At 40.3% G+C, this 70718-nt stretch overlaps 5 protein-coding genes and 1 long non-coding RNA gene across 15 annotated transcripts; 3 read left to right on the top strand and 3 right to left on the bottom strand.

The window, feature by feature from the left end:
• The first annotated feature begins 12777 nt into the window (after positions 1-12777).
• Positions 12778-17166, top strand: emd (emerin (Emery-Dreifuss muscular dystrophy)). Its single transcript, XM_036532495.1, has 7 exons — positions 12778-12976; positions 13825-13930; positions 14187-14285; positions 14443-14477; positions 14592-14617; positions 14711-14764; positions 16887-17166. The coding sequence occupies exons 2-7, from the start codon at positions 13849-13851 to the stop codon at positions 17113-17115; spliced, it is 525 nt and encodes a 174-aa protein (XP_036388388.1). The 5' UTR covers positions 12778-12976; positions 13825-13848; the 3' UTR covers positions 17116-17166.
• Positions 17167-17423: 257 nt separating this feature from the next.
• Positions 17424-27553, bottom strand: LOC118780150 (deleted in malignant brain tumors 1 protein-like). Of its 3 annotated transcripts, XM_036532483.1 has the most exons (17): positions 27419-27553; positions 26821-26850; positions 25749-26069; positions 25366-25392; positions 24901-25215; positions 24640-24660; positions 24108-24422; positions 23865-23885; positions 22557-22871; positions 22279-22287; positions 21660-21974; positions 21068-21382; positions 20884-20910; positions 20484-20798; positions 19708-20023; positions 19075-19118; positions 17424-18847 (listed from the first exon to the last, which is right to left on the bottom strand). In XM_036532483.1, the coding sequence occupies exons 1-16, from the start codon at positions 27465-27467 to the stop codon at positions 19115-19117; spliced, it is 2715 nt and encodes a 904-aa protein (XP_036388376.1). In that variant the 5' UTR covers positions 27468-27553; the 3' UTR covers positions 17424-18847; positions 19075-19114. The 3 variants fall into 3 exon arrangements, with proteins under 3 accessions (XP_036388376.1, XP_036388374.1, XP_036388375.1); XM_036532481.1 differs by having other exon boundaries at positions 17424-19118; XM_036532482.1 differs by lacking the exon at positions 27419-27553 and adding an exon at positions 27192-27267 and having other exon boundaries at positions 17424-19118.
• Positions 27554-31257: 3704 nt separating this feature from the next.
• Positions 31258-36822, bottom strand: LOC118780153 (scavenger receptor cysteine-rich type 1 protein M130-like). 6 transcript variants are annotated; one of them, XM_036532488.1, is made up of 6 exons: positions 36295-36822; positions 34198-34261; positions 33979-34005; positions 33521-33832; positions 32640-32817; positions 31258-32168 (listed from the first exon to the last, which is right to left on the bottom strand). In XM_036532488.1, the coding sequence occupies exons 2-6, from the start codon at positions 34226-34228 to the stop codon at positions 32165-32167; spliced, it is 552 nt and encodes a 183-aa protein (XP_036388381.1). In that variant the 5' UTR covers positions 34229-34261; positions 36295-36822; the 3' UTR covers positions 31258-32164. The 6 variants fall into 6 exon arrangements, with proteins under 6 accessions (XP_036388381.1, XP_036388382.1, XP_036388384.1 ...); XM_036532491.1 differs by having other exon boundaries at positions 31259-32168; positions 32680-32817; XM_036532493.1 differs by having other exon boundaries at positions 31260-32168; positions 32680-32720.
• A 1908-nt stretch (positions 36823-38730) lies between these two features.
• Positions 38731-46441, bottom strand: si:ch211-150o23.3. Its single transcript, XM_036532487.1, has 9 exons — positions 46315-46441; positions 45661-45712; positions 45266-45304; positions 41893-42219; positions 41306-41593; positions 40691-41005; positions 40404-40553; positions 39487-39552; positions 38731-39310 (listed from the first exon to the last, which is right to left on the bottom strand). The coding sequence occupies exons 2-8, from the start codon at positions 45689-45691 to the stop codon at positions 39515-39517; spliced, it is 1188 nt and encodes a 395-aa protein (XP_036388380.1). The 5' UTR covers positions 45692-45712; positions 46315-46441; the 3' UTR covers positions 38731-39310; positions 39487-39514.
• A 1933-nt stretch (positions 46442-48374) lies between these two features.
• On the top strand, positions 48375-49531 carry LOC118780155. Its single transcript, XR_005005067.1, has 3 exons — positions 48375-48408; positions 49134-49214; positions 49464-49531. It is a non-coding gene; the product is annotated as an uncharacterized LOC118780155 (long non-coding RNA).
• A 7874-nt stretch (positions 49532-57405) lies between these two features.
• On the top strand, positions 57406-70391 carry LOC118780151 (butyrophilin subfamily 1 member A1-like). Of its 3 annotated transcripts, XM_036532486.1 has the most exons (13): positions 57406-57553; positions 57987-58046; positions 58309-58626; positions 58793-59080; positions 59365-59484; positions 60207-60233; positions 60516-60542; positions 60867-60884; positions 61167-61193; positions 61437-61463; positions 62477-62506; positions 67779-67813; positions 70356-70391. In XM_036532486.1, exons 1-13 carry the CDS (start codon positions 57493-57495, stop codon positions 70389-70391), a joined length of 1074 nt encoding a protein of 357 aa, XP_036388379.1. In that variant the 5' UTR covers positions 57406-57492. The 3 variants fall into 3 exon arrangements, with proteins under 3 accessions (XP_036388379.1, XP_036388377.1, XP_036388378.1); XM_036532484.1 differs by lacking the exons at positions 67779-67813; positions 70356-70391 and adding an exon at positions 65159-66294; XM_036532485.1 differs by lacking the exons at positions 57987-58046; positions 67779-67813; positions 70356-70391 and adding an exon at positions 65159-66294.
• The last annotated feature ends 327 nt before the right edge of the window (positions 70392-70718 follow it).

Genomic DNA, 70718 nt, shown 5'->3' with positions numbered 1-70718 from the left:
AAGACTCCGTCTGACAGAGAGAGTGAGAGGGGGTGAGGTAGTTGAGTATTAAAAAACCCAGTCCGTAAGGTGCAAGTGTGTGAGGAGTTAATTGTCCATGGTGTGAGTAAGGTGGGGGGTGTGGTATTTCCTTCCCGCCTTAATGTCCTTAGCAATCAATCTGACAATTGCTGGAAAAAGGCTGTTGTGAAAGTGTGCCTTGTGAGAGGTGATGCTCTCTGGCTTCTGGTGTCTCAGGTTGTACCCTGAGTTCTCCCACCTGAGCAGAGAGTGAGCTGGATGGTTACAATCGCTGATGCTTTCCTCCTACAGCGCTGTGTGTAGAATGTGTCCATGGAGGAGAGGTCAGAGCCGATGATCCTCTCTGCAGTTTTGATGACTCGTTGAAGAGATTTCCTCTCAGCCTGGGTGGTATTTCCAAACCACACAGTGATGCCACTGGTGAGAACACACTCAACGAGTCCTCTGTAGGCCTGGATGAGGGGCTGACGTCTGAGTCCAGCCTTCTTCAGCAGCCTGATGAAGTAGAGCCGCTGCTGTGCTTTCTTCACTGTTGTCACAGTGTTTATGGCCCAGCTTAGGTTTTTTGACACGTGAAGGCCTGGAAACTTGTGACTGTCAGCCTGCTCCACCTCAGTCCCCTTGATGGTGAGAGGCTGCAGAGGAGGGGGGGCTCTCCTCCTGAAGTCCAGAATGAGTTCTCTGGTTTTCTCTACGTTGAGAACAAGGTCATTTTCCTCTCCATAGATAATGATTTTATTAAACTGTTCCCTGTATGATGACTCATCCCGACCCTTGATGAGGCCGAGGATGGTCGTGTCATCTGCATATTTAAGAACGATGATGTTCTGGGTGGATACGCAGTCATAGGTGTACAGGGCATAGAGTTTGGGGCTGAGACAGCAGCCCTGGGGGGTTCCTGTGCTGACTGTGAGCTCAGCAGAGACCTTGTTTCCCATTGTCACCACCTGTGGTCTATCTGTGAGGAAATCCAAAATCCAGTTACAGGTGGGTGTTGGCACTCCAAGGTCTGCCAACTTCACAGTCAGCTTCATTGGCCGGATCGTGTTGAAAGCAGAGCTGTAATCCAAAAAGATCATATGTGTGTATGTTCTGTTAGTGTTCAGGTGTTCCAGTATAGAGTGAAGCGCCAGGGCCACCGCGTCGTCCACTGATCTGTTTGGGCGGTAGGCAAACTGTAGGGGGTCCACCGTGTCTGGAACCAGAGAGTTTATGGATTGGCGAACCAACTTCTCTGGGCACTTCATGGTGACCAGTGCCACCGGCCTAAAGTCTTTCAGTTGGGATATGTTTGGTGTTTTAGGGACCGGTACTATAACAGGACTTGAGGGACTGTGGGACTGTTTCCTGTGTGAGAGAGGAGTTGAAAATGTACACCCCTGCCAGCTGTTCAGCACAGGCCTTCAGGACTCGGTGACACTCCATCAGGCCACCAAGTTGTGCATGTCACTGTTACGAGGGAATCAGAAATCCAAATGTTTTTGCTTCACCTCTCAAAAGTTGCAGCTGGTGAAGAAATTGTGCTAGTTGTGTTGTAATGGAATTTGTGGTAACATGCTGTAAGTGTTAATTTAAGGATGATGTTGACACATGGGTTGTATTTGCTGTTCATTAGTTATTTGAACTGTGGTATTCTGCAAAAAAAACATGTCACTTGGCACACTCCCCTACTCCTGTACTCATGTAATTTGTTTAATCCATGTTAAATCTTGTATGTTTTAGAAGAAAGAAAATGTCTTACTGTTTGAAAGTTTGATATGCAATAAACCTGTCTAAATTTTTACTGTCGGTTGAAACTTGAAAATGAGCTCTCTTGAGTTTTGATGGTCAAATGCATTGCCATATGTGAAGTTAGATAACCCCTAGTCAGTCACTTGCAATGGAGTATGAAGATAACATCTTGCAGCTAATCACTACCAGCTACAGACTTCAGAGCTGGATTTATATAGTTCCTTCCAGATTTATTCAAACCCCAGACCAAATAACATTTACATTTTAAATAAGAAGAAACATGCTATTAACGATGATGTACAAATGTACATATTGGATCATTTTTCTCAGAATTGTGTATGTTACTGAATTTACACCTTCCTATCAACCTTCCTATCAAAAAGTAATTTTTCCTTTTTGTTCCTGTTTTATTCCATAAAACATCAGGGTCAAAACATCAACATTTGCTCATTCTCATGCCATGCCATGGACTACGCTATTACAATGGTTCCTATAAAGTGTTCTAAAGTTCTGGCACTTCTGAGATGGGATTTTTTAAACCCTTCCCTATGGAAAAATTGTTGTAGGTCCTTCTGATCTTTTTGTTTCTGTTCTTGAACTGCTGTTTTCAGCTGGAAATACAAATTGGTCTGAGGCCTGCAGTTAAGAACATTTATTTTGTGCTCAGTTAACTTTTTATTTTTAGACATGGATCAACATTTTTTTAATATTGTCATGCTTGAATATCCATTTTCAGACAAGTTTGAGCTTTGTGACAGAGGGAGCCAGGTTTCTGGCCAAAATCTACTGGTGCAAGTAGGAGTTCCTAACTCTCTCAGCCTTAAAAGGTCTCTAGGAATTAAGTTTTTTTTTTTTTTTAGCTAAACATAAAGCTGATGAGCATGTCCAAAAGTTTAAATTGTAATTAAATTAAAACAGTTTTGTGGAATGGCATGGCGTTTGATCCGGAGACATGCGAAATGTTATACTAGTTGAACTTCTGCTCAATGCTGATGTTCCCACGGCTGGTTGTGCTAATAAACCTACCTGTCTTTTACCTGTGAACATCATAATCTGCTTCTTTGACGCTTTGGTGTTCCGGACCTTTACTAACAGCTGTGAACTCCAGCAGTAACAACAACACGTGTGTACTTTACTCTGCATGTAAAACGGGGCTGCTGCCGTAAAATGTTATCGTGACGCAAAGCTGTCGTACACAGCAGCTTATAGAACATGCCCACATAAAAAGGGGGGAGATGTCATATACTGGTTTATGTTATTTCCAATAACAAGAGTGCATCCAAACAGCAATCAATTAACCACAATACACAAACTCTCTGTTAGTCACAGTGACCCTTTGCAAGTAGGCTTACTCTTCGAACATAAATGTAACCTTAGCGTTTTGTAACTCCTCTCATAAATTAGATCACCTTGTAAACCTACATAATTTGTAATTAAGGTTATCTTATAAGGAAATTAAGGTGCCATAACCCATGATCACTTTCAAACTTAAAGAGCAGTTTCCTGGCATGAAACTTATCAAACATATCAGCAGTTATATCACTCAACTTAACCAAGGTACAGTAGTATTATTTTCAATTTCAAAATCACTGAATTTCAAGAACAGCAATATCAACACGTGTACTCAGCAATATCAATACGCGTACTCTCTCTTTTTTTTTTTTTTTTTTTAGTGACCTTTCTGTTTCCCCGCCCCCCCAAGGGTCATATAGTGGACACCTCAGTGTCTACAGGTCCAGTCTCATGACTGGTTAGCACACCCATCCATATCTGGTGCAAGCCTGTGCTGGTGTCTCTGTAGGTGTGTGTGTGAGGGTTGTGACCTGACTTGGGTTAGAAGAGGCAGTCTCTGGAGTTAGAGCACCGCACTGCTCCTTGCGGTGTTTTGATGAGAAAAGACCTTGGGGTAAAACTCTCCTTGGAAACAACTGCTGGTGTCTCCCAAGTCTTTTCCTGATCCAGCTTGGTGAAGACTGTGTCTCCTGATCGTAGTGGAGGAAGAGATCTGGCCCCGTGGCAGCGGTTATAATAGAAAGCTTGGGCCATTTCGGTTGAAGATTTTTCTCCAGGGTAGGGAGGGTTGTCCTGATCTTTCTCCCCATAAGGAGTTCAGCTGGCCTGACTCCTGTAGTGGCACAGGGAGTTGACCTATAGCACATGAGGGCTATTAGTGGATCCTCGTGTCGGAGGATTCTCTTTGCGGTCTGCACCACTCTCTCTGCATGACCATTTCCTTGGGGGTGGTGAGGAATAGATGTTATGTATATGAAGTCCATCTCTCTAGCCAGCTCTTGGAACTCTGCGCTGGCGAACTGAGGCCCATTGTCACTCACCACCTCGTCCGGCATCCCAAACCTAGCGAAGGTTGATTTCAGTCTCTAAATAACCTGACTGCTGGTTGTGGATGGCAGATGTAGTATTTCCAAGAACCGTGAGTAGTAATCTGATACTACAAGGTAGTTATTCTTGTTGTGCTCACAGAGATCAAGAGCTATTCTTTTCCAGGGACAATCAGGCAGAGGTGTGGAGATTAGCGGCTCCATTTTACTGAGTTCGCCTTTGTTCCTGACAGGTGTGGTATTATATCACAGCATTTTTGAGCTCAGCAGAGAGCCCTGGCCACCAAACTGATGAATTTGCCCTGTCTCTGCACTTGGTAAGTCCTTGGTGCCCGTTGTGTATTTTCTTTAGAATGTCTGCTCTCTGTGACCTTGGAATGACGATCCTGCATCCTCGTATGACCAAGCCATCAGTCTCCGATAGCTCATTTTTCACTTTCATGTATGCTCTGACGTTCAGTGACACATTACCACTGTATTCAATTCAATTCAATTCAATTCATTTTTATTTGTATAGCGCTTTTTACAACACAAGTTGTCACAAAGCAGCTTTACATTGTTCCCAGGCCTGAGACCCCCTGAGAGCAAGCCTAAGGCAACAGTGTCAAGGAAAAACTCCCTATCAGGAAGAAACCTTGAGCAGAACCGGGCTCATAGGGGGGGGGCCCATCTGCTTCTGGCCGGCACTGGGCAGATAGAACAATAGTAGTTAACAGTAGAGTAATTATAAGAATGACTCCTAGGATGTCCGGGTCTTGGAATGCAGTTGGCTTTGATGGGCAGGGCAGCGAGGTAGCAGGACTGGAAAACGGGATGAGGCACTTGGGCTACAGCTCCGGACAGGAGCCCAGAGCAGGGAATAGGAAGCAAACAGAAAACAGTGGTTAGTGGATGATAAGAATGGCAGGGATGTAGAACAGAGAGGCAGGAGAGGAAGGGCAGAGAAAAAGGTGTGCAACAAGGAAAGACCCAGGCAGGCTAAAATTATGGCAGCATACCTAGGGGACGGGAGGCAAGGGACCGGCATAGTCATGAGGGCGACCCTAAGACAGTCAACACCAGATCACGGCACAGGGTCCATGAAAGCAATGACCACTTAGTCCACCAGAGACTCTATGATCCACGCCAGCACCAGGCCATGTCCCTCAGCTGAAGGATTTACTGTATAGATATGTTTTGAGCCTAGACTTAAAGGTGGAGAGAGAGTCTGTTCCCCGAATCTCAGAGGGTAAGCTGTTCCACAGGAGAGGGGCTTGATAGGAAAAGGCTCTACCGCCTACAGTAGTTTTGCCCACTCTTGGAATGGTGAGAAGCCCGGCATTTTGGGAGCGAAGGGCTCTCTGCGGAAGATATGGATGAAGAAGGTCCTTAAGATGGGGGGGGGGGGCAAGCCCATTTAAAGCCTTAAATGTGAGTAAGAGTATTTTAAAAATGATCCGGTATTTAATAGGTAGCCAATGGAGAGAGGCCAGAACTGGGGTGATGTGCTCAAAGCGTTTAGTTTTAGTTAAGATTCGAGCAGCTGCATTTTGCACCAGCTGAAGGGGTTTTAATGAGACGTTTGCACATCCTGACAAGAGGGCATTACAGTAGTCTAATCTGGATGTTACAAAGGCATGGATTAGTTTTTCAGCATCGTTAATTGATACGATTTTCCTGATTTTAGCAATATTTCTCAGATTGAAGAAGGCAGTCCTAGAGGTGTTAGTTATTTGAGTTTCAAAGGAGAGCTCGGGATCAATAACAACACCAAGGTCTTTGATGGCTGCACTCGGGGCAAGGGAGACACCATCAAGGTCCAGTGTAAAATGAGTGAGTTTGCTCCTGATTGAATTTTGGCCTATGACCAATATTTTGGTTTTGTCCGGGTTGAGGAGGAGAAAGTTTCGGGCCATCCAATTCTTTACATCTGTTAGGCAGGCCTCCATGTTTGAAATATTCAGAGGGACATCGGGTTTGACTGATATGTGTAACTGAGTGTCATCCGCGTAACAGTGGAAATTAATGTCATGTTTACGGATGATATCGCCAAAAGGCAACATGTATAACGAGAAGAGCAGAGGTCCAAGCACAGATCCTTGAGGTATACCATATTTTACTCTGGAACGAGCGGAGGATTCGTTGTTGATGGAGACAAACTGATATCGTTCTGACAGATAAGACCTAAACCAAGATAGGGCCTGTCCACTTATGCCAACCAGGTTTTCGAGGTGGTCAAGGAGGATACAATGATCGATGGTATCAAAGGCTGCACTTAGGTCTAGTAGCACAAGAAGAGAGATACAGCCATTGTCACAGGAGAGTAGAAGGTCGTTGAGCACTTTCAGGAGAGCGGTTTCCATACTGTGGTGAGGTCTAAATCCGGACTGGAAAACTTCCAAAATGTTGTTAGAGTGTCAAAAGGCACAGAGTTGCTTTGATACTGCTTTTTCCAGAATTTTCGAGAGGAATGGAAGGTTCGAGATGGGCCTATAGTTCGACAGGTCATTGGGATCAAGATTAGGCTTTTTCAGAATAGGCTTGATAACTGCTACTTTGAAGGGTTGAGGTATGTGTCCAGACATAAGAGAGGCATTGATAAGATTTAATAGTGGTGTGCCAATTGCATGCAATAGCTGTTTTAGGAAGCCAGTTGGTATGGGGTCAAGTTGGCTGGTAGAGTTATTAGATGAATTGAGAAGAGAAGAAAAGTCGCCAAATTCAATGGGTATAAAAGAGTCAAAGCACGAGGCGGGCCTAATAGACATGCCTACATATTCAGGCCATCCTCTTATGTATTTGATGACAGTCTGTAGTTCGCTGTCAGCTGCAGTAGCCACTTTGATGTTCTCCATTTGGCTTGGAGATGCTGGAATGCCCTGTATCACTGTGGCTATCAATGTAACATTCCACCTCGCTGTGTGTGTCAGTCTTTTCCTTTGTACAGGTCTATGGGCTCCATGATAGGGCATCCGCGATGACAAGGGTTTTACCAGGCACATAAATTGCTTCTGGTTTGTACCTCATGAGCCACATTAGGAGACGCTGACACCTCAAGGGAACATTGTCAAGGCCCCGGCTATTGACAAGCAGCACCAATGGACTGTGGTCGGTCTCAAGCCTGAACTGATTCAAGTCACACAGATACTTCTCTAACTTCTCACAAGCCCACACGCTAGCCAGACACTATTTCTCTATTTGGGCGTAGCGTGATTCAGCCTCAGTGAGGCGTCTGGAGCTATAAGCAACTGGTTTCCACTCGTCTCCATGGAGTTGAAGCAGCACGGCCCCTAATCCATAGCTACTGGTGTCGGCGGACATGGCTGTGGGCTTTGTGATGTCGTAAAATGCAAGGACTGGTGCTGTTGTAAGCATTGTTTTAATGTTCTCAAAAGCTGACTGCTGAGCGTGGCCCCAGGTCCAGATGTTCTTGCTCTTTGCTCTTTGCTCGTACAAGGGCTGACCTACTGTGGCAAGGGCAGGGATGTATCTGCTCAGGTAGTTGACCATGCCCAGGACTCTTTTTAGTTCTTGTACATTTCCAGGTGGCGGCAGCTGGTGAATGGCCTCCACTTTCTCAGGGTCTGGCCTGACCCCAGAATGGTCGATTAGATCAGTGTTTCTCAAACCTCTCCTGGAGTACCCCTTGTCCTGCATGTTTTAGATCTCTCCCTGCTCCAACACAGCTGATTCAAATGATCAACTCGTTATGAACTCCTGAAGCTGCTTAATAACAAACTGATCATTTGAATCAGCTGTGTTGGAGCAGGGAGAGATGTAAAACATGCAGGACAAGGGGTACTCCAGGAGAGGTTTGAGAAACACTGGATTAGATGACCCAGGAAGCATAGCTGGCTCTGCCTGAAGGAGCACTTCTCTTGGTTGAGCTTCAGCACCTTCTCAAGTCGGGCATCGTGTTGTTCCATGGTGGCCCCGTAGACCAGGATGTCATCCATGAAGGCCTCTACGCCCTCCAGCCCCTCTAGAGTCTCCAGCATCTTCTGCTGAAAAATTTCTGGTGCACTTGTTATGCCGAAAGGTAACCTCTTAAAGCAGTACCTGCCAAACGGTGTTATAAATGTTGTCAGTTTGCAGCTGTCAGGATGCAGAGGAATCTGCCAGAATCCACTAGCAGCATCGAGGGAGGAGAACACCGTTGCGCCACTTAGCTTAGAGGTTATTTCATCCGGGGTAGGTAGGATGTAGCACTCTCTTTTGACTGACTTATTTAGTTTTGCCAGGTCAACGCAGATTCTGGCTCTGGCTGTGTTCTTTTTCAGAACCGGTACCATGGGAGTACACCATTCGGTAGGATGTGTCACCCGCTCGATGACACCATTGTTCTCCATCCTCTGTACTTCTTCTTTCACCTTCTGCAACATGGGAAAAGGCACATGGCATGCAGTGTGCACGGCATATGGTACAGCATCATCTCTTAACTGGATTTTGACTGATTCCGTTTTTAGAGGGCCGTGCCTTAAGGCAGCCAGTGTTCACTGGTGTTGTGTGTCACTTCATCTACTCGCCTCACCAGGTTCATCCTCACTGACAGGGAACAGCTGAGTAGAATGTTGACTCTGTGTCCACGGACTACATAGACTTTAGATGGATAGTCTTTGCCTTTGTAGCTTGCTGTGACATTGAAACAGCCAAGACACAACAGTTGTCCTCCTGGGCTGTCTAGAGGGAGGTCAGATGGTTCTAATGTTCTTTCAGTGGTGAGTGTGTAGAATGTGTCTTCATTTATGACACTCCTGTGTCAATCTTAAATTCTACTGGGACGGAATCTACATGTAGCTGCACAGTCCATGCTTCACTTTTCTCATTTGCATCACACACTGAACCTAGGAAATATGTGGTCTGCTCACCTTCCTCAGTCTCTGTGACCTCATTCACTGACCTGCTGTTACGACACACTCTCGCCCAGTGTCCCATTTTGTGACAGTTGTGACATGTAGCTTTGGCTGCAGGGCACTTCTCATCTCTGCTATGCTGTATTTTGCCACATTTACTACATTTCTTTTCACTTTCCCCCCATTTTCTGTCTGCATGTGACTTGCCTTGTTGTCGTTGTTGTGGCTTCCAGTTTGTGTTCTTTCTTTTTTGCCTCACCTCCTGTACTGATCCCGCTGAGTCTCCTTGCAAGCTCACTTGTGCTGCGACCTCCTCTGATTGTCTGACGGTCTGTATCGTCTGCGCCAGCGTGAGGTCCACCATTAGCTGTAACTTGCGTGAGAGCTCCTTGTCCAGTATCCTGACCACAATATGGTCACGGATATTTTCATCTCTAGATGCGCCGAACTCACAGTGCTCTGATAGGTCATACAGGGTTCGGATAAAACCCTCTGCCTTCTCTCCTGGCCGCTGGACTTGCTGGTGAAAACATGCTCTTTCGTGTATAACATTCCTCTGTGGGAAAAAATACTCATCAAACTTCCTCATCACGACGTCAAAGTCATCACGGTCCTCGTCTCTAGCAAACGTGAATGACTTGTAAATGTTCTCCGCTTCGTTGCCCATGGCATAAATTAGGCAGCTCATCTGCACTTGTCCGTCATCTTTATCAAGTTTTGTTGCGATCCTGTAGTGCTCAAAATGCTGTTTCCAGTCTGGCCATTCCGTAGGCTTATCAAAGGAAAAGTTTGTTGGGGGATTAAACTTCGCCATACCGCTGCTTTCACACTTGTGACTTTGTTCTAGTAACTATCCGGGTCACTTCTGACACCATGTAGAATGAACGAGCGGTTTATTTTACAGCTCAGCTTTATTGTATGAACTCCAGCAGTAACAACAACACGTGTGTAATTTACTCTGCATGTAAAATGGGGCTGCTGCCGTAAAATGTTATCGTGACGCAAAGCTGTCGTACACAGCAGCTTATAGAACATGCCCACATAAACCAGTATATGACGCTGGTCACTAATTATCGCTATTGTTACTCTTTTGTTAAAAGCGACCTCATTAAAAGTAGCTGAATATTTTCTTTCTTTTCCCATTTTTCCATTTTCTCCCCAATTTGGAATGGCCAATTCCCCGAATTTTTGGAATGCCCAATTTGTCATTGATTTCCGGTCCCATTGCACAACCCCCACTGTCAATCCGAGAGAGCGTGAAAAAGCACAGGCCCTCCTCCGAGACACGTGATGTCAGCCGCTGCTTCTTTTCGCACTGTGGTCCACAAGCTAAGCTAGCACAGAGATGAGTCGGAGGAAGACATTTCATATGCAACTTTGGCACGTGGACCACAGGTGCCCGATCGACCAGCAGGGGTCGCTGTTGCTAATGGGACCTAGCCCCTGCCGACGTACCCACCCCTATTCCCGGCGGAACAAAGCCAATGTGTTCCGCCTGTGAGCTCCTGTTCACTGTCGGGTAGTGACACAGCCGGTAGCTGAATATTTTCAATACGATTTACTGCGTCCAGCTTGCACTAGTCATGACTGATAACGAATCAGACTGACAGGTTTTATGGCAACAAAAATGTTCTGAATACCTGATGCTTCTCGGGGATATAACTGGAAAGCTACCATTTTTAAATATTGTTTATTTTTCAGGGGCACTGTGCGATGTAAACCAAATGTTTGCACAGCAGGCTATTGCAAGAAGTGCAATGATGGTGAGCACATTTTCATATCCTCAGCAGTAGAAACCACCAGAAATCATATTCAACAAATGATTTCTAGATTGCAGACAACTGCTTGTAAAATTGTTTTCAATGACCAGCTAAATCATTTCAAGGGAATGTCTATCTGGTGGAAGTAATTATCCGAAACAGGAAATCGATGAGCTGGAAATGGGCAGATCTTCCACTGAGGTATCTTAAAATGTTTTTATTGTCACTTAACCTTTGTGTTGTGTTCATTTCATGTTACCAACTTTTGTGTTCCCGGTCAAAAATGACTGACCCCTTATAACTGTTTATAAATCTCTTGTGCATGTTTTATCATTAGTTGTTGCATTAGGTCTTTTTGTAGACTTTATTTTTAGTAATTATGACAGGTTTTGTATTACTATTTGGAACTTTTGGCCAGTAGGCCTCATTGACCTGAGCTTGTACAACATGCTCTTGAGTAAAGGTAACATTATTTATGGTTTATTTTGACTATAGTAAATAACAAAGGAAACATATTGTGCAATTTATCACAAACTATTTTGTTTTTATGTTTAACCAGGAAATTTGTTTTGAAGCCCTTTCAATTTTTAAAAAAGTGGCACAAACTAACATCTGTGGTGTTCCAGATCAGATCTGACCATTGTGACTTATTAGTAAAGAAAGTAAAGAAAAAACATAGGACTAAGCCTATTTACACATTAACGCTTTGCCATGTCACTTCTGTCTGTTCTATTTTCCTCCAGCTGTACATGCTTTCTCCCCTCCAAGTTGGTCACGTTTTTCATTATGGTTTTGATGGGCTCTGTCAGGAACAGTTCAAAGCAGGATTTTATGCTATCAACCTGAGATTTGGCATATCTTGTTGGCCCTGGGGTCATCCTGATGACATTTTCAGCACACAGTCCTCCTCTCCTCTCAGGTGGGGATGAAGACTGGAACAAATTCCCGTTCTACAACCAGAATGTATTAGCAACCTCAGCAGGACCATTATCATCAAATGATTGCTCCTTATCAGTTGTCTCATGGTCTGGATCATAGTCAGTATTGTCTTGGACTTTCCCCTCCTCACCAGTGTCAGGATCAAAGATGTGGTTAAGAGCCTCTCGTACAGTGTATCATTTGGTCACTGTGGTCCCACAAAAGGAATGGTGAGCAAGGCCCTAAGGAAACTTTACATACCTGAGCTGCAGGAAAGGTTCTGTATATTATTCAAACACTGTTCTGATTGTTTGTGTGAATATCAAAATTCCCACAAAACATACTCAAAATATTTTGTGTGAAAGTTGTTCCTGGAGGGGGGGAGGAGGAGATTTTATTGGGGAAAGGTTCCAGAGTTGCCAGGGAAACCCAAGAAGGGTGTGTGTATGTATGTATGTGTGTGTGTGTGTGTATGCACACATGCACATATGGGGTTAGGGAGTGGCAGTGTGTCCATCTAATGGATGGACATGCTCCTGAACTCTTAATTAGTCTCTTTCTACTACTTGTAGCCTCACCCATTAATTTCCTATGGCCACTCATTCAGATGTACAAAAGTTAAATAAAATCCCCAAAATTAAATGAAAATTTATTTTGTGTTTTTAGATGGTCTGTGTGGACAATGTCATGGAGCTTTATTATAATCGGATGAAATAAACTAAAAATTTCAGATATAAAAATTGTAAATTGGTCAAATTTGACCGGAACACAACAGAAGGGTTAAACTGCTAACACCCAGCTTTTGTTGGCGTACGCGCTGAGTCATTCCATACATTTTAAAAATTCACAGGCACATTCTTTCCATATTAGGTTTTCAAATCAGTGGATCTTACGCAAAGTAATCAGCAGTCGGCATATGTTGTAGCACCTTCTATTTGCTACTCGCGCCGCCTTTTTGGAGGCACGCCCTTGACTACTATTTAGTTACGTGGTTTCTGTTATAGGCGAGGCGTGACCAAGGTTCAAATTTTAAACGAGATTTTAGACTATGCTTCACACTGAAAATCTGTCATTCTAATTACCTTCGAGAAAACTAGGCAATCCCGGAACTTCACAACCTCAAGAGAAGGTTCATATTAACCGGAACTACCTAGCCGAATCCGGAAGACCAGAGAAATACATATTTACTTTAAACAGATTGTGAACATAGGCTAACTAGCTATAAGATAGCTACACATCATTGCATTGAGCTTCACTAGAAAGGGGTTAACTAAAAATTAGAAATTCTGTAAGCTAGCGATAGTTAAACTGACCAAAATCTGGACCTTTTTGCCATTTTACTGTTAAACCTCACATTTTCAATCCTGAATCGAAGGTAAGTACCCGTGTAGCGAGTCATGTCCCCTTTCATTTTCTGATTAACTATAGACTAGCCACAACAGTGAGATAGCTAGTGGTGTTTGTCGCACTCTTAGCTACATCTGTTTGCTATACCTAAACTGTCTGCAGATTACAGAATTTTAGTTAACTCGCTGGTTAGCTAGCTGGCTGATCAAATAGTTATCAACTTTAACGTTAGCTACAGCGAATTAAAAGTGCTTGAAAATGTTAGAAATTAACTGAGACATTTGGCAGTTCTCACAGCCCTAGGCAGCTGGCTACATCTCTTCTTCGTAAACTTTGGTTTTTGGCTAACAGTAGCGTTAGATGCTACCAGGGTCACAGCCTGGGTTGCTTAACTGGTCTGTTTGGCTTCTGCGGTTACCCCACAGGGGGGGGGGGGGGGGGGGGTACCTGTGTAGTTAGTTTGCCTGTTTTTTCTCAAGCAGCCAGAGGCTACAACACCAAATTTATAGAAAGATTTGATTCAATTTTGGCTTCAACTGTGGACATTCGCTTAGACCGTTAGCTTAGTCGGGTAAGTCATGGCATTCGTCAGGCAGGGTTAAATTGCTAACGTTAGGTTAGCTAGTTAGGCCAACCCTGCTAGCTAGGTACGTTTCGCTATGAGTATGTAATCATTCACTATTTATTTTTATTTTTTATTTTTTTTAGAAAAAAAAAAAGATTTGGCACATACAGACTTTCCAAAGTTGGCTAAGTCTTAAAAAAAAAACAACAACAAAACGCTGTCTACTGTTGTCTCTCACCGCTCCATGCCCCCCCCCCATTTCACAAAGTTTACCGATGGAATGCGTTTATTGATCAGCTTTTCCCGTGCAGATCTATCCTTGGTCACCTGCAACCATGTCGACGCTGAGCAGTAAATCTGCCCAAGAGATCAGCGAGCTGCTGGACCAGTACGGCATCAAGCACGGCCCTGTTGTCGGTAGAGAAATGTTCTACACTCTCCGGATGTGTGTGTGTGTGTGTGAGAGAGAGAAAGAAAGACAGGGGCAGAGAGAGTGCTTACTTCGTTTGAATTAATGAAGGAAACCGCATTATTTTTCTATGCGTAGCTGTCATGCTTCTTGAATGCGGTATATCTGCCATTTACTACCATTGCTGGTATGGCAATAGTAATCCTATTATTCCTTTCAAGAATCCCTTTCAGTGATACTCTCTCTCATGCCTCTGCTGTGTAGACTCAACCCGTGGACTTTATGAGAAGAAGCTAAGAGAAGCCATGGCCAAAGGCACAGCAGTGAAACCGTCTTCTGACAAGACTTTCTACAGAGAGGAGCGTGAGTCACACACTGCATAGGACATGGATTTAACCAGGATTACAGTGCAGTCCCACACCACTGAGCAAATGACTTTAAATGCATTATTTCCAGGAATACCATGTATTTAGATCATATATGCAATAAATGTTCAATCAAAGCTTGCTCTTTTTTCCAGAAGAGGAAATCACATATGTGCATCGCCGTGTTCCAGTAAGTATCTACAGTTTTATTTCATAAATTCCTAAGTGTTAAGTTAATGTCTGCACAAGAAAATACAAATTTGACCTTGCACTATATGAAGAATGTTTTTTTTCCCTATTTTAGTTGAGAAATGAAGCATTCATGGACAGGTAAGTTTGTCTCTGGAATTTGTATCAGACTGTCATTTTTAATTTTGCATAAACATTATTTCATGATTGTGATGTGGTTCTTCTCTTTGTCAGTGGAAAATCCTATACAGAGAGATACAGGGAGGAAGAGGATGAAAGCGGGGATCAGTAAGCCTGTTTTTTCTTGTTTCCAGTCTTACCATATGCCTCTTTAGAAAGCACTAAACATCATTCTGTCAGAAATTAAAATCCAAGTTGCCAGCATTCATGAATCTTCCTCTTAAGGGCCAGTCTTGCATGTGGTTGATATATCCAAGTCATCACTTTCCTTGGAATTGTGTGTTTTTTTTTTTTTTTTTTTTTTTTGATTTTGCTAAGCGAATGCTATTATCAATGTTAGCTTGCATAACTTCTTTTTGACTTACTATCCATTTATACAGGGGGATATTTAGCATTTCAGACTAGAATTTAATCTTGCTACCATATTCCGTTACATTAATTACATGTAGCACACACAAAAGAGAACAGAAGTGTATCCATCGAAGTTAAATGAGCAACCGTGTTAGACCAGGCTAACAACACTCCCAGACCAGTGAGTATGAGTATAACACCATTCAACCACTACCACAAGTTAACTTGTGCTAATATGAAACTAAACATCCTAGAAAACTATGGGAGGTCAAATACATACACTACCATATATCTCAGTGTCACTAGATCACAATATCCTTAATAGATTGTGATACTACAAGTAAGTGGCAAGTAATACAAGTAGCAGGTGTTAGGGAGTAGGGATTGAAATGCAGTCTGAAGAGGTGGGTTTTCTGTCTCTGTTGAAAGATGGCCACTAAATCTGCCCTGACCCCCATGGGAACTCCATTCCATCACTGGGGGGACCAGTACCGACAGGCATTTTGGCTGAAAGGAACAACCCTGTTGTTAAGGGGCAGTCAGTGGCTCTAAAGTAACAGCATAGTGATCTGCACGGTACATATGGTTTGAAGACGAATTGGAGCTATGAGGGGCTGTCCCAATCACTGTCCTGTATGCCAGCACCCAGGTTTTGAACTTGTGACACTGTAAAGTGACAACAGGAAGCTGGTGAAGTGAGGTCTGGAGGGATGTGACTTGACTGTGGTTAGGGAGGTTGTAGACAAGTCGTGCAGCTGCATTCTGGATTAGCTGAAGGGGTTTGATGGCATAGACAGGAATATGAGCAAGAAGGGAGCTCCGGACATGAGAGGACCACGGCCTGAACTAGGAGCTGTGTAGAGTACATGGTGAGGTAGGGGCAGATCCGTTGGATGTTGTGCAAAAAGAATCTTCATGCCTGACTCACCACTGCAACCTGTGAAGAGAAGGGCAGTTGGTCATCAAAGGTCACGCCAAGGCTTCTGACAGTAGAAATGCTGTCAGTGAAATGTAATGCTATCAATGCCATCAGTGAAATGTAATATGATGATACAGTGTAATGAAATGGCTTGTAGTGTTTAAGCTGAGAGTGAGGTCTTGAAAAAGGGAGGACCAAGAGGGGATGTAAAGCATTTCAGTCTGAGTCAGGTTGAGCTTTAGGTGGTGGTTCACCATCTAGCATGAAATGTCCTTCAGGCAACCTGAGATGCATGCAGAGACCTGTATGTCAGATGGAGGAAAAGACAGGAAAATTTGAGTTGTCAGTATAAAAATGGTAAGAAAAGCCATGGGTGGAGATAACCGAACCAAGGGATTGTATATAAAGAGAAAAGAAGAGGGGGCTGAGTACAGAGCCTTGAGGGAGACTCATAGGCAGTACCTAGTGTCTCATTGTGGTGTCTAGTCAAACCACAATTCCACAATACCCCGAAAGCACGTCTTTGAACCCAAAGAAGAGCAGTGCCAGAGATGTAGCAGGGGAGACAGAGGAGGATGTGGTCCACTGTATCAAAGGCTGTAGCCAAAATTATCAAGAGTGAGGAGTGGGAGGATGCTTTAGCTGATTGTGAAAGTGATGTAGAAAGAGGGCAGTGTCAGTGGAATGACCAGCCCTGAGGCCAGACTGGATGGGGTCAAGAAGTTTGTTCTGTGAGAGGAAGCCACAGTTAGCCACTGCACAGGCTACATATGATTACATGTGTAGTTCCTTAACATCCACCTGACTTGCATTAAGGCTCATTGTCAAACAGGTATGGACTTTTTTCCAAGAAAACTTTGAATTGATTTCAAGCTCCATTTAGACATGCTTGTTAAATTTGATGTTGAGGTATGTTCAGGAGTTTGTGTGAAGTCCTGTTGTTCCTGCTCTTGTTTTCAGACCCGGCTTGTACAGGACAGAGGCTTTCGATCGCTATGTGTCACACTCAACACCTCCTCCTCTGAAGACCTCCAGTACTGCAGCCAGGAAGGAAACCACCACACGTGACACATGGCTCATCCCGCTTTGGTTACAGTTCTTGGTGTTCCTGGGCGTGGCAGCATTTCTCTACTATGTTTTTACTTGCATGGAGACTCCTGAGAAAAATCCTTTCAAAAGAGTGGAATGATTTTTTTTTTGTATTATTTTTACAAAAAAGAATGTGTGTGTGTATGTGTGTGTGTATGTGTGTGAGAGACAGTCAACCTGTGGGTTTGCTGTGAGGTCCTTTTTAATGTAACCTTTAAAAGTACCCAAATTTCTAATGAACACACTAAAGAAATATTTGGTCAAACATAGTGTGTGAATATAGAACTTTAACTGTGCTTACATTTTTCACTTTATTTTTATTTTGCTCAAGGCGGAGCTTGGCATTTTATGGAACTTGACATTGGGTGCTGATAAGATAACACAACATTTTTGGTACTTTGGAACATCAGTGAATGTAAGATGTTAAATTATCTTTTTTCTCTTTCTGGTCACTATCATTATTGAATTTGCTGATCCATTTTTAATTGATCTGAAGTCTCATTCGTACCTGAACATGAATCAGTTTAGATGAGAGAACAGACCAGAACTGGCTAATGTCTTTCTTAAACTTATTCTGGATTATTTTCACTTTGGTCCTGGAAATGCTCATTCTCATGGTCTTGACATTGATGAATGAACACTTACACACATTCTTAAATGTTGTCGTTGTGCCTATATACCATATATATATATAAGGCTTGAGAATTATACACCTTTTTGATTTTTTATTTCTTCAGAACATGTCATTTTTATTGCTTTTGGTGTTGGATGCATATTATACTCTAGAGGCTTTTTATCTCAGCATTTTATCTTTGCACAGGAATGATACTGTTTGTGGTCTCTCCCAAAATACATTAAATTGCATATTAAACACTTGCCTCGTTCTCTGAGGAAGAAAATTTTCTGAAGGAGGAGAGAACAAAGAACTGATTCACCTAGTGAAATTAACCCTTTTGTATGTCACTTATTATATGCTATGTGTTGCATGTGCTGCATTACATGGTTCATTATGTTTTCATTAACGTTATTGAGCTCACAGTTTTCACCACTGCATTTCTGTACTTTCTGTACTCTAACGTTAAATCACTGTTTCCTCAAAGGTAATGTTAGCTAGCTATTTGTCCAATCTAGTGTTCTAATCACACCGGTTTGACCGTATGCGTGCAAGGGCTAATCACACTGGTGTGACAGTATGCACAAAAGTTAAACTACAGGGTAAAAATTGGCTCAAGTTTGTGTATATGCACTTAAAGTGCTATATGTTTTAAGCTACTGTTTACAAAAAAATCAACTACAAAAAAATCTAAATAATTCAATTGACTGTTAGTGTTTCCAGACATTTAACTTTATGAGGGGAAAAGAGGTGTAACAGTTTCCTTTTCTGTTGCCAAGTAATGTCCTGTGTGCTTAAATGTTGCGTCTCTGAATACACAGGCTTTTCAAACATATACATGCAGAAAGATACAGTATTTTTCCTGTCAATAAACCTTTTATATTAAAATGTACATGTCTGTTGATCATTAACCATTCCTTTGAGGAAGCTTACTTTGACATGCAAATCCAAAAATTCTGCCCTTAATGGTAATATTGGGAAGAAAGCAAAGCACAAAATAGTCAATTGCAACAACATTTGATGCTTCAGAATGACTTTTAAATGCAAGAGGTTTTCAAAGAGAATTTATACAAAAATGAAAAGAGACAATTCTACCTATGAATGTCAGCATATTTGAGGAGAGTTGATTGAATGCATGTAATTTTACAGAAATGCACTGAAAATTGCAAAAGATTTAAGATTTGAGTGAGTAGCTGTCATCTTGGCTTCTTGTGTCCACCTAAAGGAAGAGAACAATGATGGTTGTAGATATGTTGAAAAAGTATATAAGCATGTCTTAACTGGGACAAAATATCCTGTAATCCAGAGAGCATCAAATGTTTATTTGCGGAGCACCTTCAGTGAGGTTGACCTGCTGTTTCGGTTTAGCAGTAACCTAACAAAATAAATTTTAATTCAGCTGTGTAAATGTCAGTTTTTACTGTGGCCGTGTCAATTACTACTTACTGGATAGCAGAAGGGAATGTTCATAGAACATGTTCTCGTCTCACCTGAGAAAGAAAAGACATAGCAGCACAGGGCAGGTTTAACTCTCAAACACTACTTCATAGCTATGTTTACAAAAAAAATTTAACATCAAAATTATTTGCCAGCCAGTTCTTTTGCATGTTTCCTGAGCAGTCAACTCAGGTCTTGCATTCTTATAAACTGGACTAACTTTAATTTGGTTATGTGCACAATGGCTGTTACATCAAGCCTGTCACATAAAAATATAAATCAGCTTTCTAAAACAGTACATTCATGTTAATGAAAAGAGATAGCAACAGATCAAACAACCTCCTTACTTTCAGCCAATAGGCAGTATGGATAAAGCTAAATCACAAAATAACAAGTAAATGACAAAAATGCTTCTCAAACATACCTCCTCTTTTCATTCTGTAATTTTTGTGATTAATCAGAAAAATGGACCTCAGGCAAATATTTCATTGAAGTAAAACACAGCATGTTTTACCATCTGGGCTTTAAGGGTGCTGTGATTAGGCAGAATTAGTCCCACACACACACTAACTCACATTAGAAAACGCAGGTAAATGATACTGTACAAGGTTGCGCAAAGATGAGAAGTGTGTGAAGTCGTACCCAGAGCAGACCACCCCAGCGTCATTAGAATGGTCACAGTTGTACACCCCAAAGCCTCTGCTAGAACACTCAGTCAGATTTCGCTCGTTCCCTGTGCAGGAGATGTCGTCCAGCCAGATGTGGCCCACGCCCTCCCCAAAGGCAGCGCCTGTGGGTGCGATGACGGCCTGCCCACAGCCCAGCTCTCGGCACACAACCTTGGCATTAATGAGGTTCCAGCCGTGGTCACACACAGTGCCCCACATGCCGGAGTGGTGCACCTCTACACGCCCATTGCACCGATCACTGCCATCTACTAAACGCACTGTGGTCCTGCCTGCAGAGGAAAGAGAGACAACAGTGGTGTAAGAACATTAGTAATTGTATCCAGCAACATTTAAAGACACCGGGAGCCATTCCCAGAGGCGAAAACCCATTTGGGCAGATGTACCATACATGTTTACATCTGCTTTGTACAGGCAATTGACTCAATATGTACTTGGTACAGTACATCCAGATAAATACTTTCAATGAGCTTTATTTTGCTTTACGTAATGATTAATGATGTGATAATGAATATAACTGATGAATTATTTTCTGGAAACTCCTTGCTATACGCAATAATGTTTCAGAGAGGAGGCCTTATTGCCTATTACATTCATTGCGTTATTCTGAAACATTTTCACTCTTCTTTCCAACCTGACATGAGTGGATACATTTTTCTCACACTTCATCATGTAATTAGTATTTCTGATGGCCAGAGGATAAGGTACATGTCAGAGGGTAAGCACTGGTACCAGAGCAGATGACACTGGCATCCTCGAGATGATGGCAGTCATGGAACTCCGTCTGTGCAGCCGAGCAGGACAGCAGTGATGTCTCATTCCCAAGGCAACTCACATGATCCAGGAGGATAAGCCCTTCCCCCATCCCAAAGTGGGAAAAACTGGGAGCGTGCAGTACCCTCCCACAGCCCAGCTCCTGGCACACTACCTGGGCGTCCAACAGGTCCCAATCATGGTCACACACTGTCCCCCACATGCCGGAATAGTATACTTCCACTCGCCCAGAGCAGTCATTGGGACCGTTAACCAGACGCACTCGAGGGCCCGCTGTAGAAGTACAAATGAATTAAGGAGAAGTATATAAGGACACATACGTAAAGTATCATTTAAAGTATGATTTCTGCTCACTTACTGTAAATTTCTGACTCCACTGAAGCATCTGTAGGACAGAAAAGAGATTGTGAACAGTCACAGCTTCAATAGGTTTTATTTGACACTGGCACTGGATTCAAACAACCATAATGACTCCCCTGCTTAATGCACAAACATCATGAGCTGATTCTGTAAACTGACTAAGTGAAAGCTTTCCTCCTCACCTGAACAGACCACACTTGCATCCTCATAGTGGAAGCAGTTGTGTCTGCCGTATCCTGTGTGACCACAATTCAAAAGGGACATCTCCGAGCCAAAGCATGCCACATCATCCAAAAATATAGGCCCTGTGCCCTGTCCGAAACTGGCCCATCTCGGGGCGAAGAGTGGGTACCCGCAGCCCAGCTCCCGGCACACTACATGGGCATCTCGAATATCCCAGTAATCGTCGCACACTGTCCCCCACTGGCTGCCCACAAGAACCTCCACTCTCCCTGCACAACGATGTCTCCCATTCACCAGCCGGACCGTTGCACCTGCTGTAAAAACATGCAACCATTTCCTGGTTTAGAACATTCAACTCCTGGCTTTTTCTGCAGAGCAAGACCACAGTAGTTACCATCTGTATGAGTCTGTATCACGCATAAATGGTAGAAACATTAAAAAGTTTTACAATAGTTGCTGGCTTTTCAGTAAAGTTTTTCACTTTCACAAAATCATATTTCCTCCATCTCACATACATTATGGATTTACCTTTACTGTACTTGCATGTGCTCAATCACCTCATTGCTATGTTTTCAGTATATCATGCTGTACCTGAGCAAACCACAGCTGCATCCTGGTCATGCTGACAGTGATTGGAGGCTGTAGTGACTGTCCCACAACTCTCCAGCGAAGTCTCATTGCCACGGCAGTGTACATCATGCAGGAGGATGGGCCCCTGACCACTGCCAAAGGCTGCACCTCCCAGGGCAGACAGAGCATCCCCACAGCGGAGCTCCCTGCACACCACCTGGGCATCATCCAGGTCCCAGCCATCGTCACACACTGTTCCCCAGGTGCCATAGTAACTGAATTCCACCCGCCCCGAACAGTTATTTTGTCCGGACACCAGGCGCACTTTTGTACCAGCTAACCGTGGATAGAGATTGACAGTGGCATTCATATTCAATTGCATGAAAACGAAAAGGAGAACTTGGCTAAATGTACCAAGCATTTGTAAAACTACACAGAAAGGGCTACTGACCCAATGTATGCTTCAAATGTGCAACTAAACACCTTCTCTGTGGGTCATTTTGAAACATATATTGACTTTTTCCGTAAACCATATAGACACGGACATATTTAAAGGTAGAAGATGAGTTGGAATCTCTGTTGTGTTAACTACAGCATATCGGGTGTATGATGATCATTATCCTACAGAAGGAGTACTCACTGTTTGGATCTTCATGCCCAAGAGAAGATTGTTGTTTAAAGTACAGAAGGAAGAAACAAACAAAGAGAGCTGTAAGTTGTGTACCAAAGTACATTTGAATATAAACATGGATCACTCTCTCTCTGAGAGGCATGAGGGTTACATTTCTTTCAGCAAAGCTGAAGTTATGTATTTGGTATAAATTCATGTGATATTGGTCAAAAATACAAATGCCAAAAAGACAACTCTTTCTGAGAGAGTGGTTACATTTGATTAAGCAAAACTAAATGTCAGTTTACCTGCACATATGACCCCAGCATCTTCATAGTGCATGCAGTTATGGGAGCCCAGGCCATTGGATGTACAGTTGAACAGTGACTGCTCACTCCCAGTACAGAACAGGTTGTCCAGGAAAATAAGCCCTGTGCCCTGGCCAAAATGAGCAAATTGCAGAGCAGCCACAGCCTCCCCACAGCCCAGCTCTCTGCACACAACCTGGGCGTCATTCATATCCCAGAAATCATCACACACTGTTCCCCAATAGCCTGCATGATACACTTCTACCCGGCCTTCACAACGGTGTTCTCCATTCACCACTCTCACACGAGTGCCGTCTGAAAGGGGAAGAAAGGTCAGAGGTTAAGGGTAGGGACAATCAGTCTGTGGTTCAGGAATTCAGTGACGGTATCATGGTAATGTTTGTTGTTGAGAGACAAAGGGGACAACAGTGACATAACAGGCATGACATTGTGTCAGGTATGGAGAGATAGTTCATTATATCATATTTATTAGGATGCTGAAAAATTCAGCTGTTCTATAAAAACAATTAGCTAGTAAGTTATACTGATAATGCTAAGGTATAACAATAATTAAGGATCTCACAACAGCTAACTATCTACAATGTCTGATTTTAGGAACTGTTTTTCCCTTAAATTAATGATGACTACATATTAACCCAATTGGAGGTAATCAATCATGATCCATGTAGCTAACAACCGGCCAAGCTGTTTAAACAAGAAATAATGTTTAAAGATGATGTAGCAATCCTCAAAACTATATTTCATGTGATCAGTTTTGAAATCAAACTACCAGATAATTTTTTTTAATTACTCAATTGTTTTCAGCTGTATCATGTAACTAATGCTAGAAGAGCATGGCGATAATGTTTCAGGTTATAATATAAAATATACATGACCAATGACAAAGAGATCATAGGCCAGTTGTAGGTGTCACACAAGCATACAGAAAAGATTCCAGCAAGGCAGAAACTTCTCAAGGATTTACCAAAGCACTGCTGTAATTGAGATATGCTCATGCATTGATTCCTCTGACAGCCTTCCTAAAATTAAATTCAAATTAAATATGTAAATCCATCTGACTTCTCATGCTACATACATTTTCTTTGGTTCAAAATACGATATTAAAACTTCTGTTGGTCACCAATAAACTTAATGTCTTTGTTTTTGTAATGTTTTAGCTACATGTAAGCTGAAACTGTAACCACATGTACCAATTACTGTCAGTATTTTTAAATAACATGATTTGAAATGATTGCATTAATATTTTTTCGCTCATGAACAGTTTTTTTTTGCTCTGTGTGAACTTACTGTATTCTGTTGCATTTGGACCTGTGGGGAAAAAAAATGCACATTTAAAAGTACACATTTATAATGATAGAGTAGAAAGAAAAAGGCTGTGATTTCAGGCAATGAAAACACAGAAAAAAATATGTCCCAGTGAGTCTTTGGTATAAATTCATGTGATATTGGTCAAAAATACAAATGCCAAAAACACAACTCTTTCTGAGAGAGTGGTTACATTTGATTAATGAAAACTAAATGTCAGCTTACCTGCACATATGACCCCAGCATCTTCATAGTGCATGCAGTTATGGGAGCCCAGGCCATTGGATGTACAGTTGAACAGTGACTGCTCACTCCCAGTACAGAACAGGTTGTCCAGGAAAATAAGCCCTGTGCCCTGGCCAAAATGAGCATATTGCAGAGCAGCCACAGCCTCCCCACAGCCCAGCTCTCTGCACACAACCTGGGCGTCATTCATATCCCAGAAATCATCACACACTGTCCCCCAATAGCCTGCAAGATACACTTCTACCCGGCCTTCACAACGGTGTGCCCCGTTGACCACTCTCACACGAGTGCCATCTGGAAGCAAAGGAAAGGTCAGAGGTCAGGGACCATGACTGTCTATTGCTCAGGAATTCAGGGAGGGAATAAGATAACTGAAAATTCTTTTCAAAGAGATCACGTGTCAACATGTATCAAGTAAAAATAATAATTTAAACAATTAAAAAATAATTTAACAACGACTTGATTTGTATTTTTCTCAGTGAAGGTTTTTTCGTTGTCTCTGTGAACTTACTGTATTCCAATGAATTTGTACCTGTGGGGAGGAAAAGGAGATGTTCATGCTAAAGTACTTGGATTTTTTGGTAATGTTGATTAGAACAGAAAACACAAGGTCCTGATTTTTGATAATGCAAATTTCACATCACATCAGGCTAAATATATGCTGGTCCCCACAGTGTTGGAACAAAGCAGTTATGTTTAGACAAAGCTATGCACTCAGAGCTTTGGAACATTAAACTCATTACACACAGGCCAGATGTTTGTGCTGTCTTACCTGTGCAGCTAATGCTAACATCCAAGGAGTGGACACAGTTGTGCACACCTGTCCCTCGAGATGGACAGTCGAAGAGGGAGGACTCATTACCTCTGCAGTGCAGGTCGTCCAGGAAAATTACCCCAGAGCCACTGCCAAACAGAGAGGTGGGCAGGCCAGGGTCGGGTGCACCACAGCCCAGCTGACGGCACGCCACCTGGGCATCATTCACATCCCAGTAATCCCCACACACTGTGCCCCAGTGACCACCGTGGTATACCTCCAACCTCCCAGAGCAGTTACTAGGGGTGCCAACCACCCTCACCCTTGTCCCATCTGGCAGGGGGAATGAAGCACATGTCAGCTGTCATACTGAGAAACAATATCCTATTTTTTTTTCATTTGAATGACTTTCTGTTACTTTGTGTTCTCTTTGTAGTTGTCTGATTTTAGGATCAGAAATGGTTAATTAGTAAATGTACTCACTGTGTTGTTCTGCACCTGGGCCAGGTCCTACAAAAACAGAGCACATTTCATTCATTTTTGAACAAGTAAAGTTATGCTGACGCAATGTTCAATCAGGTGTGATTTAGCATAATACCTCTTCATACTGGGATTGTGTGCAGTGCAAATATCACCAGGGGCTAACAATGGTATCATGCAACATAAAACTATTAAAAATAGAAAGATACTCATAACTCTAGCATGATAAATGATTGCTTGAAGGCAAAGATAAAGGTTTTAATATGTACAGTCATATGACAGCTAAATGCACCAATGACCTCTTTGTCCAGCTCCAAGATAAGTAAAACAAATAGACAATCCCTGTAAATAAGTTCTGTAATCTGTCACTTTCCAAAGACACTTACCAGTACATACAACATTGGGGTCAAAGTAATGAGCACACCACCACCAGGAGGGGGGGGTGATTCTGGGACAGTTGTGGAGAGATGTCTCATCTCCATTGCATGCAGCTCCATGAGGGAGAATTGGACCTGTTCCCATGCCGTACTCATACCACCCATATGATGCAGACAGGGCAAAGCCACAGCCCAGCTCCCTGCACACCACCTGGGCATCAGGAAGGTCCCAACCGTAGTCACACACCGTCCCCCACTGGCCAGACTGGTACACCTCCACCCTCCCAGAGCAGTTACTGGAACTACCAGCCAGGCGCACTCTGGGACCCGCTTTAGAGGAAGCACACAGTTTCAGGCAGGTTTAGTCTAATGCTCTCCACCGCACGCACATACTTTACACACATGGCACCAACCAAAACAAATGCTGGGTATTGTCTGTTTTGCATAAATAATAGACAACATAAAGAGTTGTCTATCAGTACAGTATGTGAAAATGCATAATATATTCAAATACACCTCATTCTTTTTAACCAGCTGACATCAGATGATTAAGGAACTATGTCTCTATGTAAAAGGAAATCCAAACATCCTTTGCATTAGAGGCTCTTCCATCACCTCTCAGTGTACATTTGTTATTGTACTTACAACTGTTACCTAAAGTTGCTAAATTACATTCACTTTAAAGACATGTGATGTGATGTGAATGTGATGACTTTAAAAAGATCTAAACATTAAATGAATGTGAGGAAATATGAGGATAAGGCTCTTATGTTGCACAGTCCCTGGCTGTCTCTGAATGTGACATTTCTAAGGCAGACTCAAATCTACAGTAGGAGCCTATAGATGTGCTGACAACATAAGGACAGGTGATGAAGAAACCTTCAATGAAATATACTGCATCACACCTGAGCAAAATACCTAACATGCGCTGTAACACACACTGCAATCCCAGTATCACTCACTGACTTGTACTAAATTTTTTTCAAGGTTTGAAACAGTCTGCATAGTTCTTTTTTCCCCTATCAACACAATGAAAATGAATGAGAGATTTGTCTGAGTTTGGTGTATACAAAACACTCACTGTAGCTGTCCATGGAGATTTGGCTGTTGCCTGTTTATGGGAGACACAAACACAGACAACAGGAGACACAAGTGAGATGAGCCCACATAAGGAGAGGCCGCTGTTTGTGTGTGTTCAAACTTCTGAGGGATATGGCACCACTAAATCAATTCAGCTGAAGAGTGTAGTATGTATCTAGGTCAAAATATGAATGCACATGTGGATCGTTTTGACTTTATTAGTTGTATCGATAATATTACTATGCTTATTGAAATGTAATGAGTTCTTCATTCCATTCAGCTGCCAAAATTTTCCACAAAAACAATACAATACCTGGTATCTCTTATTTTCTACCCCTGTTCTCTGTAGGAAAGTGAGGTCTAAGTACTCACAGGTCTGGAACAGCAGAGCCAGAGCATCAGTCATCAGGAAAAACAACATGTTGCAGATGGAAATGGAGATACCTTTGCAGCATCGATAATATTACTATGCTTATTGAAATGTAATGAGTTCTTCATTCCATTCAGCTGCCAAAAGTTTCCACAGAAACAATACAATACCTGGTATTTCTTATTTTCTACCCCTGTTCTCTGTAGGAAAGTGAGGTCTAAGTACTCACAGGTCTGGAACAGCAGAGCCAGAGCATCGGTCATCAGGAAAAACAACATGTTGCAGATGGAAATGGAGATACCTCTGCAGCATGTAAAGATATTATCTGGAGGTTCAGCAGAAATTATATGACATCCTGTTGTTTCCTTAATCTATTTCTACTCAGGATATTGACTATTAATCAAAGGGGCATGGCTTGCATATCACGAGAGTGTGAATCTGTGACGTGTTTATGTGTTTTATCAAAACATGTTTCAGACAGCCTGTTGTGATGCTGTCTGTATGCCACACCTAGACACAGCCAGGACTCTCTCTCTCACACCTGTGACACCCCTCTCACACTAGCAGGTAAAGCTAGCGAGTGTGTTAAACCATTATGATAAACCATTACAACCAAACCATTACGTTAAACCATTACAACCAAACCATTATGTTAAACCATTACAACCAAACCATTACACTAAACTATTACAGTCAAACCATTACATCTTTTTTTAATATAGTTTAGAAAAATACTGTCAAAAGACAGTAATGACAGTGATGAAACAAAACAAGCAGATTTTGGCAAAGTTTTCTGCATTCTGAACATGCAGAGCCGGGTTCTGTATTTTTGCAGGTACATTCAGATACCACAAAGGCCCAGGTCTTATGGAATCAACAGAGAAGAAGAGGAAATGAAAGGATAGGGACAGTGACAGTGACCTGACTGTTTAAGGAACATGCAGGGAAATTTTTGGACAGCCCCTTCATAGGGACAATGTGCATTTGTAAAGATTCAGTACACCATAGCACACTCAATGGATCTGAAATTATAATGACTACATAAAAAAGGAAAAATGAAAAAGGAAGGCTAAGACAATGAACAATAAATGCATTTATTTAAGCTTGAGAATACTTCTAGTGCTTATGGAAAAACATTCATAATTTGTATGTGTGACCTACTGTTTCTTTTCTTTTTTGTGGTTTGCTACAATGTGACAAAAATGAACTTTTTGAGAATTAATGATATCAAATAGAAGTAATATTTAATAGAAAAACATTAGTAAGTGCATTGCTCTTAAAACAGCTCTATGAGAATAATCATTTAACTTTTAAATAGAAGAATAATAGTTTATTTATTTTTACTTACTTCTGGAATTATTAACACCCAGCTACTTTACAATACACAAAAGTGGATGGTTTGAGTCCCAGATGGACCACCACTGTTATAATCTTAGCCTACCTGAATTGCCTCAGTAAATATCCATTTGTATAAACTGATAAAATGTATAACTTTAAAAGCTACGTAAGTTGCTCTGAATAAGGGCAACTACACTATATGGACAAAAGTATTTGGCCACACCTGTTTTTCAGGGTTTGGGCTAGGCCCCTTATCTCCAGTGAAGGGCAGTCTTAATGCTTCAGCATACCAAGACATTTTGGACAATGCTATGCTTCCAACTTTGTTTGGGGAAGACCCTTTTCTATTCCAACATGACTGTGCCCCAGTGCACAAAGCAAGGACTATAAAGACATGGTTTGATGAGCCCGCACAGAGCCCTGACCTCAACCCCATCGAGCACCTTTGGGATGAACTGGAACGGAGATTGCAAGCCAGGACTTCTCGTCCAACATCAGTGCCTGACCTCATAAATGCTCTACAGAATGATTGGGCACAAATTCCCACAGAAACACTCCAAAGTTTTGCGGAAAGCCTTCCAAGAAGAGTGGAAGCTGTTATAGCTGCAAAAGGGGGACCAACTCCATATTAAAGTATATGTATTTGAATACAATGTCATTACAATGTAATGGTCAGGATGCCCTTTTTATTTTCTTAGTAACATGCTGCTTACATTTTGAACCACCAAATGTCTACAAAAGCAGGTCTGCATCTCAAGGGCACAACAGCACTGCTCTACCTGAAATCTGAACCTGGAGCCCTCTTAAGTTCTGTTCATACTCTTACCCCTTTCAGTGGATAATGACAGTTTTAGTTTATTTTCAGTACATGATTCATCAGATTATTTTGAAATTTTTAAGCATATACTACATTGGTTGGGCAGTCATTGATTGTCACAACCATTTTAGCATTTTAGTTGGCATTGTAAAACCAAATACATCAACCTCAGAGGTTACTACAAATACCAAACACTTGATGCATTTTCTGCAATGCTGTTGTGAAATGTCTAATTCCCTCCCTCAACTACATAAAGCCACATTACACACAATTTTTCAGTTGCACTACCTCAATAGTTGCGACAAGTCATTTGATTATTTTTCAATGTGCTCTTGTCTTGTATCCTTCTGTAAAAACAGACTTCCAATGACCAGTTTCTGCAAGAGTATTATGTTTTTTATTTTTTTGTACCATTGCTTTAACATAGTTTTGAAACTATGTTTCACTGGATTTGAATCCAGGCATGTCATATGCCAAAAATGAAGAGCCCACAGTGGAAGAAGATTTTGGCTCAAATTGTGTGGATAAGGACAGGTTGGTTGGCCAATGCCCTTCTCACAATCAGCTCCCTGAAGCCCATTGGGTGTCTGCGCCTTACAGGCACCGTGGCGCACACTGCAAAAAATAGCCCTTCAAAAATAAGAAATAAAATAATTTATACAAGGTGTTTTTTGCTAGTAATAAGTGAAAAAATCTGCCAATGGAACTAGTGGAAATACACTTGTTAAGATTTCTTGAAAGGGATCTTAAAATTAGGTGGAAAAAACTAATTTTGATCCATTTTTATCTGGTATTAGGAAGTGTTTTTGTGTCATGCAGTTTAAAAACCTTCTGACTTGTCAAAAAGGCTTGCTTAATTTGATATACCACTCAAAGTAAGATGTTTTCAAGACAGTTTCACCAAACAAGATATTCAAGATGCACCGTCTAAAAACAAGTCCTTGTAGCTCAAGGAAATTTTGCTTGTTTGGTGACTGTGTCTTATATTAAGTGTAAAGAGATATTTTGACTTGAAAAGAGACAAATATGCTTGGTGAGATTTGGATTTTTTGCAGTGCATTGTGTGATTGCTGTATGGATGTACTGGAGTATTGCATTCACCTTGCCCTGTGGTCCTGCATAAGTGCACAGGTTGCTACAATGGGGCTAGTGCAACTGCCGATTACCAAAGCTGGATCAAAAGGAGTAACATTTAATACAAAAATAGTCTACTGCTGTCAAAGAGATGTGACCAAACTGATTTTGTGGGGGGGGGGGGGGGGGGGGGGGGTTGGTTATGGTGATAGAACTTGTGGCACACAAAGTGGGCTCGGACTACAGGCAACTGCCACTTTTAAGGCATGTGGATATATTTGCTATATCCACACCAATTATTTTGTTGGTTGAGTGATCTAATCGAGTTTTTACATTATGTGCAATTTAGCTTTGTAAAAGATTTGGTGTATGCTAGAAGCTGGGTTAGGAACACTGGGGGCTAAGGACATCAATCTGTGCATGACCTTCATATAATCCCTCCAAAAGTGATAGACCAACAGTCTTGGATGCAACATTCAAGAGGTGAAGTAGTTAAAACCACAGAACCACTATACCTGTACCTTTAAACTGTTGAACCAAACTGTAATGCCATACTGTATGATACTCTGCAGGAACTCAGTGGTATAAAAGAATAAATTCAACAAAGAACTCTTAATGTGCTATACTGTGTGCTGATAATAGTTAATGACACCCTGGTCAACCACACTAATTGACTATTGAACACATTGGACTTAGGCAATAACATGCCATTATTGTAGTACAGTACCAATAAAATATGAACAAAACACACAAATTAACATTAGTCTTTAGTCATTATTTAATAAACAATATGAATAAACAAGAATGATTACAATGTCATTCTTTGTTCTCCCTTGTGATACTGCCATTGGACAATATTGGAACCCTGTTGAAATCTATAGACTGTTAACATAGTTGCCATATATTTGTTCTGTATGACAATATCAAGTGGGTTGTGTTTTACATATAAAACCACCTCCAACAAGCCAAGAGTCAGTTATTTCAGTTTTGAATGTGATGCGATTTCCTTCATTCTGTGATCGTTACTTTGCTTGTGTTGCAAAGATGCAAGCGATAAGCACTCAGACAGAGTAACTTAAAACATTTGTAATTTATCTATTAATTCAACATCTATGAAAGTGGCACAATAACATTCTTCCAGTGTGTGGTGTATTTCCGACATTCACCTCTCATATGGCTCTAATGTTGTCTAATCTAATGAATCTAATGCTGCTTAATAATAATAATGTAATATTTAATAATTGTACATTCAGTTTTGTTGCAAAAAAGCCTTGTAGTAAAGATTACTTCTGCTCCCAAATAAAAAAAAATAGCTGTGCACGTTTTAATAATTAATGTGTTGATCTGGTTTAATATAAAAAAGAATGAGGACAGTGTTCACACAGTGAAATGGAGAATCAAGAAACATAGCAACATGCATGACTGACAGCATCTCTGTTCCTTTATGTGTCTCTGACACGTGTCTGTTCCCCCTCTGTGTCTATGGTGTGTCTCTGTATTTGTTCCTCAAATATTCACAGCTCAGTATCTGCTTGGTATCTGTATGTGTCTGCCTGCTCAATGCTCGCTCTGGGCTCCTGGTCTCAGGACTGTCCCATAGTGGCTTCTTCTTCCTCCTAAGGGGGTTTGTCCTCCAGACAAGGACAGGGAAGGGCAACACCACAGGATATATTCTGCTGCATTTTATCCTTCACTCTTCCTGTCCCAGCCAGCTATTGCAGTCCGATATCAGTATAGATGTTTGACTCACCTGGGGAAAATGGTAGAAATTAATGTTCTGACATATGCTTTTAATTACAATTAATAAATTAATAAATTGTTTAGAATTAAAACAAATTCCCAATAATAATCTCATCTCTACATGAGGCAGAAGGAACTCTGCATACATTCAGCCGTAACTGTCACTTCAGTGACTATTTTAGTGACATTACAAAAATTTCTCCTTTATAAGAGGGAGATATTTTAATGCATCTTTGGTCCAGTTACAAGCAGCTCATACACACCTTATGACTTAGACAAACAAACATTTTCTGTGACCCAGAAATTTACACCCTATGATTCAGTCACACACACACACACACACACACACACACACACACACACACACACACACACACACACAATTCAATTCACTTCAATTCAACAGACTTTATTAGCATGACAACACATTTCGAGTTTTGCCGCAGCAATATATGTTTGGAAAATACCATTATAAACTGACCCAAGCATAATTCCAAACACTGTGTGACTCAGACACTCACACACTCTGTGGCTGCTCTCCAGTTCCTTAATTTTGGAGCGTCTGTAGAAAAACCAGGATATTCCCATCAACACCAGGATGAACAAGACCAGCATCAGCACTAAAGCCACTGTCCAGCGTGGGACACTGACTCCTGTAACTGAGGAGAGACTCCGCATAAGCACTGAACTCAAAGACCTAACAAGGAATACTTACACTTACTGTACACTGACCATTAACACAGCATCTACTATACTACTGAACATGAACATCTAAAATTTACCACTTCAACCAATCTCTGAATGGACTGCTGTATGAAAGGGCTTGTTTACAACAGAAATAATAACAATGATGACATGTGACACCTTCATATTGAAGATGTTTCCCCCGCAGGAGCGCAGGGCATAGTGAATGCAATCCTCCAATTCACTCATTCACCAAGAGCAATCATTTGCATTACAGCAATATAAGCACCTATTGGGGGGATGGGCATAGCTTCACTGTCATCATCCAAGCAACCTGCAGGCACCTGATGGTACCTGAGAGCAGTGAGACGAGTAACCCCTCCTGGCATACCCACCACTGGCAAAACAAAGCCAATTTGGTCCACTGCTGTTGGCTCCCCGTCATCATTGGCTTACGACCCTGCTGGGATCAAACCTGAGCTACAGGGCTGGTAGAACTTGCATTCAAAGCAAATGCCTTCAGCACTGAGATACTCAGAAGCCCCCATAATGAAGAACTTGACTTACTCCTAAATAACTCATTTCATGTTTTTTGTTTTGTTTTATGTTTCTCTCTTTTTAGAGAACAGAAAAAAATTTGTTACCTAAGGCACAATAGCTTAGTAATAAAAGTGATACCTGCGCACACCACGCTGGCATCCTCCTCATGTTTACAATTGACAAAGCCAAGTGGATGGCGAATGCAGTTCACCAGCGACTGTTCCCCGTCCTGACACGCCGGCTTCAGCATCCAGATCGGGCCCTTGCCCGGAAAAAAGTGGGCCATTATTGGGGCTGACAGGGGCTGACCACAGCCCAGTTCGCTGCATACCACCTGGGCGTGCTTCAAATCCCACATGTCGTCACACACCGTACCCCACTCGCCCAGGTGAAACACCTCCACCCGCCCGGAGCACATGCTGGTGCCATTCACCAGCCTCACCTTCATGTCTGTGGGGTGGTGATGGTGGGGTTTTGAGAAATGGAGTACATAGAAGGTTAAGAACATGTGGCTATTTTGCAGATTGTACTGCAGAATGAGGGTAAGCAGTATGAATGAACTCAATGAAACAAAATGAACAGATCTGAACACTCACCTGCATATGAAAGAGTGAAAGTTGGGCCTGCAATAAAACAGAGATTGGAGATGTTAAGTGAGGGGGCAAATAAAAGGGCTGTATTCACACTGGCAGAGAAAGTAATTCACCAAAGACGCTACAAAGGAAGACTGGAAGACTACTTGTCTCTTGCAATTGCAGCAAAATGCTAAATAAAAGCCAACTTGCAAACACCCCTTATACCCCTCGCAAACTCACTGAGAATCCAAATCAGCAGAATCCTCCACATCCTGGTCAATGCCAATGAGAGCTGTGGCTTCAGCTGGGGCACAGAAAGCAGTGGTAAATAGCACCGAGCAAACCACCATCCATACACTCAATTTTAGACAACAGCTGCTTTTTACTGTATGTGATGCAGAAAACGCACACTTGGGATCACATAGATACAGCCAGAAGTAAGCCCACAATGTTCTTCTGACCTCTACAAATCTACTGGGGATCATTCAGGATTTTTTCCCAAATGCTTTCATTTACAATTTTTTCAGGACAGCAGGGCTGATCTCAGAAAAACTGACCCAAAATTTACTTTGTAATTATCTGAACTTGAAAATATTTTTTGGAAAAGAATACAAAGCACTTGTAAAGGAACCACAGGGAAAGTGTTCAGATGGAAGGATCATGCACAGACCTTACAAAGCCACTTTATAAATATTTTGTTTTATTTGCTCATAGGTCCACCCTTGGTACTTTACAAGAAAAAAACCCAAAATGCTTAATTGGAAAACACAGCTTACATTACATTGTGTAGCAAGACTAAAATAATATAGAAATAATATAGTAATTGGAACTCATAATTGGAATTTTATTTTATATTTAACCAGAAAATTCAATTCTCTTTTACAGTGACAACTTGGGGAAGCAAGGTAGAAAAATAAGTGCTAATAAAATAATCCAAATAATCCAACTAATAGTCCTGATACCTCCAGGCAACTGTGAAGAGTGCATTCAGAAAGAGGAAATGTGTCTCTCCTACACTGCAGTCAGGAGGGGAATGCTTGGTTTTAATCGAAAACACTGCTATGATCATGTGGTTAAAATTATAGTGGTTGTTTCAGTCAAGTGTACCATGAGGCAAAAAGTGTGCCAAACATGACGAACAGAGAATATTAACTTGACGGTTGACCAACTTTGCAAATAACTACTTTATTTCAGATAATCTCTGCTGTTTACTCATTACTTATCTCTACAGATTGTATATTATGATCAGATTTTCAACTCTTGTGTTACTTCTGTCCTCTCATTAGGAAATTCTGATTGGTTAAAGGACTATCCAGTGCTTTTGCTTTCCGATGCTATGTTTCGGACTACGCCCCTTCAAGACTTCTCATAACAAGCTGGCAAATCAAACCACTAGCTGAAAAAATGGCAGAGACAGAACTTTCAATGTGACATACACCTATCTTAATATCTGGCCCATACATTTAAAATCTGTCCTATCACTGCTATCTTTGGAGGCTCAGACCACTGAATATATATAGTTATAACCACTGAAAATATATAGTTGCTACTGAACCTTTGGTATGAGTTATTACAGGGTCACATGCAGACAAAACAAAAACATGTCAACAAGAGAGAAAATGTATATAAAATTACCACAACTATTCAAACACTGGCACCTTGTGGAGAATGTAAGGAGCAGTGAAGATTAACAAGGGCCACACATGAACCAGACTAAAAATCTCATCTACTTCCTACTACCAAAAAGAAAATTAATACATTTTTGCAAATGAATCCCATGAATTTGCAACAAGCAGATTTGTCCACAAAGGCAGTTTTGTCCAAATGCCATCATGTCCATGGATAGAAGAGAAATTAGGAGATACTGTTTTAAATCAGTGTTTTTCATCCCTGGTCCTGTGAACCCACTGTATGCTGCGTTTCATTGCATTTCAGCTCTCACTTAATTTGACTTAAGTTGTTTACTAACTACATTTTTTTTTAAATCTTGACATTTAGTCAGGTATAAATGTGTCTGAAAAAGAAATGTGTTTTCACAGTTTAGTGAAAAACCTTGCCCTTGAAAAACAATGTAGCTGTTTCAATTAAGCATTAATGTATAACATCTGTAACAAAAACTACAAATATAGAGGCCTAAGTGAAAACAAGATCCATATTCTATTAACCGCTAAAGTGAACGTAATAAACTGGGGAGAAAACTGGGTATACCATGTGTCCGAAGGACGTAGTGGCTCACTCACTTTTACATTATATTTAAAATATATAAACATTCTCCTATTTGCGGCACGAGAGAGCAACTCGGTTAATTAAAAGAAATGTAAATGTACCATTACTTACACAAGATATTGTAAAACTTATCCTGAAAATCGTCAAAGGTCAGATTGCTTTGCACTTGAGTTGAATCGTCCCATATGACAGCCAACGCAGCCTACATGAAGACATGCCATCTCCACAGCGGCAAAGCGCTGGGCCCAGCCGATCACGTTTCCTTATTGAGGCAAGTTGTGCCTCAGTTACGTCTCCCTCCTACCCAAAAGAAGCATCTTGGTAAATCCGCTAACGTTACTTATTTTGTGCATCATCAGGATGTTCTGAAGAAGAAACGGCAAGCAATGCTCGCTGTCTTTTCGTTTAAAGCGATCGGTTAGGTCGCAGATTAAAAATACGAGCTATTTTGAAACCCCGACTGTAAAGATTCAACGATGAGGAGGGTCGAATGAAAACTCCGTGCGAGCGTGACAATCCGCATATCGTGATCCAAACACAAACCACGAACATTAAAACGGGGGATTGACATATACAATAAACATGATTGCTGTTATGAAGGACTGGCATTTCCTTCGTACGTCTCCCACGCAATTCTGGTATTTCCTCCCTGGCTGTCGAACAAAAGGGGGAGGGATCATTCCCGTAAACTTTGCTGTTCCTGGAAGAATAATGAATAATAAAATATGGATTTACCACTGCGGCCAATTCAATCGTCTAAAATACTATATAGCTACATACAGCAAACCAAAAAATTGTGAACTGGGAAAAATTTATCTGGCGGAACTTCTTCGATCAGTCTTACACATCAATCCGTTTAACCTCTTTGGTAAGATTTTATTCATTCCGTTCGGAGCAAGTTGCCTGTCTCCATAGGCACTACAGCTATGCGATAATTACTCAATTTCAACTCCTTACGTGGTTGAATGTCGGGCGCAGCAACATTCTTGTCTGCAGACAATTTAGAAGTACCAGGATACATATACTTAAAATAAAGGAGCATGGTTTGGCATTAACTATTTTTATACACATGCAAGTAGCTAAAGCCTTCACAAAATACACATCCGTGCCAGTCTCTTGAGGTAGACTAGTGCAGGGGGTGACAACATAAAGCGATATAATCTGTGTGCACCAAATAAGAAATCGCCCTGAACTTTTCCCAACGAATGGCTATAAGTACTAATGGGCACTTTTTTTGCAAAACCAAAATCGTTTTGTTCACTTCATTGCGAAAATAAGGTTTTACTCCCATTTGTTCATCTATGCCAGTTCAACAGAATTGAGAAGTTTGTACCCGAGACCCACCCTCTGTTCGTCCACATTAAATTAAAAATGAAGGGCGACGGTATTCAGCGTTACAGCGTTCGGGTTCCACTTCCTACCACTTAATACGTCCAAATAAAACTGAGGCTGTAATAGGTGAAATTACACCAAGTCTTTCAGTAACATAGTCCCTCCTTGTTAACGACACCAATTTGTCGTCCTAATGCTATATCTACACATATACAGGAGCTATTCGATCGGCCTTCAGTTTTTTTTTTTGCCTGTGGCGCCAAAAAAAAAAAAAAAAAAGTAGAACTGGAGCTTGAAGACAAGTCAGGGATATGGCATCCGACTCATTACTATAAGACTTACAGTAAAATGACCCAGATACGAAACAGTAAAGAAAATGAACACCGAATAGCAAAAAATATTATTTTTATTTATTTATTTATTTTAGATTTCCCTTCCCCGCGATTATATGACTACTAGCTTTCACCCCCTAATCGTCGGTTTCTATGTTTTTGGGGATAGGTGCTGTACAGTGTCAGTGCTCTTCAAATAACCTTGATAGCATCCTGATAAGAGCAGCAGCGTAGCATAGTGATAAAGAAAAGGTCTCATAACTGTAAGGTTGCTTGTTTGATTCCCCGCTGAGACACTGCTACTGTACCCTTTGGGCAATGTAGGTAATCCAGAACTGCCTCAGTAAGTATCCAGCTGTGTAAATGGATAACATGTAAAAATTGTAACCTATGTAAATTGCTCTGGATATGGGTGTCTGCTAAATTACAAAAATGTAATGTAATAACATCTTAACTTACAATGAACACTACTCTTAATAACCAATCCACTCACTATACAGATCAGAGAATATGTGCCCCTTTGACAGGGCCTCATGCCAATACCTCAAATGCTTAATTCTGGCCCAGAACATATCCAAGTTCTCATGAAGATCTCTGTGCTACTTGATAGATAGGCTACTTTGAATGACAGATCAGGGTAACAAGATTAAGCTCACATATGAAGGCAAAATAAAGAGATCACCAGATATATGTTTTCTGTTCACTTTGGCAAGGAGATCACAGGTTAAAACAGACCATACATCAAAAGAGGTGTAGAAAATGGCTGTATCTTAAATCTGAATGAGGAAGTAACTATGCTGAATTTTAATGTTTATGCAGTCCCACAAACTTCAAATAAAACACAATTATCACACACATTATATGATACACATTTACTCACAAGTAGAAGTTATAAAATGTTTAGTAGAAATGAACAAAAGCAAATGCTCTGTTAAAGTGCTGCAGTGTTCCCCTCTCTGCTTATCCCAGAGTGAAGGGCTCTTTTGACAGATGTCCACAGCTTGCATCGGCCACCACCACCAGCTTTCAGGTGCTTTTAGGAGGTCAGAGCAGCATTCTAATGCACAGTGCTTTGTACTGCGAGCATAATCTCCTCAGACGTTGCAGCTGTTGGATGGAACAGCTGGAAAGTGTCCAATCACCATTTGGTTGTTTCCTATGAGAAAACCTCAGTCATTGACCAAAAAGAAGTTTTACAGACAGTGATCGAGATAACCTTTAGGGTTTGGACAGGTGGGCTGTCTTTAGGTGCTGTTCCTGGTCCGTCTGTAGTCATTTCCAGTGAGGATCATTTGCTCCCTCATTGTAGATGAGGAGAGCAGGGGGTGGGGGAGCTGTTCTCTCACATCCAGGCCTGCTGGGAGACCCCTGCATGTCAGGTAGGCCCAAAGCCTTCTGATCAGCCAGTCCACAGCATTAGACACGGCCCTGCTTCAACTCCGCACTGCACTCGTGACCTGGACCTATGGTAAACAAACATACATGCTATGCATTCATTCAAGAGATTCATCATTATTACATACAAGGTCACAAGGATGAGGAAGTAACATGGAGACAAAACAGCACTGTGTACAGTGTAATAGAGACAGGAGAGAATTGTATTCAAGCAGCTACTGGAGAGAGCTGTGTTAACTCTTACCTCAGGAATTTTTCTATGTCAGATCTTGTTATTTAACTGGTACAACAACGTACGTGTTCTCAACACCTGCAGAAGCAATAACAATGAGACCATGAGCAACTAACAGTTCCATCTGGCTGTTTTATATTTACAGTAGTATATTTCATCAAAGCATTTGTTTTGTGAGTTGATTTATACTCTATTGGGCTGTTACAATTTTTGTAACAAAAAAAAAACAACTGTAGGGCTTCAAGGAAAGGAAGGAGGGAAGACTAGGAACAACACTACTAAAGTATGAAAAAGCTTAAAAATGTTAATCAAACTGTTGAGAAAGAACAGGACCATGCAAATGGAATTTAAGTCAGTTTGACCAAAGAGAAAATTGCATTTCAATTCTGAAGTGTGAATATTTAATGGTTTTGTATTAAATGTAAAGCTGGCAATTAGTTAGAAGTGCTCAAAAATGAGAACATATGGCCCTAGCAATAGCTCAGTGGTTAAGGTGTTGAGCTCTATGGCCCGGGTGTGATCCCAGCCACATCATCATGACAATGATGGGGAGCCCATAGCAGCAGAACAAATTGGCTTCAATCTGCTAGGGATCAGGGTGGGGAGTCAGTGAGGGTTTCTTGGTCTAGATTCTAAAAATACTAAATTGTATCCTTGTATCCTCCATGACCTCAAAAAATAGATAAATGGTCACCACTTTGAGGACTGTGCCAATTCCTTAGAAGACCTATGAAGGAAGCAAGACATTTCCTTGATTGTTTCCTCACGCAGAGGTTGCAGTGATGTATCCTCATCCAGAAGTATCCCCTCACACCATATCATCAGTCTCAGTTGTGGAAAAAGGCCAAACGACCATACACATTGTAAGTTGGTGGGGCTTCTGAAGGAGACTGAAATGTGGGGGTGGGGGGAGAATTGGGGATACTCACATGTCCGGCTGCCTCTCTCCAGTTCCATGGGTGTACCCTTCCTCTTACACAGCCCACGCACAACCAGAATGATCACTAGAACTGCAACAGCAAATGTGACCGCAGACACCAGCCAGCTGACCTCCATGGCACTCAGAATGGGTTTCGGCTCTGAGGTCAGAAACATGAGCAGTCACATGACCAGAAAATGGTTCCTCAGTCACATGATCATCAGTGTGCTGTCAGAGAGAAAAAGAGGGACAGAGACAGAGGGAAACACCTGCACACCTGAAGAATGTCACACTCACCTCTGAGGATGATGGGTAGTGGCTGGCTCTCCCGAGAGGTGAAGACTCTGCCCCCCAGCTGAACCCGGTACAAACAGCAGTAGTAGCCCTCATGTGAAGTCTGGGCACTGGGAAAGGTGAAGGTGACTGAGGGAGTAAAAGCAGGCACTGACTGGCGTACTGTGCCATTGGAACGGATAATCCGAAGCTGAAAGGAGCCCCCTGGATACAGTGACTGAGTGGAGCATGTCACGTTGAAGCTGTGACCCCGAATCACACTTCCTGGGGGTGCATCGAGGGACACATTGTACCAGATTTCTGGTGTGTTCAGCTCCACTGCAGAAGGAGAGGGACAGTGAAACACCACATCTCACACTGCTCTTAAAATATGTGACAAAAGCTTCTTATGTTATGCATGGAATTCTATGCTCAAAGAATGCTTGGTAAAATGTAAAGACACACTGTGTCACCCTGGATAAGGGCATCTCATTGACAAATTCATCAGCAGATATAAAGGTTTTCAGTAGATAAATACACTTACATTAGTATATGTGAGAATAAAAATACAATTTTGGTTGTATTGTAACCAAAAAGGTTAAGCCAACATCAGAAATAAGAACGGGGGGCATAACTCACCCACAGTGATGTTAACGGAGTTACTAGGTGGGGACCGCACTCTGCCCTGCACTTTGTACACACAGCTGTAGCTGCCCTGATGGGGCATCTCCATGTTGAAAACCACAAGCTCTGTCCTCATCTGTGGGGATGCAAATGTGTGGGACACCACACCACCCCTCCTGTACAAGTAGAAGTCAGTAATGTGGTAGGGACTAGGGGGTGCCATGCAGCTGAAGCGCACAGCCTCTCCAGGATAGAACACAGACTGGGGGGACAGCAAGGACAGGACAGGTCTCTCCAGAGGTCCTGGAAGGAACAGAAACAACAAACACCTTCAGCCTTCACAAAGCTAATCTCAGCACAACAAAAGTTACCCTACAGTTCATCAAGTAAAGTATTTTCCGATACTGTCTGAGTTTAACTACCAGCTCAGTAAGCTTCCTATGGTTACACAAATACAGCCAGCCATTCCTCTTCATGGAGAGTTGTGCAAGCAGTGACAGCTGCTTAATCTTCTTTTATAATCTCACAGAACATTAGTGGTTTTAAGCCATACCTCCCCCCTCCCCACTGGAAGGGAGAAAGCAAGGCTACATCTCTTGTACCTGAGCACTCAGTCCCCGCATCATCCCTGTGGGAGCAGCTGTGTTCATCCTTGCTGTTCCAGAAGCTGTGGCTGTGGCACTGGGACAGTTCCTCCTCGTCACCGGTGCACTGCATGTCCCTCAGCCATATGACTCCGACGCCTCTCCCAAACATGGTGGTGGTGAAGGCACTTACGGCTCTCCCACAGCCCAGCTCTCTGCACACCACGTCTGCATCTCTTAGGTCCCAGCCACGACCACATATTGTTCCCCACTGGTGACTGCGGTAAACCTCCACTCTGCCTGAGCAATTCTTGCCGCTGTCCACCAGTCTGACCAGCTTAGTGTCTGTGGATAATCACCACAGTGATGGGAAGCATTCTCTGTATTACGACATTTCTTGCATGTTAATTATAACATTCTATACATTTGGTATGATATTTGCAATTACATGCATGGTAAACTGCTCTTTATAAACTGCATTTGTAACAAAAAACATGATGATAGGTTAAGGTAGCTGTAAAAGGTAAGAGCAGATTTCTCATATACCTTACAATAAGAAGAACCTCCTACTGTCACAGAAACAATGAGAGGAGTGTGCACACTGTGTGCCTGACCTGGGTTCATATTTCATAACTTGAGCTCCAGCATCACATGATGACATTAACACTTGACATATTACATTACATTACTGTCATGTAGCAGATATTTTTTATCCAGACCAACTTACACTGTGCATCTAATAAAGTAGTATTAAAAGTTACATAAACAGGACACCACTAAACATGCATAAATAAGCATCAGTATTAAACATAGTGCTAAGATCACAAATGCATGCCTAGACTGGCATACAAGTACACAGCAATAAGTATGACTTAAGGACTACACCATTTTAAATATAATGCTAAAAGACCACACATATGCAAGAAAACATACCCAGTTACATAAAACTCTGAAATATACTTCCACATATATAACTGCACATAAGAGGGACAAAAGATCATGCTTGGGAAGGGGGGTGAGGTGTAGCCTGAAATGGTGGGTCTTCAGTTTTCAGATGGCCAGTGCTCCAGCTGTTCTGACTGAAACAGGAAGCTTGCTCCAGCACACAAAAACCAAGACAGACAGTGGGCATGACCAGGATGCCAGGCTACGAGAGGGAGGAACAGCCCAATGTCTTGAAAAAGCTGAGTACAGTGGTCTGGCCAGTGTGAAGAACTGGGCAATCAGCTCAAGGTAAGTGGGAGCCATTCCCCTTACAACAACAGTTTGACAGGCTAACACCAGTGTTTGGAAACGGATGCATGCCTTCACTGGGTAGCCAGTGAGAGGAGATCAGAAAGTGTGAGACATGGGAGAGTTTGGGGACACTGTGGACAAATGAAGCAGCAGCATTCTGTAGAAGTTTCAGGGGTTTGATTGCACATACAGGGAGCTTAGCAAGCAGAGAGTTACAGTAGTCTGAGCTGGAGAGAACCAGGGCTTGTCCCAGGAAATGGGTTGAGTAGGTGGTGAGGAGGGGGCAAATTCTTCACATGTTGTATTGAAAGAATCTGCAGGTCCTGCTGACCGTAGCTATGTGATCCATGTATGTGAGATCACTGTCAAGTGCCACTCCAGTAGTCTTGACAGTCCGGGAGGTTGACACTGGTGTTTTCCAGGGTGATGGTCAGATAAAAATTTGAATGAAGAAGACTTGGCTGGAATATACAGAAGCTCATTCTTGGCCAAATTCAGTCTCAGGTGATATTTAAATGTCCGCAATGATGCATCAGCTAGGTAAGCTAAGATACAAGATGAGATCTAGATGTCAAATACGGGAAAAGAAAGAAACTGTTTCATGTCATCAGCATAACATTGTTATGAGAGGGCATGGAAGGAAATGACAGAGTGAAGTGATCTTGTGTATGAAGAAAAAAAAAGAGGCGCAAGGACTGACCCTGAGGGGTTGATGTGACTCCTTTCCAGGACTCCTGATAAGTGGGCTGTGAGAGGTAAGATGAAATCCAGCTAACAATGGTGCCTGAGATGCCACCAAGGAAGACAGAAAGACGTGGTGATTTACTGTGTCAAAGACCACAGAGTAAGAATTGGAATGAGAACAGATCTAGAGAATGCCCTTGTAGAATTAACGGCATTTGACACAGAAAGAAGAGCCATTTCAGTGGAGTGACCAGCCTTGAAGCCATACTGATTGGGGTTGTGTAGGCCATTCTGTGTGAAAAATGTGAGAGTTGGTTGAGGGCAGCACATTCAAGAGTTTTGGAGAGGAAGGGCAGAAGGGAGACAGGGCGGTAGCTATGGGCACCAGAAGGGTCTCCTGTTGGTTTGTTGATAAGGTGTCAGACACAGTCCTGTTTTAAGACAGATGAGCATGACCAGTGGTCAGGGAGTTGCTAAAAAGCAACATGATGAATGGGAGAATGTCAGGTTCAATATTCTGGGGAGGGGGATATGGAAGAGGGTCCAAGGAAAAGGCAGCTGGATGATGATACAAAATAGTCCATATTAGTGTCTTATTCAGGAAGGCATGCACCTTTATTCTGATTTAACCATTACTTAAGACTGTGGATATGTGAAAGGCTAATGTATATTGCAAGAGAAAAACATAGTCATGCAAAGATATAGCACAAATAGAGTAGGTTTTTAAACCCCAAAAATGTCTCACAGGAAAATGGCCCTGCAGGCTGGATATTTTTGTGTAAAAATTGAGACAGGGGGCCAAATATATAAAGTACAATTTATTTGCACCATATTCATAACAAAAAAGCTTCATCAAAAACAAATGCTGTTGGATGTGTAACAGATATTTTTGCCATTGAAGGTGAAAGATACACTGAAATCCTGATTAAGAAAAGAAATCGTCTGGGTTTCTATGACTACTGAGGGGCCTAAAAGGACCACAATTACATTATATTACTGGCATTTAGCAGACATTCTTATCCAGAGCAACTTACATCAGCCACAGTTTTTTTTTTTAACAATGTTATCCGTTTGTACAGCTGAGGCAAGTGTGGGTTAAGTACCTTGCCCAAGAGTACAGCAGCAGTGCCCCAGCGGCGAATTGAAAGAGAAACCTTTCGGTTGTAAGTCCTACTCCTTAACCACTATACTACACTACAGACCACCAGAAGCACAGATCTAACATATCCCAAAGCAACTCCCTCTGGATAATGTGAACTGTACAGACGCAGGTGAGACCTGAAAAAGTATAAAAGACAACTAAAATCAATTAACTATGTCTAGTTGCAGTTGAGCCAGACTTCTTACTCTTTTAGCACAGTTCAACCTGGGTGTTCATCTGCTGTACTGCACACATTGGTGACTGCAGTTGAAACTGAGCTTTGATGAGATTATTTCTAACTTCCTGTCTGAGCCATTGCCTCATACTCACCTGACGCACCAACCACATACCCGAGGGCCAGAATCCGGGCTGGAAGAATGGGACACAGACAAGAGGAGCATGAATCTATGGTTCTGATTAAATGGAAATGTTTAACTAGGTATATTCAAAATGACCTTTGTGTTAACTATGGCATACATTCTTGATAAAAGGAATTACACAAAACTGTCAAGTTCAGTAGAAGGTATATTAAGTTTATAAAGTTTAAGTTTTAAAAAAAAAAGTCGCTAATCTCATGGATGTGGGGTGTTCCTTACTGTGTTACTCAACGCTTCTTGTCGGGTGCTCACACTCATAACAAGTCTACACTGATCTCACTCACTAAACTTCAGTATTTCACAAGGGCATTCCTAGCGCAAAGAGAGGGTATTAAGCGACAAACTCACCGAACATCACAAGGAGGAATACCCCCAGCATCCTAAGCGCCGACAGACCAAGCTGCAGCACACATAAAAAGACGATAAAAACACAGGCTTAGTATCGCGTTTAAATAGGTGCATGCAATGGCGCAGTGCAAACGCATATTCTGAACGATACTAAAACGTGAAAGCACTGATGTTTTTTTTTCCTCACGACAAACTCATTGCCATCACCAACATAGTCCTACTAACCTCCTGTTGGGGTCAACCGTACAGTGCAGCCTAAAAGCAGTAAACAGCGAGCGTTTTATGTAACGTTCAAGTTACGCAATACACCGCTGCCGATATACTCAAATAAGCAAGCTGATTTGATGGTACGTCTGTGGACTGCATATCCTATACGCGACGTCCACATTTTATTGTCACATTTCGCCGACTTTACTAGCTATATGCATCATTTAAATTAATACTCAAAATAATTTTTAAACCACGCCCCGTAAGTATCCTTTTTCCTATACTGCCGATAAATTCTAAATCTAGAGAAAATCCAACCAAAACTAAGGTTAGATAGACGTTCCAAGACAAGAAAAAGATAGCAGAGAGGAAGACAAGACTACGATTACTAACTAGCTAGTCTAACAAACCAACTACAAAGTTGTGCAAAATACTTAAAATACTTACATATTGCTGCTGCTTCGAGTAGTACCGAACCGCTGATACCTGTGTATGTGGATGGCTACATAATTACCGACAGTGTAATACACCGGTAAGATGAATGGCTTGTTTACTGTCGCTGAACCATTGACAATTGACGTATTGCCTCGATCCAGGTGGGCTTGTCTCCTCAGAATGACGTACAAAAATAGAGGGCACCAATCAACTTACACAGTACTTTCATACTGTTAGACGTGGGCTTTCACAGTGTAAGTGCATTATTGCCATCTACTGACTGGAGTCAGTACTGAATGACACTTGACGTAGCATTGCGGCTGACTTACTTTAAAAAAAAAAAAAAAAAAAAAATCTTGAAATATATATCTACCAAGTGGTGTGTTTCAACGCTCATGTGACAAAGGGGAGTGAAGGAGGAGGTCTAATGGTTATTTATTATGTAAATATACGTAAATCATAGCAACCTGAAAGTGGAAGTCAAAAGGCACAATACAGTCTGACTTCTCACAGGATCAGTAGTCAGGTAACTTTTTATGTTCTCACTGCTATGTGGCGGTTTGATTTAAATCTAACTTCTTAATTTCTAAAATCTTAATTTGCACAATTTCATCATTAGTGTTTTTGTATTCTTGTGATGTGTTTTCAGGTAAAATTGTCACTATTGCTTTACATTTCATCTTGAGGGAGAGATACAAATGAACTGTTCGAAACTAGAGTTGAAAGTCATATTTACTGTGAGGACTTAAGTACATGCATTTATAAATGTATAGTTGCAGTCACTGTTTTTAGTGTTGCTCAAAGGGAGTGCAGAGAATAGCCCATAAATTCACTAGAATTTCTCTAAATGAGGATGAATTGATAGCATATGCCTAATTCAAGCAAAGTAGAACTAGAGTTAACAGAAAGTGAAAGTGAATCACAGGACTGATTGCATTTTATGACAACTGATCCCAAATGCCCCTGTGCATCACAGTTTGATTGCAACCTTGTGCTGATGTCATAGATCCATCAGCAAGTACATAAGAGTGTGCTTGACCTGGTTCTGTGTGCATACATTTATTTAAGCTCAAATCTTCACTCTGCAGTGTATGCTGGTGTAAAGCTGGGAGGAGTCATGCAAAGAGAGACACTCATTCCTGTCTTCCTCTTTGTCTACGGTAATCTCCTGATCCTGAGAGCTCATGGGATAGTGGGGGCACTGTAACATCTGCAGACCAACGGCTGGTGGAGGAAGTGACCGATACTCCACTTGCTGAGAAGTTTTGTCCTCTGGAAAATTTTGATAACTATCATGATATATTTTACTGCAGAATAAATGTTGTAAATTCTTTGTTGGTTGAATTCAGAGCTCTTTATCCCTCCCTTTCTTTGTTTATCCAGTTGTCAGCCACTGTGACACTGCAGTTGTGCAGTTTCCAGGACTGCACACTGATATCTCTGGTAAAGTCACCTCCAACATGTTTGTGATAATTAGCATGTTATATCTTAGAGACATTGTTTGTGCCCAATTTCATTTAACAACAGAACTTGGATTTTTTTCTAAAGAAAAATGCTGTTTGTTGTTATTTTTGTTTGTGTTTGTGTACTAGCAGCTAGTCCAAGACTCAGACTCAAAACAGATGTAGGACACCAATAACTTTTAATGTTTCTTTTATGTTTTTGTTTTACACATTTGTGTGTGTGTGTGTGTGTGTGTGTGTTTTCTTTTCTGTTTCAGAGTGTATGCTAACTCAGTGTGTCAGAGGAATCAATGCCTGTTTGGACAGGAATGGGAGGACAATGACACACAAACTCAAAGGTAAGAGGCATGGGAGAGCTATAGCTCAGACTATGTGAATTTTTGTGTTAATAGAAAGGTTTAATAATGTTAATCATGATACTAATGTGCTGCAGAGTGTATCATCCAGAGGTGCAAAAGTGTCACCATCCGCTGTATGAAGAATTTTTACAAACAAATATCTCCATACTTAGGTGAGACATTGTTAATGTCAACTTTTATATACAGTACTGTTACTGAAAATAATTCCTGGTATCATAATTTTTTTGTAATATTTTCCTCAGTAAGAGATGGACCATTTGCCTCAACTATTCAAACATTTGGTGGTATGTATTGTAAATACTTTATAGTATGATTTTGTGAGGTACATATGATGGAAGCACATTTTTGTTGAGCATACATACTCATACAGAGAATGTGCTCTGATTTGTTTAGATGTACTTTCTTTGTTTTCTTTGTCTCTAATACTATATCTTTCTATGTCTCCCTTCTCTCATCCCATCCTTTTGGCCCATTTATGTAATCATGTCTCTGTTGCTCACCAAATTCTATACCGAAAGTCAATTGCAGCAGATTCAGGCTTACATTTTTTTTTTTTTACAATTGCTTTGATACATTTTTCATTTGTGAAAGAGTGAAAAACTAGTCTAAACATAAAACATCAAACTGAGGTGTAAATCTAATTGTAATCATTTGTAATCACTGATAAATACTTAATTAACACCCTTAATTACTAGCTCAAATTTTAAAATACCATTAAATTCCATAAAGCCCTACACTTTTTTTTTCCAAACACTAATTCTGGTAAAACACTGTTGTAACAGGTAGTGCTTAGTGCTTCCATGGTCAGAATTTTGCACTTTGACATAATCTTTTGAATATATACCAAAGCATCATAAAATGGCTAATTCAACTGACTTCAATTGATTTTTGGTTGGTTGAGAATGATTGGATGGGCAATCACTGGTATGCATAGCAAAGTGAATATGATGTCAAAATGGAGTTACATCTTGGGATGTTAAGACACTTTGGGTCTTTAATGTCATTCCAGAAATTGTGACATCAGAGTTACCAGACATTTATCTCCAATGCTGGCTTAAGGCAGACATGAACAACCTCAAGGAACTCACAGGTGAGTAAAAACCAAACAGTTTAATTCACCTGGGCTTTAAGAAGTGTTGTCTATGTATAATGTAAATTAAGATGTTTTATGGCTATTTTAGTGGCAAGCCTTTTTACCTTAGAAGTAAATCCAACTGTCAGGAGTAATTGTCACATTGATGTGATGTTTTCTTGTGATCATAGACACCCAATACATCTGTGTGTTTCTCTGTGCATGTCTCTCTCTCGTTCTCTTTCTCTGTATGTGTTTGTATTGCAGTATGTTTTATTAAGAGCCTCATTGATAAAGCACAGCCCCTGATCACTGTATTAGCTACAAAGGCCTTCCATGAGCCAGGTCAGAGCCCTTCACTTGCAGATTAGATTATCATTATTGTGTATTTTATGTCACTATTGCCTATTCATGAATGCTGTGGCTATTAGTGTAGATTTGTGATATCATTGTTGATTGTCTTTATCATTAGTCTAGACAGAAAAAGATTTTGAATCACTGTGGCTGGTATTTTGATGATTTAATACAGAGGTTTCCAAGTTTATTAGTCCACAGCAGTACACTCCACTTTAAAGTTGCTTAAAATGGTTTCTGGGAGAATTACCTTGATACTTTTGCTTTATATCTTTGTCATCAAATATAATCCGCAATCTCTTTGAATTTAATTATTGTGAGTGATAAGATGCAGTTCCAGCATTGCTCTGTCCCTCTCTGGGTAATGATTTTACCACACTCATTTGTTATCATTCATTCTACAGCCTACATGTCCTGTTGGCTGTCTCATGCCCTGAAAGGTCTGGCTGGTTGCTATGACCACTTGGGGGATGGCTACTTAGAAGACTTGCGTAAGTATGGCCAACACAGCCCACCATGGCAGACTCCACCCTGGAGCTACACCAAGCCACAGCACAGTCCTTCCCCTTTCCCTCTCTCACTGGGCCTCATTCAGCAAAATGTTCATAGAACTGATTATATTTTGCAAAAAGTGTGTAATAAAAAGTCATCAGATTTATGAAATGTATGTAAACACCCAAAATTGTTGTCACTCTTGGTCATATTATAATAAATACAAACTGTTCCTAATTCAGATGCTCATGCATGTTATCTGTAATTACCATAAGTAATCACCCCAGAAATCCCATATAAAAATGTATTCTGAGTCACAGGTATAACTAAAGCTGGTGAAAGGGAAAAAAAGAAGATATTTTCTCTGATCCAGACATGTAAACAATCCTGACAGAGGTGGATGCAAGAAAAAATTGTGGGAGTAGTTTTTTTTGCTTTTCCTACAGGCACAGAATCAAGTACTTTTGTAGCATGTAACCTCTGATACTTACAGTATTGACAAGGTCGCAGTTATAATTTGACCAATAAGTTAATGAATAATATATGAGTGCTTATTGGGGACTCTCATGTGGGTGAATGACCCGCCACACAATTTAAATTCTTAAGCACCATTTATGCTGCACCTTTTTGTTATTGTTTTGTTTTTGAAAAGCTAGAATAGACCAGTTGTATCAGCACCAAAACCCATTATTATGAACTAGTATGAAAAAATTGGCAGGTACAATAACAGGAGTTATAGTCCATGTGGGGAAAAAAAATCTGCAGCAAATGCAATTCAGATCAACAAATTTGATTCAGTATTGTCATCAAACTAAACCAAGCCATTTTTCTTCCTCCTCAGGTCAGAAAGACGTCAAAGACTTCTGCCCTCTTTTCCATTGTAGCCCTGTCCTCTTCCCGGTTATTTTGTTATAACCAGGGCTGTTCCCTAATGGCAATTTGTCTGCATAATGTTGTTGTTTGTGCGTATACAGGTTCTGCAGCACAGTGTGTGGCACATTTTGTTATCCCATGTGTTATAATGGGTCATTCTTTCAGATTATCCCAAGGACACAATATGAAATTGTCAACATGTAATTGTCCTGACAAATATATAACCTTAAAATTTGTGTTATGCATATGTGTTTATGTATGTGTTTGTATTTAATCATTGGCTGCTTTATGGATCATTGACAATGATAATTTAATTGTTTTCCACAGACGTGAATATACAGAGAGAGTTTCAGCAAAACATGCTGGGTAAGTTTCATGGAATTTCCCCTCTATGGCAGTTGACTTACGGGTGTTTCAGTTGAATTCTGTTCTGTCTGTCCTGTACTAGGACAGAGGTATGCTTGCCAATCGGATTATGTTGCTGTTGGATTTATTCATTTATTTTACTATATTCAACTCAGAATACAAACTGAATTTTCCTTCCTAGCATAAAATACCCCAAATACTTCTTTCAGCTCATTCACACTTACTTTGACAATTTCATTTGTGCTGGCTTTCAGATCCAAATATGTGGTGTGTGTAGCATTCTGTTTCATGTTTAATCAATGCAAAGTTCCATTTATTTTCCTGAGATCTGGATCTTTTTGTTTTTGGAATATCACTATTTTAGTCTTTTTATATTTACTGTCAGAGCCCAGAGCAGTGCTGCTCTGTGTAAACCATGTTCTGCTGCAGCTGTCTGTTCTGTGGAAAAGTGAAGAAAAAGTGAAGAAACTTCATCTGCAAAGAGCAGGAATTTGAATTCTTTATGTTATCATATATCATATGTTTTATCACGTCACCAGGGGCTGTAAATACAATGCCATTGTAAATTCACATATCTGTAGATGGTGAGCAGTGCCTATGTACACTGCAGAACTATGGCCCTGCCTCACTCCATGTGCCTGAGTGAAGAAATTGGTTCACACTTGTTTTCTGAGTAATTTGATTTACCTACACCAGTTTCCATCCTCTCTCTCTCTCTCTCCCTCCCTCCCTCTCCCTCCCTCCCTACCTTAGAGTACCTCACATGTTTTAAAGCTGGTTTTGCAAAAATGAACCCAGAATGCATGAAAATGATGGATGGTATTTTTGGTAGGTAACATAATATATTATTTGTATATTTTATATATATTGTTATGATTTGTGATAATTTTGTCATCACACTGTAAATTACTTAAGGGGGATAAAGTCAAGTAGCTTTTTTATTTCAGTGAAGCAGAGGCTTTTAGAATCAATATCACAAAGTTTTGGACAGCAGTTGAAAGAGATTCAGCTCTGTGTTCATGCTGTGTGGCTCTGTCTGTGCTGTTTGGATGTATTAGGTTCTTCACCAGCAAGAATACGTCAGTACAAGGGTAAGTCTTTCATGTGCTTCATGTAAGTTCTTTTGGTGCTTTCAACTTAATATAAGGTAAAATTGATCTGTTGTCACTACCCCATTAACAATTTTATTTTCTTTGCCTTTCACACATTTGATACCTGTATTTTCAATTATTTCAGATTTTGTGTGACATGCTGTGGGGTATTTTTATTACATGGTCACCACAATGTACTTTTGTGAATGCAGAATGCAATATTGTTCTTCTGTTATTCTAGACTATCTGGTCTGTTCCATTGAGAGAGCGATCGTGTTGACTGCTGAGTGCTAACTAGCATCATAGGTACTTTATTGTCAATGCTTTGAAACATTTTGGAAGCTGTCAGTTTCTGCACAGATTCACTGATCTTTAAGTCATCTGGATTGGCTGGCCACCCATATCAGCCTGTCCATGTGCTGTAAAGATGAGAGAATCTGTGCAGTATCAATGGATTATGATAATAAACACTGGTCATATTTTATTTATCAGTGACAGCTGTGGAGTGAGAGAGGGCAGGTAGGAGGAGAAGGGGAGGGGGACAAGGGTGTAATGACAGAAGAAGAGAGAGGAGAACAGACATGGCTGACCATCATGACACTGTACTATCTGACACATAGTAAATTGTCATGATGGTCAGTTTTGGTACTATTCCTCAGTAAGCTTAGGACATTATTATTCTGTTACCTTGTGATATACGGCCTTTAGAATATATTTTATCACTTACATTTTGTTTTTTCTAGGGTGCAGCCACAGCAGAGAATGTCTCCAAATTATCACACACATTGCTGAGAGAAGAATGTAACGTTGTATAAAAGATATTATGGCACATGTTATAAATATTTTGACTGCTGAAAATCTTCAGAAATTAAAAAAAATCTAATAGGGATTCATTAAATATTCAGTCCCTCCAGAATTTCACGATTGCGAAAAATCACAAAAACAATCAAAATCACTGATTTTGTGGTGGTATTTTCTAAAACTTTGCAAGGAATTTTACGATTTTTTCCTCATTAAACCCCATCTAAAATCTACATATACAGTAGAAGGAAAAAAATGGGTGAGAGGAAAAAAATATAACAGGCAGACAGATTGGATGCACAAACATTTTTCTTCTTTATTTTCTTTTCTTATGTCTTCATTTAATTACATCAAGAAAACTGAAATAGCTCAATATTAGCCGACACGGACATAACCCACGTCTTTAACGGCTTTGAAATGATCAAAATAACAGAGGTCATTCTGAAAAATGTATCTCTGAAAAGCTTAAATTAAATAAAGTGATAAGTCAAGAATGACTAAATTTAAGTTCTGTATGTTTTGATTTAGTCACCACAAGAAAACTGAAATAAACCAAATTTATGGATATCAGCTCACAACGGCATTGCCCACATATTAACATACAGGGTATAACTGGTTAAAACATTGGTAAGCAGAAAGGCATTGGCATACAGTAAAATGTTAAAAATGTTATGACAAAAACAGAACAAAAAAATAAAAATAAAAAAGCGATCATACACTAACTTGGCCACTCCATATGTACAGTGGCGGGTTAAGGTGGTCATGGGCCCCTAGGCTACTCTCCTTACTCATCATGCTTTACCAGAAAATAAGTAATTTAGTGCCATGCGTAAAACAGGGATGTGCATCTCCATCACTGAATGGATGCGATACACATCTCCATGCCTTGCCAACTTTCCGATACATTTAAGATACATATGAGGCAACTACTAATGCGATACGATATGATTCACCCCTATTGCGATGTAGTTCGATTCCACACGATTTGATTCAGCACAATGCGATGCAAAAGAATGTGATGCTATGCAATTCAATACGGTACATACAGTTTGATTTTATTTCTTTGGTTCTTCTTAAGCAGACAGCAAATCCCAAATTAACTAAAGTGCCATTTTTACTACATATTTGTTTCTCTAGTGTAGTGGCGAAATTTCAGTCTTTGTTTTTTGTTATAATTAAGCCACTTCATTCACGTGCACATACTAAGGCAACTTCTGACTAGTATCCGTATCCCCGTCTACTTTCTATTATACGTCTGAACTATAATGGAGGTACTCACGATACCGAATCCAGTGAAGGTTGATGTCATTTATTTTTGAAGGTTGTCAACTTCACACATTCGGGTATCCAGTGCTCACATTATTCTTAATCAAATAAAGTTTTAAACAAAAGGTACAGACCACGATACAGACCACGGTCAAAAACGGTGTGCCACCATCAATCTGCATGTGTCTCAGGAATTCGCTGAAAAGAAAGTTCCGTTTTCTTTAACACTATGCATTGCACATGCGCAATGGAGGATCTACGATAAACTAACAAATTCCTTCAGTCTAATTAACCTTCATCTCAGAAATATCTAATTTGATACATGCAATCCAATACAAAAACATTGTCGGAGAAATTGTCCCAGGATTTGGCTCTTACATCTAGCTTCAGGTGAGTACTTGAGTTAGTCGTGCTGCCTGTGTACTTTATAGCGGCATGGCATATTTTGCAAATTGCATGCGTCTTGTCAAATTGTCCGTCTGTCTTGAAAAATCCGAACTGTCGCCAAACGTTTGATTTGTAGCAATTCGGTGGAACGTGATGCTCTTTCTCCTCCATGATAATCCGTGACTCGCCCGGACACGCTTCCAACTCGCGCGAGACTTGGCCGAGAGACTTGACGAGAATTGGCCACTGACAGCAGTGGAGAGAGAGAGTGCGCTCTTGAGAAACAGTTTAGAGAGGAGGAATAAATCTAAATATAAAATTATTGGTCACTTTTCGAAATAATAAAGACATTGGGCCTCTACTAATAAGTATATATACATAAATCGGATTTTGTATCCGGTGCACACTTTTTTAATCGGGGCAATCGCATCGTGAAATTTTATGCCTGTGCACCGATGCGAATCGGTGAATCTTACCATCCCTGGTGTAAAAGCGTGCTAGGAATATTACACGGCCCACAGACACACACACACTCACACACACTCTGAGACAGCCTTTACTATAAACAGCCTTTACTACAGAGAAAAGGCATTCACAGTGCATATGCAAGCTGGTAACAGCTTTTAGCTTTCTAAACCAACAGGTACAACATCTGCAGCGGTACAGAACACCCTGTTTTACTGAAGCAAAATCCACAACATCCTTAGACACAAATCGAACCTCTGTGCAATACTCGAATAAAACAAGACCATTAAAATACAATAAACACTGCAGCAGCATAAAACAGCAATAATGCAACAGCAGCACAATCATAAATACATAGTCCTACCTTTCAAGTTTTTTTCCTTGTTTTTCTGACAGAGAGGTCCTTAATAAGGCTGGTAAAATCCTGGCCATAGTGTTCTTTCAGCCGTTCTTTGCCGTGCTTTTCGTTTTTGTGCCCCGCCATCATATTTTCTTTCTGACATTTTGCTGCCATGCTGTCCAGTAGCAGTGACGTATTATTTGAAAACCAAATTGACCTTATGAACCGGGCCACATCTACCCAATCAACTGCTTAATTTTAAAAATGTTTCTTATGGGCCAATAGAGCTCAAGTTTTTTTTCCCTCTGAAGTAAATTTAAATAACTAACCCTTTTGCGCATACGGTCACACCGGTGTGATTTGCCGTTTATTGCCTATGGTAAAACCGATGCGATTAGGACACTATCTTGGAAAAAATTCTAGCTAATTTTATTTTTGAGGAAACAGTGATTTAACGTTAAAAATATAGCGAATGCTAACTGAAAACTATGAGAAGCTTAACGCTAATGAAAACATAACAAACCATGTAACACAACATGCGCTACATATCACAAAAATAAATTACTGCAAAAGGGTTAAAAATAGTCTGGCTAATCCGGGGCCCTCGCACACGTGGAGCCCCTAGGCTGCAGCCTAGGCCAGCCTGTGCATTAATCCGCGCCTGCATATGTAAACAAAATACTATCTATATTGCATGATAGATGAAATGTAACATAGTGGTAAGAACCAAAGCTTGTAACCGAAAAGTTGCTGGTTCAATTCCCCCCTGGGCCACTACTGCTGTACCCTTGGCCAAGGTACCTGACCCACAATCGTCTCAGTAAGTATCCAACTGTGTATATGGTTAGAATGTAACCTATGTAAGGCGCTCTGGATAATAGCGTCTGCTATTTCACAATAATGTAATGGAAGTGTGTTTTACGGCGAAGATATTATGATTTTCCAAACTAGGTACAGAGAGTGACTTTTAAATTATTATTTCCAAGTTATTGTTTTGTATTATATTTAAATGCCCATTCATGCGCATGTTTGTTCAAAAGAGCTAAGTTCTATTTTATATAAATTGATATGACCAGTACACTAAATATAAGGGAAATTCAATATGCAGCTAGTAATGGTAATGATGTGTAAAGTTTTCCTGAAAAATTGTTTCCAAATTAGTAATCAGGCTACTGGGTAGTGTGGTCAGGTTTTGGTCGCATGCGTCCGTGGGCCTGTTAGCCAGGATATTCCAGGCAGAAAGTGGTCCTCCATGGTCAGCGTCGTGCGACACTTTTCTGTCTTCGAGTTTGTTTTAGATTGTGAGCTCATCGTTATGATGTATTTTGTCAACACGTACATACATTTTCAATAGCACACATGTCAATTTGTGAATATTCTAGGGGGTAATATCCTTAATGCATTACGTTTACAAATATATCTGTTTTTATCCGTGTGCCCAAGTAAAGCTATGTGAGTTCGTTGAAAACACATCTGAAAATAGTACACTAGAAATTATAACTTCATTTACACTATTGTAGTCAAAACATCGCATTGCAACGTTGTGAGCTTGTGACATCGTTGAGGGATAGTAATAACGTTAATGTTTTTCAGAAACATAATTTGTAAATCGTTCCATTGGTTTCAACTCCAATAGTATATTGAATCCCTTTTAGTCCAAATCCATATACTGTCATTGTATTCGTGTTGTATTTCCTCAGGAGACATCTCCTATTCCTGTTTTTTTAAATCCTGACGTCACTAAATTTACAGTACTTTAATCGCCTGGGCCTATTCTCTCCGAGACTTCCTTGCGCGATGTCCTCCTGTAACTCCCTGAGATAAAAGCGCGATTTAAGGAAAGAAGTTTTATTTGGAACGGATGGTCTGTCATCGTAACCAACGTATCGCTAACACAGAAGTTATCAATAATCTTTTTTCAAGTAAGTAAAAAAGAAAAGTGTTTTTTCTTCCCGTTTAATTTCACTTTCGTTTTGTGGTACAAATGGCTGCATGACAATGTTTTATTGTGTTTAGCTAAAGAATCAGTTTTTCCAGGTTTTGTAATTGAATTTATTTATTGGTATTGCAACGTCTATATGAACGTGCAGTTTGTGCTATTACGATAAGAGCCTGTAAATATTCTTCTTTCAAAATGAAAGGGACTGCTGTATCTTAACTTCACGCACCTATGTAGGACGAATGCATAAAGTCTTACGTTCGGTTTTGATGTATTTGTTTGAAACTGCTCGTAATAAGGTAATCAGGGGTGTGGATAAACAGGTGTGCCAAATAAGTAAACGAAGCTTAATAAATGTAGTCAACGTCAAAGCCGACTAGGGTATGCTTCCAGCTAATGTACCCTCTCTCACGCAGGAGCAATGAACATTTTATTGTTTGCGTTGATTGTCGCCTACGCGTCCTCGCAGTCGACTGGTAATTATTAAAATGTTTCAAGCACTGTCTCTTCTTCTGGCTTTATCTTGGACCCAAAACGTTTTACTGTATTCTTTACTCCAATCCACATCAGCTAACATTCTTAAGACAACATTTCTGATAAAGAACATTATTCCAACATTTACCGTAACATGGTAACTGCATGCATGTACTGATACTGATGTATTTCTCAGTGATACACTTTTGTTTATCTCTTCCACTCTCTTCTCCCCTCCACCACGCCTCCCTCACCCTGATACAGACATCAAACTGCAGACAAGCCAGATGGTTCGCGGCACCCTGAATGAAAAAGTCACTCTTCCATGTAGGATCATAGATGGACGGTCTGCTGCTCCACTGAATATAATTTGGACAAAAGATAGAGGCACGTTGGTGTACACCTATCAGGCTGGGAAAGGGCATGTGGGGGCTGGCTTTGAGGGGAGAGTGAAGCTGGATGAAAGGCAGCTGGACTCTGGAGATGTGAACTTGGTTTTCTCAAACTCCTCCCTCCAAGATGAAGGGAGCTACATTTGCCAGGTGGAGACCACTTCTGCCAGCATGGAACTCAGGCTGGGCCGTGAGTATTGAGGCACAGACAGGCTGTGTCTGCTTTAGGTGTCATTTGTGTACAGGAAAGCTCTAGGCAATGTATAAGCAAGAATGCTGGTGAGAGCTGGTGTGCCTTGGGTTTCCCCTGCTCTCTCTCCTGGATTTTACTCCCCCTCTCTCTTCTGCTTGTTTAGGGGTGGGATCCAGCCCCCAGCTGCTGGTGGACAGTTTTGAGTCCAGCTGTTTGCTCTCCATCTCATGCCTTTCCAATGGTTGGTACCCAAATCCGCTTGTCTCCTGGACCAGCAGTAGTGGGCAGGTGCTGACAGGGACTTCCTTGGACATGAAGGAAAAGGGACATTCGACCCTGGTGGACATCAGAAACAGAGTGACACTGACCGCTCAGGAGGGGCTAAAGGTCACCTGCACTTTGCTCAATCCTGTCCTCCAGACTCAGACCCAGGAAACGCTTACAATCACAGGTTAGAGTGCCTGGAGGTGTGTTGAAATTGGCAACTTTTTGGAATATGGAGACCATGTGGAATACTTTTTGGAATATGGACCATGTTATGAGCGCTGAGATGTTACAGCACTGAAACCATTTAAGTTAAATTCAATTTTCCAACATACAACAGCAGTGTCACACCTAGCATTCAAACCGAGAGCCGGTCCAGTTCCCTCACCACTGTACCACAGCGCCATTCCATTTATATATGTAATCATATAAAGATAAGAGCAAATTGAAATTATGACTTTTCATATTCAGGTGTCTTCCCACTGGATGTATCTCCATGGCTCATTGCTTTTTGGGTAGTTCTTCTGCTGGTTGTTATGGCAGCTGGAATTATTGTCTACTTCTTCAAGTGCAAGATGGATTTCATTAAAGGTACGTGCATAGCCAAAGTGCTCTCCAGTACTGGGGCAACATTTCTACTACTCATACTAAAACATGAGTATTACTAATGTACTGTACTTTTTTCTATGTATAATCTGTCTACATCAGAAAGGTATGATGTGATCATATGATCTGGCATATGATCATATGACTTACCACCATTAAGTTTAGCACCCACCTGGGTGATACATGGCAGTCATTTTGTGCCAGAACACTCAATATGCACCAGCTGAGGTGAAGGGAGGGAGGAAGTATGTTAAAATGATCAATTGAGCTAATTAAACTGGTGGAGGATTAAATGACCAAATTAAAATAGCCTCTTTGGCCAGGACATTGGGGAACCCCTTCCATTTTGAAGTAAGTGCCATGGGATCTTCAGTGATGACAGTCAGCCAGGGCTATAGTTTAATATCTCATCTGAAAGACATCAAGACAAGCATCTTCCACACCGCAGTGCCCCCTTAACTGCATTGATGCATTGGCCTTCTGTCAAAATGGAAAACTGCCCCCTGCTGGCCACCAACACCACAACATTGTCATTCCAATGTCATTCACTGTTGTATTTAAAGTGTAACAATGCAGTTTAATTAGTGTGAGTGGTTGTTGCCAGTAGTATCGTGCCTCTCATCATCAAGTGATGGGTTTGAGTGACAGCACAGTAAACTGAACTCGAGTGTTATTGTGTTAATGTAATGTTCTTTGTTCTTGAACAGAGAAAGAGAAAAAGGCAAGAGAAGCTGGTAAGGACTTTCTGTCTGTGTAATGTTGCAGGGGATTTGCAAGCTTGAGCTGTAATCTGTTACAATGACTTAATTATACTATCAGAAGTATAATTACTTACAATGATTTAGTTATAATTCCTGAGTTAAAGGTAGGTATAATAACATAGTTACAATGCTCATTTTGCACATGCTGTTTTGTTGTTTGTCTGATGATAAACAATTATTACAACATTTTCAATGAGTTTTAATGTAATATTAATGCAATATAATATGACACTAATTGATATTTTTTCATCACAGAGCGTGAACCTCTTATGAAGCAATCAGGTATGTATTATGGTTATTTTTAAAGATATTTCTGTTGACTTTTAACTTTACAAGGCCATGATTGACCTTACTGAAAGGGCTTTAAGACCTTTTCTTGTTAGAGCTACCAAAAGAATAGACAATTACTAATACCTGTTAGTAATATAAAACTATGTAGAATAATAGGTCTTTATACAAGAAACATATTACACATGAAGGAAATAGAAGAAAAATATAATTATACACCCTATAAAATTAAATAACAATATATTTATATTAATATTTTACCTGTCAGTAATTGCACATTTCTGACATCACTCTTTTTGATGTGTTCTTATTTTGCAGAAACAGACAACAAAGGAGGTAATAAATGTCTTCATCTAGATTATTATTTTTTATTTTCACAATATAATAGATTTCCATTAGAAGCTGCACAGTTTTTCATCAGGGCCCTTGTTTTGCCTGTCTGTGGCAACTGATTCAATTATTAGTAGTGCTTCAACTGCATTTGCAGAAAAATTCAGATTTTCTTGAAAACCTGAAAGTTTGAAAGTAGCCTATAACCAGTGTTTGAAAACTGCACTTTCAGTTGCGGTTGATGTATACCTTTCAAAAATATCTGATTTCTTAATCTTTTTTTCCCAGAATACGAAGAGCTGAAGAAAGAACTTTGTAAGTTCAGAGACAAAAGGCTTTTCGATACTGTATCTGTCATTATGTTATCTCTCCTGTCATACCATAATTTTTCTTGGTGTGAAATGTGTATAGATGGATTACCTGTGGAGTCTGTACAAACAGATGCAAAACCATGGATGGTTGAGAGTGCCTTTATCAAGACATGGAGTTTGGTTTATCTTTGCTGACACTGAGCAATATTAGAACATTCAAATTAATAATCTACTTTTTATCTCACAGCTAAAGCAAGAGTTGTCAACAATTCAGGTAACATATGAGTCAAGCCTCTTTCAAGACTAGTCACAGATATTTTATCTTATTTCAATCTGAAGTCCATATAAATTATTCTGGGTGCTCTATGAGCTACACTTTTCTGTTTATTAGAAATATGCAATGACTGGAGCTCCCAAGTGCAGGGTTAGATGTGTTTTGAACTTCAAGGGGTTCTTCTTCCTTTTAAAACATTCAATTAAAGGCTAGGTCCACACAACAAAAAAGGATTACACTGAAATCACATTAATAATGAAAACACAGACTATTTTGCAATATCAGCTGTTTAAAAATCACAAGAATTAAAACACAAAGGGGAAAATAACTTTACTACAACAGTATGCACATCTGCATTGTGTGCAGCGCAGTAACTGTAGTGTGGTGAACCGAATGCACTTATGGTGAGAGGGTTGCATCCACTGTATCCATTTGCTGTTGGATATTTAGTGATGTTGGAAATTGTGTGTGAGAAAAGTGATTTGGAAGAAGTAGGCTAACTGCATAGTCTCGCTCATTATAAAGTGGGAGAGAGAAAAAAATAAAGTGCTCCTCAAGGTTTAGTATTGGGTTCTGTCCTATTTTCAAATTTTATTAACAATGCAAATATTAATGTATGCAATGTTTAGTTGTATGCATATGATATTTCAGCAAATATCAGTTTTGCTCCACTTTCTTCCCACATGGCTCCAGAGTCCAGCAATGTACAAATTATTTAAAATGATCAATTATTCATTTGGTTAATTTCAGAGCTTTTAATGTTTATAACATTTCACTCATTTGCGGAGTACTTGGCTTGTGTGCATATATTTCAGGCAATATGTATAGATATGTAGATATATTGTATTTAAATCAATGAAAAGTAATGATAAGTAATGTATGTAATGAAGAGTAATGAGACATATGGCATATTTCAGATTTTTCATATACAAAAATATTTACTCAATACAGCATTGTTTTTTAATAAAATGATATTGTTTGACAATGATAAACTTCTCTACTTGAAAATACAGAATGGAAGCGTATTCTGAGTAAGAAAAATGGTAAGTTGTCATTTTGGTCATTAGGGGCCAAGCACCAAAGGAACTAGGCACCTTATTGTAATTGTAAGAATTTTTCACTATTTGGGGCCAGGCACCGAAGGTGCTAGGCACCTATTGTAATTCTTAGAATTTTTTACTACTATTATTATACTTTCCGCAAAGGGAGTCTATGGCAGCCCATAGAACCCCTTGGTAGATTTTTATGAATCAATGAAGCACATTGATAGAGGACAGTCCAAAGTATCCAGGCATCAAATTTGGGGTCAATCCATCCAACTCTGTAGCGCCACCAACAGGCCAAACTTCAAGGTACATTTTTGCTTATAACTTTTGAACCGTTTGTCCTACGGCTGTGATCTTTTCCCCCCCTGAATCCTTGGGTCATCCCGATTGCAATGCACCCATTGGCGTTAAAGTCCGCCGTATTGGATTTTCTGCCATTTTGAATTTTTCGAAAAACCTACTTTTGCGAACTAGTCCTAGAACGTTGATCCTATCACCACCTAATTCGGTATGTATCATGTACAGAGGGGTCTGACCAAAGGTTATTCAAAGAATCTTGCTAGGGCAAACGATGTGGCTGCTGTCATCCAATGAAATTCGATGGTGAAGACACCAAAACAAGAAGTGAGCCATATGTCAGCAATGCTTTGTTGGAGTGATGCCAAACTTGGGACACTTTGCTGGTATAAACAATGCTGGGTATGCACCAACTTTCATGAAATTTGGCCACATGGGGGCGCTATACCATTAAAAAAATCATTTTAATACCCATTACTCTGGCAGAAAAGCAGATATTTCAACTAAATTTTGTGTGCTTCATCAAAGTTAAGTATCCTATCTGAAACTTATGAAACCTCCACTTCAGCCATTTTGTGTTTCATCCATCTTTGATTTTGTCAAAAACACATTTAACTACCTCCTCCTAGATTTATGGCACAATGAGGTTTTGTGTATTACCTCTTTGGACCATTGTCTTTAACAGTTGTTAAAGGATAGTTGCCAAGTTGAACAATGTGGCCGCAGTGTATCCACAAATTCGCCCGTGAAGTCGCTATAAAGGAAGAGTGGCTGTCTCTCTGCAATGCTTTTGTTCATTGGTATAAAAGTCGGTACACATGCTTACCATGAGGCCTGGGTGGCATACACCAAGTTTAGTGAAATTTGGCCACTTTGGGGTGTTTTACTGACAAACGGGTTGAAACACCCATGTGTCCATGTACTTAGATTTTAATGAAATTTTGTTTCAATGGACATCACAAGGCATAGACCACACAAAGAAAAGCCGATATTGCGACCAATTTTTTGTACAACATTACATCATTACATATCAGGTCTTAACTGGGAAATGAACACACAGTTCAATGTCCAAATGGCATGGCTGCTAAGGTACAATCAGTTTGTAGCACTTAAAATAGGCACATCTCCTGAACCTTTTGACCTACTGCCACAACTAATACACTAAAGAGTGTTGAAGAAACAATTGGACTTTCCATACTGGCCTGAAGTAAGGGTTTTTTTTCTACTTCAGAAATTACATCTGAAAAATGGGGTTGTCTTACATGGGAGGACTAGACTTTAAAATGTCATTATACATTGATAACAGCAGATGGCGCCATTTATCTGAGTGTTCAGTGGTATTAGAAATCCCAGTAGACTAGTTTATCTTTATTTTTATTTAAACAACTTATTCATTTGAAAATGTGATTACATTTTATTTTTATTTAAATGTTAAAATTTCATCTAAAAGATGTAGAAAATAAAACACCGTACCTTGTTTTATTCAATGTGTTTTATTAAATTGATATCAAATGAAATGATTTCTTTAAAAAGTAAGGTTTGATTTTCTAGAAGTCTTTTACCAAAAAAGAAAAACGAAAAATGGGGGTCCTTTTCTAATCAGGGACATGTTATTATATTCAGCTAATATGGTATGCTCTCTGCCTTTTTCCCAAGATTTTGGATTTTTTCAAATACCCAAAAATTGCACGCCTCCAGCAGCGTTGGCACTTCTTATTACAATGTCCCAAGAAGGCACACTGCATTTAATGGCACTGCTTATGTTTAAGTTTGACATATATGTAGTGGGGGGCAGTGCGATGGTGCAAATGGGTAGCAGTACTGCCTAACATTATGGAGGTTTCAAGCTCGGGGTGTGTCTGCGTTCAGTTTGTACCTTGTCCCTGTGTTCATGTGGCTTGCCTCTGGGTATTCTGCTTTTCTACCACAGTCCAAACACATTCAGGTAATGTCAAGTGGACATGCTATATTGCCCATAGGTGTGAGTGTAAGAGTAGGTGTCAATGTGTCTGATCACCCTGTGATGGATTGGTGTCTTGTTCAGGGGTTGTTCTGATTAGTTGTCTACCTGGTGGGCCTGAGGTGCTTGGTCCCTTCATTGCTGCTTGCAGCTATATTTTTTTATTGCTTCTGTCTCTGCTTATTTATTTCTTTCATAAGAGAGTAACATATTGAAGTCTTACATTATCTACCACAGGATTATATGTTGTCTGTGTCACACCCCTCTCATCCTGTTCTACTTCCTCACTCCTCTTTTACCCCCATGTCCTGTTCCATCTCTGTGTTTCTGTTCCAATTGTATTCCTGTTGCATCTCCATGCTCCTCTTTTACCTCTGTGTCCCCGTTCCCAGATACAGTCTCATTGACAGCAGGTAGAGAGGGACTGGAACTCTCATCAGGAAACCACTATTGGGAAGTGACCCTGAAGGATAAAAATGAGTGGAGGGTGGGAGTGAAAAAGAAGGGGGTCATCCTTGGCAAGGATGCTTCCAATGAGACAGGGGTGTGGGCCCTCTCCTGCCATTGGGATACAGGGTACCGTGCCCTGCTCCGCCCACCTTTTCCTATCACACCCAGCAGCCAGCCTGAGAAACTAGGCATCCTACTGGACTACACTGAGGGACAGCTCACTCTCTATGACCTGAGCGGGAGGCCTGTGCACAGACTCTACACTTTTGATGCTATGTTTGACTCTCCAGTTGTACCCTTCTATGATTAGAAGTAGACACAAAGGATGAGGGTTGGGGGAAAGATGGGGGGCATTAAATCTACCCATGCAGCAGCATGTTCAGTGTTAAATGAACTCTTAGAGTACATTTAAGACTTGTCATTCTTTGTCCTTATGTTTGAGTAAAGAATATAAACAAGTACATATTTATAAAATATATTTTTAATTTTCACTCAAATCATTTTTAGATCACTCACTTGGAATACTTGATTGAGTTCAAATTTGCATACATTCATATTTCTAATTTATATCTTTCTCTAAGGAGCATGTAAAGTATTTTGAACAAAAAAAAAAATCTGCTGCTGACCGCTTATTTTTAGCTAAGTGCCTGGAGACTAGATATAGCAAAAAGACCACGAAAAAGGAGGGCTTTTTCCATGGTTTGACAATGCCTTCTTTAGTCTTATAATAGAGATTAAAGAAACTCACCAAAGAAATGGTCTAAACGACCATCATGAGCATCTAAAAGTATGAAGGAAAATGAATGCAAACTGGGAAAACACCTAGTTTACAGGGCTGCAGTTGTCATGGAATATCTCAAAAATTAAAGCAAGTCAAGTTATTATGCTATTTGAATTTAAAGACATTTACTGTGCAACATTATGGTCAACTGCACAGTGCTAGCACTGCATTGTAACGATATGAAAGAAACAGGTTTTTATTTATGTGTGTATGTGCATATTTTTCTTCTCTTACTTTCACTCTCCCTGAATGTAAATAGTTAAGCAGTAGATTAAATTATAAGAATACGGAGTTAGGCAGAACACAAAGCTGAATGAAGTTTTAGCCATATTTATTCATAAAATTCTATTTTTATATTATTTTATTAGACTGAATGGTTAGTAGTACTACAACTGTCAATATCTTTGTACTGTAACCTATTATCATTTTTTTCCAAAATGCTATATGATTGTACAATCCTGCCTTCTTAAAAACAAAGAATTAAAAATGAAGTTTTGATGGTTAATTTTGAGATTATTCCTGTTTTTAATGCATTATGACTCTGGAAACACTTCTTTTAATGTTTGTTCAGGTGGATAGAATATCAGTATTTATTCAGCTGAAAATGTCGATAATGAGAATGAATGAACTAATGTCCAATTTACTTTCAACCCACCACGCTATCATGATTGACTTAACCAGGTTTATGGAAACCACTTTGAGAATAAAAAGAATAAAAAAATGTAATGTGGTAGAGGGATTCCACATGCAGAAACTGAAACTGAGTTGACCCTAGGGAATTCAAGGGTGCATTAAATATCTGCAGTACCTTAGTATACTGTGAACATTTTGCTTAGAAACAGCTTGAAACAGTTAAAAAATGTAATATTAGGTAGTTTAGAGTAATAGAGGTAGTTCACGCTGTTCCCATGAGCAGTGTCCCTATCAAAGCAGGCAGGTTTTTTTGTTCTGTTTGGTCCACAAAGAAGTCTTCCCCCGACTGGCTAACCAACACCACTTCCAGTAGCAACATGGTTTTGCAGAGGGCTTTGCTTCAGCTGCTGGCCACTTTAACACAACAGAAGAAGATTAAGGTGCTGGGCATCAAATGATTGGTGTGACACAATTGTCATGCTGGGTTTGAAGCACTGTAACTACAAAAACATCCTCCTTGTATAACAACACTGAAGGCTAAAGCATTAGGCCATGTAGTATAAGTAACACTCTCAGGCAGTGTAAGAAAGGGTTCTGAACTCATAGTGTGGGCACTGCTGTTCTCCTGTATGTCTGAAAAATTCTTTACAGGCATCATTTGAGACAGAACAGTTAAAAACTCTGAGGTACCAGCTACACTGTATTTATGCTGCAGTGGAAATTACCTTCACATGTATCCTTCATACAGCCACTCCTGTGATTGTTGGCATCACGCCATAGAGTGAAAATTCTGCCTTTGGCCATATCAGAAATATAAAAGAAAAACACACAACTCAGGTACAACATTAGCAAAAACAGAAGTAAGTGGTAACCAAAGTAGACCACACCATTGTCTCTGCTGTAAGAATATAGGACTCAATCAGTAAAAGTCAGGGAATTCAGACAGTAGTGCATGAAAGAGCAGAACAGGTTTGGTTAAACAATGTCACACAACAATGAATACAGATCAAAGTTATTATTAGAGAATACTTGAACAGGAACTGTCATTTCTCAGTAAATTCTCTTTGATCCCTTTACAGGTTAGTGTACAGAATGCAGGTGTTTTCTTTCATCATACTTGTTTGTTTGTTGTTTCCATTTTATTTTAGGTAACAGCTGGGTAAATTGCTCTAATATAATTCTGGTAGGTTTATTCTTTTTCCTATTCTTGTCTTTGATGTAAACTGTTCAATGCACAACTTTTCCCATTCAGGTTTTTTTGCTGTTTCAAAAATGAATATGATTAACAATAACACCAATAATAATAACAACAATAATTATAATAACAATAATAATAGTAATAATAATAATAGCAATTGCCTTTTATGCTATGTTTTAACAAAAGGACCAAAAAAAAACAAAACAAAACAAAAAAAAAAAAAAAAAAAACCCAGAAACAAGCTGTAGGACAGATTAAAAAGGTATACATTACCCACTGGAAAAGATGCATATGTGTACAGTTTGGCAAATTTACAAGGGCAGTGCAGCTGCATGGCTACATCATCATTAAAATAATTCAGTATATCTGTATGTGTGTGTGTGTGTGTGTGTATCCATCTCTGTCAATGGTCAAATGTATGAGTATCTATCCAGGCCGAAGTACAGTATGTCATCACAGTCGAGTCCTTAAAGTTGACATGCCTTCTTCTATGTTAATGTAGCTATTTCAGAGTTACTTACCTAAATGATTCTTGTGGGAGATGGGAGTATTAATGTTGAAGTATTTGAAAGGAGGGGCAGTAGGAGAAGTTGGAAGGATGATTGACAATAATGGAGACTGTTGATTTGATTTTAAACAGAGCCAGCAGCAGGGACATGGACTTGGGACAAGTGAACTTTTTTATTTTTTAAAGCAATAGTGAGTGGACCTAGTTGTTATGTTAGCCTGTTAAAAGCCAATAAAAGCAATTTGTAGCCCACTTATTATATATATGACCTATGTCCATATTTTATGTCTTTTCTGAAGTCCTTGATGGATTTTCTTAAGCAAAACAAGATGGAGGGTCTTAAATTTACTCTACAGTTGAATCTATACAAAAGGAAATTGTACGTGGAGTGGAAAGCATAGACATTTATCCCCTGGTGGCCATTATAAAGCAGTGCTCTAGTCATTCTCGATTCTGTATTGGCCTTTATTAAAATGTGTCCGCTGAAATAACTGAAATATGTGTAAAAGCAACATTTCACAAATCAGTCAGTAACAGGATTGTCTGAATCATTTATGCATTCCAGGATAATAGTCTTTGAAACACACAAAACACTTTCTTGTGAAAATATCTAACTGATACAGCAGTCTTCTTAACTTTGAGAAATAATTTTAATCAAATGTTGCATTTTTTGTTGGGATTCACACACATCGTTATCAGTTTGAAAATATTGTTTAAAAATATAAAATGCAACACTCAATGAAATTTGTTTCTAAAAGTCAAAGACAGAGTGCTGTAACAGTTACACTGAATGCCCCCCTACAGGAGGAGTGGTGAGGTGGTTATAGCAGTACACTGGGGTTTGGTAACCTTGCAAAGGTGAAAATACAAGCTCAGAAATTTTGATATGATGATGACAGCAAAAATGACATACAACAATACAATACACAGTGCTAATATGTGGGGAATAAAATCTCTGCTGCTTTTCATAAGAGAGACAGAGAGAACGTGACACAGAGCTATCTGCAGACAAGGATATGTCAGGCAATGCTATAATGGAGCTGAATGTTATAAACGCATGCTTCACTTAGAATTAAATAGTGCAGTATTATAATAAATCCAGCCAGGTCTTGAATTGTTTTCCTTCATTGTCTTGATTTACAGAAACTCACCATCAGACCAGGGGAAGTATTTTACAACAGACAAAGATAGATCAGAGAGTGTTATATGTACACATTAAGTCTATTTCACACGGCAGATTGTAATATGATTCCTTGTCCCATTCAGAGTATGTTTACACATCCAGGGATGTACTGATTATTCTAATACATGTTTTAATATAGTCCTATCCCACAGTTACATCTAGGGGCCCTTAAAATAATAATAAAGACCTCTATAAATTGTTCCCATTCATTTTGTACCATGTTTTACATTGCATTAGGCTGCAGCTCTTATGAACATGGACACAACTCAAAATGGAACGAGGAAAGCATATCTAAAGAGCTCTAAATTGAAGCGTTTGCCGAAGACAAGGACAAAAGCTGACACAATCTATGAAAAACAGAACAAAACTCCATATTAGCTTGAATTCCCATTCTCTCAGTTTCATGGCTGCAGTGACCTTTTGATGCTCTGGATGTTGCACTTGCTAGACATATAGAGACTTCTATAGATACACAGATGATTACTAGAAAGCATAGTGCACAGACTATTGGATATGACCAGATTGACCAATTACAAGTGCAATGTTTGCCTGGGAAAAATTACTAAATTTTATAAATGTTTTTTTTCCAACCTTCAAATAAAATAATTATAATTATTATATATATATATATATATATATATATATATATATATATATATATAAGTTATTACCTGTTGTAATGATTGCTGATCAAATGTTGAAGGGTGATGTCTGTTTTGTCATGCCATGTAATTTAATTTCCTTTAGCACTATTTTATCACTATTATATTAATAATTATATTTATTTTTTCCTTCCTCATTTTTACTGTATTTTTTCTTTTTTGTCTGTTTTTCAGGACATACAGCACACAGAGACAAATGCACAGAGATAAAGGGAAAAAGAGTCCATGAAAACAGAGAGAAGTAAAATCAAGGAGACAATTAATAACACAGCCGAGTGAGAAAAAATAAAGAAATAAAAATGTGGATAGAGTAAGCTTGCCCTTAAAGCATTGGTAACTGCAATATAGTAATAGCTGTTGCAGTAATCATAGCAGTAGTAATAATAACGTGAACAATAATAATGATAATAATATCAATAAATAGCAGAAAGAATTGACCCTGTTGTATCTCCCATGAGTCCTTCTGTTCTTCTTGAAGTCAGGAGTCCATTCCAGCTTTTGCTTCAAGCACTGCTCTGTTTTCCCTCTCCAAAAGTC

Source organism: Megalops cyprinoides, chromosome 7 (assembly GCF_013368585.1).
Source record: "Megalops cyprinoides isolate fMegCyp1 chromosome 7, fMegCyp1.pri, whole genome shotgun sequence".
Lineage (NCBI taxonomy): Eukaryota > Metazoa > Chordata > Actinopteri > Elopiformes > Megalopidae > Megalops > Megalops cyprinoides.
This window is presented reverse-complemented; position numbering and strand designations above follow the sequence as displayed.

Coding starts and splice junctions, on each gene's coding strand:
- emd (XM_036532495.1), top strand. CDS start 13,849: ATGTCGACGCTGAGCAGTAAATCTGCCCAAGAGATCAGCGAGCTGCTG. Junction 13,931..14,186: donor CAAGCACGGCCCTGTTGTCG/GTAGAGAAATGT, acceptor TCTGCTGTGTAG/ACTCAACCCGTGGACTTTAT. Junction 14,618..14,710: donor AATGAAGCATTCATGGACAG/GTAAGTTTGTCT, acceptor TCTCTTTGTCAG/TGGAAAATCCTATACAGAGA.
- LOC118780150 (XM_036532481.1), bottom strand. CDS start 27,467: ATGTTGTTTTTCCTGATGACCGATGCTCTGGCTCTGCTGTTCCAGACC. Junction 25,216..25,365: donor CCCAGGTGCAGAACAACACA/GTGAGTACATTT, acceptor TCCCCCTGCCAG/ATGGGACAAGGGTGAGGGTG. Junction 23,886..24,107: donor TGCTGGGGTCATATGTGCAG/GTAAGCTGACAT, acceptor TTTTCCCCACAG/GTCCAAATGCAACAGAATAC.
- LOC118780153 (XM_036532488.1), bottom strand. CDS start 34,228: ATGTGGAGGATTCTGCTGATTTGGATTCTCA. Junction 34,006..34,197: donor TCTGCTGATTTGGATTCTCA/GTGAGTTTGCGA, acceptor GTTTTATTGCAG/GCCCAACTTTCACTCTTTCA. Junction 33,833..33,978: donor TTTCACTCTTTCATATGCAG/GTGAGTGTTCAG, acceptor ACCACCCCACAG/ACATGAAGGTGAGGCTGGTG.
- si:ch211-150o23.3 (XM_036532487.1), bottom strand. CDS start 45,691: ATGCTGGGGGTATTCCTCCTTGTGATGTTCG. Junction 41,594..41,892: donor TGCGGGGACTGAGTGCTCAG/GTACAAGAGATG, acceptor TGTTCCTTCCAG/GACCTCTGGAGAGACCTGTC. Junction 40,554..40,690: donor ACTACCCATCATCCTCAGAG/GTGAGTGTGACA, acceptor TTCTGACCTCAG/AGCCGAAACCCATTCTGAGT.
- LOC118780151 (XM_036532484.1), top strand. CDS start 57,493: ATGGTCTGTCATCGTAACCAACGTATCGCTAACACAGAAGTTATCAAT. Junction 59,485..60,206: donor CAAGATGGATTTCATTAAAG/GTACGTGCATAG, acceptor GTTCTTGAACAG/AGAAAGAGAAAAAGGCAAGA. Junction 61,194..61,436: donor AGAGCTGAAGAAAGAACTTT/GTAAGTTCAGAG, acceptor TTTATCTCACAG/CTAAAGCAAGAGTTGTCAAC.